This window comes from Triticum aestivum, chromosome 2B (genome assembly GCF_018294505.1).
Source record: "Triticum aestivum cultivar Chinese Spring chromosome 2B, IWGSC CS RefSeq v2.1, whole genome shotgun sequence".
In the NCBI taxonomy this organism is placed as follows: Eukaryota; Viridiplantae; Streptophyta; class Magnoliopsida; order Poales; family Poaceae; genus Triticum; species Triticum aestivum.
The window spans coordinates 756,441,675-756,513,763 of record NC_057798.1 but is presented as its reverse complement, the minus strand read 5'-3'; the positions used below and the strand labels follow the sequence as shown (position 1 = coordinate 756,513,763).

General features: G+C 46.2%; 1 pseudogene; it reads right to left on the bottom strand.

Moving 5' to 3' along the window:
- Positions 1 to 31,687: 31,687 nt before the first annotated feature.
- Positions 31,688 to 46,250, bottom strand: LOC123039556 (uncharacterized; annotated as a pseudogene).
- Positions 46,251 to 72,089: the final 25,839 nt, after the last annotated feature.

Genomic DNA, 72,089 nt, shown 5'->3' with positions numbered 1-72,089 from the left:
GATGGTTATGTTTCCTAGCCATAGACATGAGTTGTCATTTGATTAACGCGATAACATCATTAGGAGAATGATGCGATTGACATGACCCATTCCGTTAGCTTAGCACACGATCGTTTAGTATGTTGCTATTGCTTTCTTCATGACTTATACATGTTCCTATGACTATGAGATTATGCAACTCCAGTTTACCGGAGGAACACTTTGTGTGCTACCAAACGTCACAACGTAACTGGGTGATTATAAAGGTGCTCTACAGGTGTCTCCGAAGGTACTTGTTGGGTTGTCATATTTCGAGATTAGGATTTGTCACTCCGATTGTCGTAGAGGTATCTCTGGGCCCTCTCGGTAATGCACATCACTAAAGCCTTGCAAGCATTGCAACTAATGAGTTAGTTGTGAGATGATGTATTACGGAACGAGTAAAGAGACTTGCCGGTAACGAGATTGGACTAGGTATTGAGATACCGACGATCGAATCTCGGGCAAGTAACATACCGATGACAAAGGGAACAATGTATGTTGTTATGCGGTCTGACCGATAAAGATCTTCGTAGAATATGTGGGAGCCAATATGAGCATCCAGGTTCCGCTATTGGTTATTGACCGGAGACGTGTCTCGGTCATGTCTACATTGTTCTTGAACCCGTAGGGTCCGCACGCTTAAAGTTACGATGACAGTTTCATTATGAGTTTATATGTTTTGATGTACCGAAGGAGTTCGGAGTCCCGGATGAGATCGGGGATATGACGGGGAGTCTCGAAATGGTCGAGACGTAAAGATCGATATATTGGACGACTATATTCGGACTTCAGAAAGGTTCCGAGTGATTCTGGTATTTTTCGGAGTACCGGAGAGTTACGGGAGTTCGCCGGGGAGTATATGGGCCTTATTGGGCCATACGGGAATAGAGGAGAGAAGCTGAAAGGATGGAGGCGCGCGGCCCCCTCTAGTCCGAATTGTTCAAGGGGTGCAGCCCCCTTTTCCTTCCTCCTCTCCCCCTCTTTCCTTCTCTCCTACTCCAACAAGGAAGCGGGGGAGTCCTACTCCCGGTGGGAGGAGGACTCCTCCTGGCGCGCCCCTCCTGGCCAGCCGACCCCCTCCCCCTGGCTCCTTTATATACGGGGGTAGGGGGGCACCTCTAGACACAACAAAAATTGATCCCTTGGATCTCTTAGCCGTGTGCGGTGCCCCCCTCCACCATAGTCCACCTCGATAATATCGTTGCGATGGTTAGGCGAAGCCCTACGACGCTAGAACATCAAGATCAACACCACGCCGTCGTGCTGACGGAACTGTCCCTCGACACTCGGCTGGATCGGAGTTTGAGGGATGTCATCGAGCTGAACGTGTGCTAGAACTCGGAGGTGCCGTAGTTTCGGTGCTTGATCGGTTGGGCCGTGAAGACGTACGACTACATCAACCGCGTTGTGCTAATGCTTCCGCTTACGGTCTACAAGGGTATGTAGACAACACTCTCCCCTCTCGTTGCTATGCATCACCATGATCTTGCATGTGCATAGGAATTTTTTTGAAATTACTACGTTCCCCAACACCCTGTCGCTGGAGCCGATGGCGGTAGGGGTGGCCACCCAAACGCCTGCTCTGCTGCCTCCTATGTGGCCAAATCGGGCATTTTGGGGGCGGTAGGGTTGGGCACCCTACCGCCGGAGCTTATGGCGGTAGGGGTGGCCACCCAAACGCCTTCTGTGTTGCCTCTTCTGTGGCCAAATCGGGCATTTTGGGGGCGGTAGGGTTGGTCACCCTACCGTCGACGCTTATGGCAGTAGGGGTGGCCACCCAAACGCATGCTGTGCTGCCTCTTCTGTAGCCAAATCGGGCATTTTGGGGGCGGTAGGGTTGGTCACCCTACCGCCGGGGCCCATGGCGGTAGGGTTCTGTTCCATTTCCCTCTTCCTATCTTTTTTAGCCCTTTTCCTTTGCATTTCTTACAAATTTCTGTGAACTAAGTGATAACCCACAAGTATAGGGGATCGCAACAGTTTTCGAGGGTAGAGTATTCAACCCAAATTTATTGATTCGACACAAGGGGAGCCAAAGAATATTCTCAAGTATTAGCAGCTGAGTTGTCAATTCAACCACACCTGGAAACTTAGTATCTGCAGCAAAGTGTTTAGTAGCAAAGTAATATGATAGTGGTGGTAACGGTAACAAAAGTAAAGACATCAAAAGTAATGTTTTTGGTATTTTGTAATGATTGTAACAGTAGCAACGGAAAAGTAAATAAGCGAGAACCAGTATATGGAAAACTCGTAGGCACCGGATCAGTGATGGATAATTATGCCGGATGTGGTTCATCATGTAACAGTCATAACATAGGGTGACACAGAACTAGCTCCAGTTCATCAATGTAATGTAGGCATGTATTCCGAATATAATCATACGTGCTTATAGAAAAGAACTTGCATGACATCTTTTGTCCTACCCTCCCGTGGCAGCGGGGTCCTATTGGAAACTAAGGGATATTAAGGCCTCTTTTCAATAGAGAACCGGAACAAAGCATTAGCACATAGTGAATACATGAACTCCTCAAACTAAGGTCATCACCGGGAGTGGTTCCGATTATTGTCACTTCGGGGTTGCCGGATCATAACACATAGTAGGTGACTATAGACTTGCAAGATAGGATCAAGAACTCACATATTGTCAGGACCCCGACTCGATGCCACATAGGTCTAGCATGTAATACCTCATATCACTTTGCGGCCTCACGCACGGTATTCCCACGGGTGTCATCTTACCTTTGCCCGGGACCGTTTGCGCCTTTTGGCACATGTATATGATAGTGTCGCTAGCACCCATATGATAAGGAGCCCGGGCTGACATGGCTAGTCGTAAACCCAAAGTGGCACAGACTTACAGGGACAGGCATCCATGACCCAGCATCGAACGTGTCGGTCATCAGCAAGTGGGTCCGGGCTGTAGCACTGGGCTAGCAGGACTCCGGTAAACCGGGCTGTAGCGGGCTAACAGGCCTCCGGTACTCAATGCGTGACGTTTCCCTGAAGGGACAGACACAGGAACGTAGAAGGACACATGCCGGCCAGCCTAAGTGTTCCGGAGCAGTAGCAAGCTACCATGGCTCAGTGGAGACACTAGGAGACATTTCCCGGTAAGAGAGGCTACTAAAGATAAACAACTAGATAGTCAGATCCCACACATACCAAGCATTTCAATCATACACACAATATGCTCGATATGTGCAAATACAACAAGGCATCACAACATGACTCTAAGACACAAGTACTTTACTTAAGGCTCAGAGAGCCATACATAACATACACATAGGTACGGGTCACACGACCCAACATTCAAGTCATACAGTCATACAAACCAGCAGCGGAAGTAACTTGTCTGGGTACAGACAACTAGTAAAATAAAAGAGGCTTGGAAAGCCTAGCTATACTACGTGGTCCTTCACAAGCTCAGGATCACCACCTGGGCCTTAGCCTACTCATTGATGTCAACGTCTACGAAGAACCCATCAGAAGGGGTTGCAGCGTGTTCTGTAAAATGTAAATTATAGCAACATGAGTACAAAGGTACTCAGCAAGACTTACATCAGATCCTACATACATGCACATTATCAAGAAGGGTTGGTGGAGTGGTTGCAGCAAGCCAGCTTTGACTCTTGGCTAGGCTATCCTACGAGACTCCAACTTGAAATGGTTTTGCACACACGAGTCCACTACTCACCACTTCAATACACTACCGAGGATCCACCTCCGTCTTCCTACGGAAGAGCCATCCTCGGCACTCACACTTATCTTGAGGCTTTTAGTAGTTTCCATTTACTTGTCTATGAACTGTATAGGCAACCAAGTAGTCCTTTACCGCGGACGCGGCTATTCGAATAGATCATGTTAACCCTGCAGGGGTGTACTTCTTCATACATGTTTCCACCACTTAGCGTCTGCACGCGACATGTGCTCGGCAGACTTCAATCGAAAGCCACGTGGGTGTAGACCACGACCTACCTAAACACCTAAGTCTCTAGTCCAGGTTTATCGCCTATTCGGGTTCCATCCATGAGGAGATCCGGCCGAGGTTTCGCTCACAGCCCCAAACGATGTGAACAGGGTTCCCGAGATACCTAACGGGTATTCGGTACACCGTGCCACGTACCTACCGCATCACAGCCCACCCCTACGGTCAGCGCTGTCCACGGCCTCCAGTAGGCTACAAACACCAGAAACTACTTGCAACTCCTGGACAGAGAACTAGGGTGGATAAGAAGTCGAGCGGGCTCATATTTCAGGGCCCAATGCATGGTAGTAGCTGTATCTTAAATCACACATACAGATCACAGTGCTTAAGGTCGGTTTCAATGAAACAACACACCATGTACTCCTACATGGCCTCTCATCGATACCTTTACCAAATTGTGTTCAGCACACCACTCTCATTACCGACATAATCATTTCACTCTAGCCCATCACCCAGATGAACCAGACCTGACACGACTCTAAGCATAGCAGGCATAGCAAGGTAGGAACAACACATACATATGGCTCAATCAACTCCTACACATGCTAGTGGGTTTCATCTAGTTACTGTGGCAATGACAGGTCATGCAGAGGAAGTGGGTTCAACTACCGTAGCACACAGCAGTTTGAAACGCGTTGTCTTAATGCAGTAAAAGAGAGCAGGAGCGAGAACATGGGATTGTATCGATATGATCAAATGGTTGGTTGCTTGCCTGATGGTTCGATGCACTGATACAGTTCTTCGTTAGGGTAATCACGGTACTCCTCGGAGGCAGAACCTGCCGCAAAGAACACCGATACACAACCATCACCAAACAATGTGCAACAATATGATGCATGCATGAAACATGGCAATATGAGTGTGTTGGGCTAATGCAACTAAGACTAGAAGGGTTTGAACCAATTTGAACCAAAGATTCAAATTTCAAACTCATACATGGCCCTTTAAAGTGTTTTACCTTGTTCTGCATTAAACATCAAGTTAACTTGTTTAATCATGCATGAAAATAGTACAGATGGATAGATTGGATTTTTCTGATCATTTTTCATATATAACTTGTCTGATTTGGAGTTACAGATTAAAAGTTATGAATTTTTGAAGTTTAAACTATATTCTGGAATTTCCTATATTAGATTAAATCCAGAAAATCAATTACTGCGTCAGCCTGACGTCAGTGTGACATCAGCGGGTCAACGGGACACGGTCCGGTGAAACCTGACAGTGGGTCCCGCGTGTCAGTGTGATTAGTTAAACTAAAATTAATTTAAACTAATCCTAAATAGTTAATAGGGCTGGGCCCCATCTGTCATTGACTCAGGAGAGTCAACCAGGGCCCACCCGTGGTCAAACCCAGGTCGGCTGCACCGGCGTTTAGCCGCCGGCGAGCCCGACGCGGCGGCGGAAGTGGTTTTGGCCGTTCCGGCCACCAAATGGGTCGCGGAGGCCATCGGAGTGGAGCTGAGGACGAGCCGCAGCTCTTGGTGGAGTCCGTTGGGGTCGGGGTGACCGGAGTTGGCGCCGGCGACGACTTTGGCGGCCACCGGAGTTCGGCCGAAGACGAACTTGACGCTAGAGGGGTCGGTGAGGTGCGGGGAGTAGCTGGTTAGGTGCTACGTGACATGGTGAACATGATGGACACCAGTTTGTGGCCGGAGGGTGACCGGGAGCACGTCGGCGACGAGCTCCGCGGCGGTGGGTGCGGTTGAGCTCCGGGAGGTCACTACACAGCTCGGGAGCAAGAAAGGAAGGGAGGGGAAGATGGCTAAGCTCACGGGGAGTTCGACGAAGCACTTGGTGCGGCCGGGGACGGGCCGGAGCGACGTCGGCGTTGAAGGGGATCTCCGGCGACGGCGGTTCGGTCGAGGTCGATGCGGTGGGCTCGGGCCTTGCGAGCGCTCGGGGCTCGGCTTGCTCGAAGGAGAGGAGGGTAGCGGAGCTCCTGGACACGGCGGCACGGCGTGGGGTTGACGGAGGGTGTGGCTACGACGAGGGGGTGGCGGCGATGGCATCGGCCATGGCGGGGGAGTGCGAGAGAGAGGAGTTGGGGGAGAATGGAGGTGTCCTGGAGGTTCACGGCGCGGCGTGGAGCTCATCCATCCAGCCCCGAGGCGAGGAGGTGAAGCAGGGCGACGGCCAGGTGCGTGGCGCGCGCTGCGGTCGCCGTCGGGCACCTGCCTGCCTGCCTGGCCGGCAAGCAGCTCGCTGGAGCGGTGCTGGGCTGGGCCGGCAGGTGGGCCGGGTGCTGGGCGCCAGGTAGGTTTGTTGCTATTTCTCCTGTTTTCTGTTTTTTTAATACTTCTGCAACTTTGTTGACTTATTAAACATACTTAGGCTACTCCTAAAATCACCAAACTACTCCTGGTCCATAGTTGGATTATTTCCAACATGAAACATTTTAGTTTGGAGATATTTGAGCATCTGAATATTTTATATAATTTTAAATGCCCAAATTCAAATATCTATGATTTAATTCAAAGACCCTAAGATGACCTAGGAAAATGTGCATCACTTTTGGCAGAGGTTCTGAACCAAGATAAAAATGATGGGCATTTTAGAAGGGCATTTCAGGTTCATTGAAAAAGTTTTTAGTAAACCCTAGTTGGTTTTAGAGGGGGCTGGGGGTTCTGTCATACCCATTTCAGGTTTCTGATGAAAGAATAAACATGATGCAACACTCTAATGCATGAACTAGCTAGGGTGTGACAACTCACCCCCACTCAAAAGAATCTCGTCCCGAGATTTGGGTTCCTCCGGAAGAGGGCGGGATACTCGAGTCGAAGAGTATCCTCCCTTTCCCAAGTTGCTTCATCCTCAGAATGGTGCGACCATTGAACTTTGAGAAACTTGATATTATGACGTTGAGTGGTACGCTCGTCCTGATCGAGGATACGAATGGGGTACTCTCGATACGTGAGATTATCTTGGAGATCAAGAGTTTCGTGGTCCACTCCACGGATAGGATCCGAGAAGCAATGCCTGAGTTGAGAAACATGGAAGACATCGTGGACTCTGGAGAGATGCGGAGGTAGTTCCAACTGGTAGGCAACTTCTCCTCGTTTAGCGAGAATACGGAAAGGTCCAATGTAACAAGGAGCCAATTTGCCTTTGATACCGAAACGATGGGTTCCCTTCAGAGGAGTAACCCGAAGGTAAGCCTTCTCGTCAACCTCGAAAGTCATAGCCTTATGTTTTCGGTCATACTGACTCTTTTGACGAGATTGGGCTGTTTTCAACTTTTCACGAACGATGCGAACTTGCTCTTCTGCTTCCTGAATCATATCCGGGCCAAAGAATTGTCTTTCCCCGGTTTCTGACCAGTTAAGGGGTGTTCGACACCGTCGTCCATAGAGAACTTCAAAAGGGGCTTTACCCAAGCTAGATTTATAGCTGTTGTTGTAAGCAAATTCGGCAAATGGAAGGCATTTCTCCCACTCCATTCCGAATGAGATAACAGAGGCTCGAAGCATGTCTTCTAGGATCTGGTTGACGCGTTCTACCTGACCACTCGATTGAGGGTGAAAAGCGGTGCTAAAGGAAAGGCGGGTTCCCATAGCATTTTGGAAAATTTCCCAAAATCGAGACGTGAAAAGACTTCCTCGATCCGAGTTAATTTCCAAAGGAACACCATGGAGAGACACTATTCGGGAGATGTACAGGTCTGCTAACTGACTAGCAGTTATACTCTCACGAACAGGTAAGAAATGGGATACCTTGGAAAGACGATCGACCATGACGAAGATAGCATTATTCCCTCTCTTGGTCCTGGGAAAACCGGTAATGAAATCCATACCAATTTTATCCCATTTCCATTCAGGAATAGCTAGGGGTTGAAGGGTGCCAGCAGGCCGTTGATGCTCTGCTTTTACACGACGGCAGACGTCGCAATTAGCAATATACTGAGCAATTTCTCTCTTCATCCTAGTCCACCAGAACCTCTGGCGTAGGTCCTGATACATCTTAGTACTACCGGGATGAATGGTGAGAGGAGATTCATGAGCCTCCTTAAGGATCAACTGCCGTAGATGCTGGTTCTTGGGAACCACTAAACGGTTCTCAAAGTACACAACACCATGATCATTTGTGGAGAAACAACTAGCACCTCCGCTAGCAATGTTCTCCTTGATTTTAGATATTCCCTTATCTCGCTTTTGGGCAGCGATAATTTGACCCGTAAGAGTAGGTTTCGCCACCAAGGTGGAAAGAAATCCTTGAGGAACAATGTGAAGGTTAAGCTTCCGAAATTCCTCATGGAGAAGCGGTTGACTTTGTTGTAACATCAGGTTGTTACAATAAGATTTACGGCTTAGCACATCAGCCATGACGTTGGCTTTCCCTGGGGTGTAAGTTATTCCTAAGTCGAAATCTGTGATCAACTCGACCCAACGTCTTTGCCTGAGATTCAAATCCAGTTGGGTGAAGATGTACTTCAGACTTTGGTAATCAGTGAATATTTCGCAACGGTTACCGAGGAGGTAATGTCGCCAGGTTTTAAGTGCATAGACTACAGCTGCAAGCTCTAGATCATGAGTAGGATAATTCTCCTCATGTGGGTGCAATTGCCGTGAAGCGTAAGAAATTACGTGTCGATCTTGCATGAGAATACAGCCTAGTCCTTGTCGCGAGGTGTCGCAGTAGATAACAAAGTCCTTAGAGAAGTCTGGCAGTACCAGTACGGGAGCAGAAGTCAGGCGTCTTTTCAGTTCCTGAAAGCTGTGCTCACATTGTGGAGTCCATTCGATTTTATCTTTCCTGAGGAGTTCAGTTAGAGGTTTAGCAACTTTGGAGAAGTTCTCGACAAAGCGACGGCAATAGCTCGCTAAGCCCAGGAAACTCCGAACTTGCTTGGCCGATTCAGGTGGAGTCCAATTAAGGACGGCTTGAACTCGCTCAGGGTTAATAGCAATACCTTTACCAGATATTACATGACCCAGATAGGTCACTTCTGACAACCAAAATTCACATTTAGAGAATTTGGCATAAAGACGATGCTCTCGAAGTTTCTTCAACACTAGCCTTAGATGTTCGGCATGTTCTTCCTCGTTCTTGGAGTAGATGAGTATATCATCGAGGTAAACCACGACGAATTTATCCAAATACTCCATGAAGATTGAGTTCATTAACCGAGAAAAGGTGGCTGGAGCGTTGGTTAAACTGAAGGACATGATGGTGTACTCGTATTGGCCATAACGAGTAACAAAGGCCGTTTTAGGAATGTCCCCGTTCCTGATTTTGATTTGATGGTAGCCCAACCTCAAATCCATTTTGGAGAAGATTGAGGATCCAGCGAGCTGATCATACAGGTCATTGATCCTGGGGAGCGGATATTTGTTCTTGATTGTGACCAAATTGACGGGTCGATAATCTACGACCATCCGGTCCGTACCATCCTTCTTCTTGACGAAGAGGACGGGGCAAGCCCACGGAGATGAGCTAGGTCGGATGAAACCCTTTTTCAAGGATTCATCGAGTTGTTTCTTAAGCTCGGCTAGTTCTAGTGGTGCCATCTTATAGGGTCTTCTAGCAATCGGAACGGTTCCTGGAATGAGGTCTATTACGAACTCAACATCCCTGTCAGGTGGAACACCTGGCAATTCCTCTGGGAAGACATCCGGAAAGTCACGGACTACCGGAACGTCCTCAAGGTCTGGCAAAGGGCTGGCGTTAAGAGAATATAACTGTCGCTTGGCTATTCGGGTCAAGACATTGACTATCTTCCCCGAAGGATGGGTGAGTTGAACAGTCCTAGAGAAGCAATCAATTTTGGCATGATGGGCTGACATCCAGTCCATACCCAAGATGATAGTAATATCTGAAGATTTAAGAGCTATCAAAGATGCAAGGAAAACAAGTCTGTCGACTTGGATTTCATTTCCATGACTTACCCTAGAGGTTTGCCATTTGGATCCCGGAGTTTGAATTACCATAGAGGTGGGCATCTCACAGAATGTGGTGTTATGCAGACGAGCATAGCTCTCGGATATAAATGAATGAGATGCTCCTGTATCGAAAAGAATAGATGCCGGGTGGCAATTAACAAGGAGCGTACCGAGAACTACGTTGGGATCCTCTTGAGCTTCTTCGGCAGAGATACAGTTGACATGGCCACGTGCAGCGGTGGCCGGCTTGGTGTGGAACACTTTCCCTGTCGGCTTGCCACGGCTAACAGCTTTAGCAGATTGGTTGGGGTTGGTTTGGGGACACTCGCGCATATAGTGGCCTGATTCCCCACACTTAAAGCAAGTCACGGAACTGGCGCGTGGAGGAGCATTGTTGGTTGGACCACCATAGGGCTTGGCTGGTGCAAACTGTTGAACGGGGCGAGGCGCCTGGAAGGATGGCCTCGGTGTGAACCTGGGTGGCAGGGCAGTGTTAGGCACCCACACGCGGCGCTTCTGAGGGCCAGCTCCAGATGAGGAACCCACGTCACGGCCATGCTTGCATGTTGCGTCATAATCAGTCTGACCAGTCTCAACACTGATGGCCTTGTTAACAAGCTTCTGAAAAGATGTGCACTCATGCAGACGGAGGTCGCGGCGAAGCTCAGGACTAAGTCCCTTACGGAACCTTGCTTGCTTCTTGGCGTCAGTAGAAACTTCCTCAGTTGCATATCGTGCGAGGTTACCGAACTCCCTGCTGTAAGCATCCACAGAGAGTCGGCCTTGAGTGAAACTGCAAAATTCCTCACGTTTACGGTCCATGAGACCCTCCGAAATGTGATGTTCACGGAAAGCCTCGTTGAATTCAGCCCAGGTAGTGACATGGCCCGCTGGGCGCATAGCTCCATAATTCTCCCACCATAGACTGGCGGGGCCTTCAAGATGATATGCAGAAAAGGTGACCTTGTCAGCCTCAGCTACTAGCGCGGAACACAGTTTGTGAGAAATACTGCGAAGCCAGTCATCAGTGTCGAGAGGCTCAACGGAGTGGTGGAACGTGGGTGGATGTAACTTGATGAAATCACTGAGTGACACCAAGTTATTTCTCTGATGGTGTGCGGTGTTCTGTTCAATACGCTCCAACAAACGGTTGGTCTCCTGCTTGTTTCTCTCGGCTTCCAGCATAACCTCGGCTAGGGAAGGAGGATGAGGCAGATTTGCATTCCTGACTTCACTGCCTTCGGCCTGCTCTTGAGGAGCAGGGTTATTGCGCGTGTTGACCATCCTAGGTAAACAAGACAATGATTTAGTCAGAATGATAAGATTCCGACATAGGATACAGAATGTAAGGAATAACTCGGAATGCAAGATGATCATCTGTATGACATGGTAGATACAGAAACTGCTTCTTTTATTCCATCGTCATACACACCATACAAGGTTTAGTACAAGACCAAACAAGGTACTATTACGGTGAAAAGAAGATTACATCTCATCGGAGGCACTCCGAGCTCCTATACATTATTTTTCTACACCTCCGGAAAGCGGTACAAACTAGGTCACATCCCACGAGTCACGCAGGACGATAGACGACACAACTAGTACGAACTAGTGATACTATCACTAACTCAGACCGATCCGTAGTAGTCCTCGTAGAAATCACCTCCATAGCCTGGAAGCTCAACATGATCATCCGGAAACAGACGATCTCGCGGAGCTTGTGGACCATAGGGGCTAGGATGAGGTCTTGGACCAACAGACGGTGGCCTGCGGGGACCGTGAGGTGGGGTGATGCCTCCTACATCACGCCAACCCATCACGTCTGGCAGAGCAGATCTCACAGGATAGAGATCGCGCATATCCGAATATCCAGCTTGCACAGCCGGTGCAAACCGAGTCAAAGTGGCCCAATGGTCAGCACGGGTATTGAAAAGCTCTAGCCTCAAGGCCCGATTTTCACGGTCCTTATCCTTGAGCATCTCAGCAGTGGTGCGAGTCCGTGAATCCTCCTGAGTGGGGTCAGCATGGATAGCCTGGAGATACCCTTGTGCTCCCGGAAGTGATCCTGGCATATACCGGAAATCAGAGTCCCGAAATAGGCCAGACCTGACTCGCATGATGGTCATCATAGACTAGGCGGCATCCTGCACGGCCATCTCAATAGTAACCCCTAGTCCATAGGAGCAGTGAAGGGGCTCGGTGGATCCAGGATAAGATGGAAATATCCTGACAGTGCAGAGATACTGGCTTTGATTAAAGTCTCGAAATTGCTCTTCGACCGTGTACTCAGGATACCAACGGTATCCAGCCTCAGTCATTACCCTGACCAACATGGCGGTATGGCCGGGTACATCTAGGCATCGAGTCAGGCGAACCACTTGATTGAGGTCGCGAGTGGCCATCTGAAAGTACAACCATAATGCAAAGGCATTAGAATTTCTAGCAAAATTTCGGCAGCATAACAGCTGTAAATGCTCAAGAAGGATTTTGAGACATTTGACAAAGGATTTCATACACACCCAACAACATCATATCAAAGTTCTGAGTCCATCCCAGCAGCATAATGTGGTAGTAGAACTGAACTAGGCTTGTATCCATCAAACCTATAAGGTACTACTGATTAGTAACACGTGAACCTGATAGAGAGAAAAGATCCTAATTCCTTAACCCCCGGTGGAAGGATAGACTGACTCAGATCAGAATGTCATAATATAAAGGAGTAAAAAGAGCCTTACGTTCCAACCCACAAACAAGTCCCCTACATATAACTAAAGAATTTCTAGACTCAACATCGACCAGTTTGGCTTGGAGAACCTACAGGCAGTCCGGCTCTGATACCAACGCTGTCAGGACCCCGACTCGATGCCACATAGGTCTAGCATGTAATACCTCATATCACTTTGCGGCCTCACGCACGGTATTCCCACGGGTGTCGTCTTACCTTTGCCCGGGACCGTTTGCGCCTTTTGGCACACGTATATGATGGTGTCGCTAGCACCCATATGATAAGGAGCCCGGGCTGACATGGCTAGTCGTAAACCCAAAGTGGCACAGACTTACAGGGACAGGCATCCATGACCCAGCATCGAACGTGTCGGTCATCAGCAAGTGGGTCCGGGCTGTAGCACTGGGCTAGCAGGACTCCGGTAAACCGGGCTGTAGCGGGCTAACAGGCCTCCGGTACTCAATGCGTGACATTTCCCCGAAGGGACAGACACAAGAACGAAGAAGGACACATGCCGGCCAGCCTAAGTGTTCCGGAGCAGTAGCAAGCTACCATGGCTCAGTGGAGACACTAGGAGACATCTCCCGGTAAGAGAGGCTACTAAAGATAAACAACTAGATAGTCAGATCCCACACATACCAAGCATTTCAATCATACACACAATATGCTCGATATGTGCAAATACAACAAGGCATCACAACATGACTCTAAGACACAAGTACTTTATTTAAGGCTCAGAGAGCCATACATAACATACACATAGGTACGGGTCACACGACCCAGCATTCAAGTCATCCAGTCATACAAACCAGCAGCGGAAGTAACTTGTCTGGGTACAGACAACTAGTAAAATAAAAGAGGCTTGGAAAGCCTAGCTATACTACGTGGTCCTTCACAAGCTCAGGATCACCACCTGGGCCTTAGCCTACTCATTGATGTCAACGTCTACGAAGAACCCATCAGAAGGGGTTGCAGCGTCTTCTGTAAAATGTAAATTATAGCAACATGAGTACAAAGGTACTCAGCAAGACTTACATCAGATCCTACATACATGCACATTATCAAGAAGGGTTGGTGGAGTGGTTGCAGCAAGCCAGCTTTGACTCTTGGCTAGGCTATCCTACGAGACTCCAACTTGAAATGGTTTTGCGCACACGAGTCCACTACTCACCACTTCAATACACTACCGAGGATCCACCTCCGTCTTCCTACGGAAGAGCCATCCTCGGCACTCACACTTATCTTGAGGCTTTTAGTAGTTTCCATTTACTTGTCTATGAACTGTATAGGCAACCAAGTAGTCCTTTACCGCGGACGCGGCTATTCGAATAGATCATGTTAACCCTGCAGGGGTGTACTTCTTCATACATGTTTCCACCACTTAGCGTCTGCACGCGACATGTGCTCGGCAGACTTCAATCGAAAGCCGACGTGGGTGTAGACCACGACCTACCTAAACACCTAAGTCCCTAGTCCAGGTTTATCGCCTATTCGGGTTCCATCCATGAGGAGATCCGGCCGAGGTTTCGCTCACAGCCCCAAACGATGTGAACAGGGTTCCCGAGATACCTAACGGGTATTCGGTACACCGTGCCACGTACCTACCGCATCACTGCCCACCCCTACGGTCCGCGCTGTCCACGGCCTCCAGTAGGCTACAAACACCAGAAACTACTTGCAACTCCTGGACAGAGAACTAGGGTGGATAAGAAGTCGAGCAGGGTCATATTTCAGGGCCCAATGCATGGTAGTAGCTGTATCTTAAATCACACATACAGATCTCAGTGCTTAAGGTCGGTTTCAATGAAACAACCCACCATGTACTCCTACATGGCCTCTCATCGATACCTTTACCAAATCATGTTCAGCACACCACTCTCATTACTGACATAATCATTTCACTCTAGCCCATCACCCAGATGAACCAGATCTGACATGACTCTAAGCATAGTAGGCATAGCAAGGTAGGAACAACACATACATATGGCTCAATCAACTCCTACACATGCTAGTGGGTTTCATCTAGTTACTGTGGCAATGACAGGTCATGCAGAGGAAGTGGGTTCAACTACCGTAGCACACAGCAGTTTGAAATGCATTGTCTTAATGCAGTAAAAGAGAGCAGGAGCGAGAACATGGGATTGTATCGATATGATCAAATGGTTGGTTGCTTGCCTGATGGTTCAATGCACTGATACGGTTCTTCGTTAGGGTAATCACGGTACTCCTCGGAGGCAGAACCTTCCGCAAAGAACACCGATACACAACCATCACCAAACAATGTGCAACAATATGATGCATGCATGAAACATGGCAATATGAGTGTGTTGGGCTAATGCAACTAAGACTAGAAGGGTTTGAACCAATTTGAACCAAAGATTCAAATTTCAAACTCATACATGGCCCTTTAAAGTGTTTTACCTTGTTCTGCATTAAACATCAAGTTAACTTGTTTAATCATGCATGAAACTAGTACAGATGGATAGATTGGATTTTTCTGATCATTCTTCATATATAACTTGTCTGATTTGGAGTTACAGATTAAAAGTTATGAATTTTTGAAGTTTAAACTATATTCTGGAATTTCCTATATTAGATTAAATCCAGAAAATCAATTACTGCGTCAGCCTGACGTCAGTGTGACATCAGTGGGTCAACGGGACACGGTCCGGTGAAACCTGACAGTGGGTCCCGCGTGTCAGTGTGATTAGTTAAACTAAAATTAATTTAAACTAATCCTAAATAGTTAACAGGGCTGGGCCCCATCTGTCATTGACTCAGGAGAGTCAACCAGGGCCCACCCGTGGTCAAACCCAGGTCGGCTGCACCGGCGTTTAGCCGCCGGCGAGCCCGACGCGGCGGCGGAAGTGGTTTTGGCCGTTCCGGGCACCAAATGGGTCGCGGAGGCCATCGGAGTGGAGCTGAGGACGAGCCGCAGCTCTTGGTGGAGTCCGTTGGGGTCGGGGTGGCCGGAGTTGGCGCCGGCGACGACTTTGGCGGCCACCGGAGTTCGGCCGAAGACGAACTTGACGCTAGAGGGGTCGGTGAGGTGCGGGGAGTAGCTGGTTAGGTGCTACGTGACATGGTGAACATGATGGACACCAGTTTGTGGCCGGAGGGTGACCGGGAGCACGTCGGCGACGAGCTCCGCGGCGGTGGGTGCGGTTGAGCTCCGGGAGGTCACTACACAGCTCGGGGGCAAGAAAGGAAGGGAGGGGAAGATGGCTAAGCTCACGGGGAGTTCGACGAAGCACTTGGTGTGGCCGGGGACGGGCCGGAGCGATGTCGGCGTTGAAGGGGATCTCCGGCGACGGCGGTTCGGTCGAGGTCCATGCGGTGGGCTCGGGCCTTGCGAGCGCTCGGGGCTCGGCTTGCTCGAAGGAGAGGAGGGTAGCGGAGCTCCTGGACACGGCGGCACGGCGTGGGGTTGACGGAGGGCGTGGCTACGACGAGGGGGTGGCGGCGATGGCGTCGGCCATGGCGGGGGAGCGCGAGAGAGAGGAGTTGGGGGAGAATGGAGGTGTCCTGGAGGTTCACGGCGCGGCGTGGAGCTCATCCATCCAGCCCCGAGGCGAGGAGGTGAAGCAGGGCGACGCCCAGCTGCGTGGCGCGCGCTGCGGTCGCCGTCGGGCACCTGCCTGCCTGCCTGGCCGGCAAGCAGCTCGCTGGAGCGGCGCTGGGCTGGGCCGGCAGGTGGGCCGGGTGCTGGGCGCCAGGTAGGTTTTTTGCTATTTCTCCTGTTTTCTGTTTTTTTAATACTTCTGCAACTTTGTTGACTTATTAAAAATACTTAGGCTACTCCTAAAATCACCAAACTACTCCTGGTACATAGTTGGATTATTTCCAACATGAAACATTTTAGTTTGGAGATATTTGAGCATCTGAATATTTTATACAATTTTAAATGCCCAAATTCAAATATCTATGATTTAATTCAAAGACCCTAAGATGACCTAGGAAAATGTGCATCACTTTTGGCAGAGGTTCTGAACCAAGACAAAAATGATGGGCATTTTAGAAGGGCATTTCAGGTTCATTGAAAAAGTTTTTAGTAAACCCTAGTTGGTTTCAGAGGGGGCTGGGGGTTCTGTCATCCCCATTTCAGGTTTCTGATGAAAGAATAAACATGATGCAACACTCCAGCAAAATAATCATAACATGATATAATGAAATGGCATCTCGTTAGCCCTTTCTGAGACCGCAAAACATAAATGCAGAGCACCTTTAAGGATCAAGGACTGACTAAACATTGTAATTCATGGTAAAAGATATCCAGTCAAGTCATACCCAATATAAACCAATAATAATTTTTTTCAAACGATAGTGTGCTCTCCAGCGGGTGCTTTTTAATAAGAAGGATGATGACTCAACATAAAAGTAAATAGATAGGCCCTTCGCAGAGGGAAGCGGGGATTTGTAGAGGTGCCAGAGCTCGGTTTTAAAATAGAGATTGAATAACATTTTGAGCGGCATACTTTTGCTGTCAACGCAACAACTATGAGATGACGATATCTTCCATGCTAAACAAATTATAGGCGGTTCCCAAACAGAATGGTAAAGTTTATACTCCCCCTCCTCCACAAGCATCAATCCATGGCTTGATCGAAACAACGAGTGCCTCCAACATTCAACGGGTCCCAGGGGGAGTTTTGTTTGCAGTTATTTTGATTTAGTTTGCATAAAGCATGGGACTGGGCATCCCGGTGACCAGCCATTTTCTTGTGAATGAGGAGCGGAGTCCACTCCTTTTGAGAATAACCGCCTAACATGGAAGATAAGGGCAGCCCTAGTTGAAACATGAGCTGCTCGAGCATACAAAACAGAATTTCATTTGAAGGTTTGGAGTTTGGCACATACAAATTTACTTGGAACGGTAGGTAAATACTGCATATAGGAAGGTATAGTGGACTCATATGGAACAACTTTTGGGTTTTAAGGAGTTTGGATGCACAAGCAGTATTCCCGCTTAGTACAGGTGAAGGCTAGCAAAAGACTGGGAAGCGACCAACTGGGAGAGTGACAACAGTCGTAAACATGCATTAAAATTAATTTACACCGAATACAAGCATGAGTAGGATATAATCTACCATGAACATAAATATCATGAAGGCTATGTTGATTTGATTCAACTACATGCGTGAACATGTGCCAAGTCTAGTCACTCAATTTATTTAAAGGAAGATACCATCCCATCATACCACATCATAATCATTCTAATAGCATGTTGGCACGCAAGTTAAACCATTATAACTCATAGCTAATCAAGCATGGCACAAGCAACTATAATCTCTAAATGTCATTGCAAATATGCTTACTTCATAATAGCTAACTCGGGAACGATGAATCATCATATTTACAAAAACAAGAGAGGTCGAGTTCATACCAGCTTTTCTCATCCCAATAAGTCCATCATATATCATCATTATTGCCTTTCACTTGCACGACCGAACAAAGTGTATAATAATAAGAGTGCACGTGCATTGGACTAAGCTGGAATCTGCAAGCATTTAACTCAAGAGAGAAGACAAGTAATATGGGCTCTAAGTTAAATAAACAATCATGCATATAAGAGCCACTTCAACAATTTAATCATGGTCTTCTCCTACTAACCCCCAAAGAAAAGAAAAGAAAACAAATAAAAACTATTTACACGGGAAAGCTCCCAACAAGCAAAAGAAGAACGGGAAATATTTTTGAGTTTTCCTTTTTAATTACTACACCAAAGAAATAAACTACTACTAATTTTTTTTTGGTTTTCTTAAGGTTTATTAAACACACAAGAAGAAAGAAGGAAAAAGAAAAATAAACTAGCATGGATGTTACAGTGAAAGAGTATGAACACTGACATCTAGCAATGAGTGTGTGTGAACATAAATGTAATGTCGGTGGGAAATACATACTCCCCAAGCTTAGGCTTTTGGCCTAAGTTGGACTATTGCCAGGGATGGCCTGGCGGATACCCGTAGGTGAAGCTGGGGTCGTACTGTGACGAAGAAGGCTCCGGCTGCCACTGGCTGGCAACCTCCTCTGGATCCCAAGAATAAACAGATAGTCGTGGAGGCTCATCTTGTGGCTCCGGTTCCGGGGCGGGTGCAGGATTTCGATAGGCTTGAATGGCCGCCCACGGAACGATGTGAGGACCTGCAGACAAGTTAAACAAAGAGGGAGCAGGCAAAGTAATAGTCTCAGGGTGATGTTTATCAAAGTACAATTTATATTTGAGCTCCCCTTCATGACTCTTAACAAGAAAATCATGCGCTATCATACTCCTATAATCTAAATAAGCACGGGGCAGCGATGTTTCCTCTTTCTCTTCATGCCTAATAGGTATTTCAAAATGTTCAGCTAGGCGTGAGTCATAAATGCCTCCAAAGATGGGGCCTTTAGTACGGTTCAGACTTAACCGTCTAGCAACAATTCCACCCATACTAACAGAGTTATTTCGGTATAAACCATGGAACAAAATGATAACATCAGGAATACTAAGGTTTCCACAGTTTCTGCGCCCTATAAGGCAACGACTAGCTAATAAGGCGAAGTAGCATAAAACAGGAAAATGTATGCTAGTGATTCTTGCATCAGAAACCTTCCTGGTTTCTCCCACCGTGATAGTGTTAATAAAAGCTTCTACTTCGTTACGGTGTGGTTCATCCAAAGTGCCCTCAAAAGGTATTTTGCAAACCTCGCAAAATTCAGCTAATGGCATCCTCTTAACAACGTCATATAAATGAAATTCTATTGATGGAGGTGAATTCTTAGGGAAGAAGTAGAAATTTTGCACAAAAGTATTTGTGAGTAAGAGATACTGATGACGTTGGCCTTGTTCAAGAATTCATCCGATTAACCAGTTAACTTTCCGATTAATCCCTACTCGTAGGGTCACCGAGTAGCCTATAAACCGATAAATCGTCCGATTAGTTGATTAAATGGCCGATTAACTTGCCGATTAGCCGATTAATCCCCTACTCACCAGCAAACCGAGAAGCTACCAGTTAATGATTTCCTCAACAATACGTTGGTCGCGAAGGAAGTCGGTGAGGCCAGCATTCTCAATTAATAAATAGAAATCTTCATAAATCCCAGCTCTCCTCAAGAAGTCATCGGAACGCCATTCACATGGCCGGACCTCCGTGGTGCAAGGCAAATTAAATTTGGGCTTCTGCTCTTCTTCCTTTTGTTTTTCCTTCGAGCTTCGGCTCGACGAGCCCCTCAAAAATCTCTTCATTAAAAGTGAACCAACTTCAATAAAATTGATAGCAACAACTCCTACAACTGCCTAGAGCCTATATAAAGCATTGGAACTACTTGGAACCATATAAATTTGACATGCAAGCTCAATAACATGGTCACCTATGCAGCACAAATTTGCAATGAATAAAGCACTAGAACAAAAACTAATTGTACCAATGGAGGAGTCACATACCAAGGAACAATCTCCCCAAGCAGTTTTGCGAGAGGTGCTTTGAGCAAGGAGATCGAAAATCACAGCAATGGGGGCTAGAACTCGTGTTTGAGTTGAATTTTCGTGTTTGTGTGAGGCAGAGGAAAAAGATGGGTGCAGGGATAAGCGGAGGAGGGCCACCGTGGGCCCACGAGGCAGGGGGGCGTGCCCAGGGGGTAGGGCGTGCCATCCACCCTCGTGACCAGGTGGCAGCTCCCCCCGCGGTGATTTTTGCACAGTAAATTCTTAAATATTCCCAAAAAAATCATATTAAATTGGCATGGCATTCTGAGGACTTTTATTTTTGGGATATTTTTATATTGCACGGATAAGTTAGGAAACAAACATAAAAATACTATTTTACTATATTTCTACTGAATAACAGAAAATATAAATAGGGTACAGAAGGTTGTGCTTCTAGTTTCATCCATCTCGTGTTCATCAAAAAGAATCCACTAACAAGGTTGATCAAATCTTGTTAACGAGCTCATTCCGATGAACACGGAACCGGAGAAATTTTGAATAGCACTAAGTTACCTCAACGTGGATATGAAAATCCCCAACAATAAGAATATCATACTTTTTCTTGACAGTAGGGAGAGGAAATTCAAAACCTCCAAATATAATCGATGTAATTTTTCCAATAGAGTTGATACTATAAACTTGAGGTTGTTTCCTCGGAAAGTGTACCGTGTGCTCATTGCCATTAACATGAAAAGTGACATTTCCTTTGTTGCAATCAATAACAACCCCTGCAGTATTAAGGAAAGGTCTTCCAAGAATAATATACATACTATCATCCTCAGGAATATCAAGAATAACAAAGTCCGTTAAAATAGTAACGTTTGCAACCACAACAGGCACATCCTCACAAATATCGATAGTATAGCAATTGATTTATCAGCCATTTGCAAAGATATTTCAGTGGGTGTCAACTTATTCAAGTCAAGTCTACGATATAAAGTGAGAGGCATAACCCTAACACCGGCTCCAAGATCACATAAAGCAGTTTTAACATAATTTCCCTTAATGGAGCATGGTATAATAGGTACTCCGGGATCTCCAAGTTTCTTTGGTACTCCACCCTTAAAAGTATAATTAGCAAGCATGGTGGAAATTTCAGCTTCTTGTATCTTTCTTTTATTAGTAATAATATCCTTCATATACTTAGAATAAGGATTTGTTTTGAGCACATCAGTTAATCGCATATGCAAAAAGATAGGTCTAATCATTTCAGCAAAGCGCTCAAAATCCTCATCATCCTTTTTCTTGGATGGTTTCGGAGGAAAAGGCATGGGTTTCTAAACCCATGGTTCCTTTTCTTTACCATGTTTCCTAGCAACGAAGTCTCTTTTATCATAGCGTTGATTCCTTCATTGTGGGTTATCAAGATCAACAACAGATTCAACTTCTACATCATTATCATTACTAGGTTGAGCATTATCATGAACATCATCATTAACATTTTCACTAGGTTCATGTTCATTACCAGATTGTGTTTCAGCATCAGACATGGAAATATCATTTGGATTCTCAGGTGGCTCAGCAATAGGTTCACTAGAAGTTTGCAAAGTCCTATCATTTTTCTTTTTCTTCCTTTTAGAAGAACTAGGTACATCAATATCATTTCTCTGAGAATCTTGCTTGATTCTTTTAGGGTGGCCTTTAGGATACAAAGGTTCCTGAGTCATTCTACCGGTTCTAGTAGCCACTCTAACAACATAATCATTTTTTTACTATTCATTTCGTCAAGCATTTCTTTTGGAGCTTTAAGTACTTGTTCTACTTGAGTGGTAACCATAGAAGCATGTTTGCTAACAAGTTTAAGTTCAGCTCTAATATCAGCCATATAATCACCCAAGCGTTTAATCATATAAGCATCTTTCTTTAATTGTCTACCAAAATAAGCATTAAAGTCATCTTGCTTAAACATAAAGTTATCAAACTCATCCAAGCACTGACTAGCAATTTTAGTAGGAGGGACTTTAGCTTTATCATATCTATAGAGAGAATTTACCTTTACTACGTGTGTCGGGATATCGGGAGGTTCTTCAGTAAATAAGTAATTGAGATCATATACTTCTTCAACAGGCGGTAAATTAAGACCATGTATTTCTTCAATAGGAGGTAAATTCTTAGCATCTTCAGCTTTAATACCTTTTTCTTTCATAGATTTCTTTGCCTCTTGCATATCTTTAGGACTGAGAAATAGAACACCTCTCTTATTTGGAGTTGGTTTAGGAATAGGCTCAATAATTGGCTCAGAAATTGGCTCGGGAGCTGGCTCGGGAGGTGCCCAATTATTTTCATTTGTCAACATATTGTTTAATAGAATTTCATCTTTGTCCGGTGTTCTTTCCCTGAAAAGAGAACCAGCACAACTATCCAGGTAATCTCTGGAAGCATCGGTTAGTCCATTATAAAAGATATCAAGTATTTCAGGTTGCTTAAGAGGATGATCAGGCAAAGCATTAAGTAACTTGAGAAGCCTCCCCCAAGCTTGTGGGAGACTCTCTTCTTCAATTTGCACAAAGTTATATATTTCCCTCAAGGCAGCTTGTTTCTTATGAGCAGGGAAATATTTAGCAGAGAAGTAATAAATCATATCCTAGGGACTTTGCACACAACCAGGATCGAGAGAATAAAACCATATCTTAGCATCACCCTTTAATGAGAACGGAAATATTTTGAGTAAATAAAGGTAGCGTGATCTCTCATTATTAGTAAACAGGGCAGCTATATCATTTAACTTAGTAAGATGTGCCACAACAGTTTCAGATTCATAACCATAGAAAGGATCAGATTCAACCAAAGTAATTATATCTGGATCAACAGAAAAATCATAATAATCCTTATCGGGAACACAAATCGGTGAAGTAGCATAAGCAGGGTCGGGTCTCATTCTATCTCTAAAAGATTCTTTACTCCATTTAACTAGCAACCTCTTAAGTTCATATCTATCCTGGCAAGCAAAAATAGCTGCAGAAGATTCTGCATCAAAAAGATAACCTTCAGGAATAGGAGGCATATTTTCATCATCACTCTCATCATTGTATCCAGGTGTAATAATTTCTCTTTCTCTAGACCTAGCAATTTTCTCATCAAGAAATTGACCAAGGGGCACAGTAGTATCAAGCATAGAAGTGGTTTCATCATAAGTATCATGCATAGCAGAAGTGGCATCATCAATAACATGCGACATATCAGAATTCATAGCAGTAGCAGGTTTAGGTGTCGCAAGCTTACTTATAACAGAAGGAGAATCTAGTGCAAGGCTAGATGGCAGTTCCTTACCTCCACTCGTAGTTGAGGGCAAAATCTTAGTCTTGGCGTCTTTCAAGTTCTTCATAGTGCCCAGCAGATATAAATCCCAAGTGACTCAAATAATAGAGCTATGCTCCCCGGCAACGGCGCCAGAAAAAGGTCTTGATAACCCACAAGTATAGGGGATCGCAACAGTTTTCGAGGGTAGAGTATTCAACCCAAATTTATTGATTCGACACAAGTGGAGCCAAAGAATATTCTCAAGTATTAGCAACTGAGTTGTCAATTCAACCACACCTGGAAACTTAGTATCTGCAGCAAAGTGTTTAGTAGCAAAGTAATATGATAGTGGTGGTAATGGTAACAAAAGTAAAGATAACAAAAGTAATGTTTTTGGTATTTTGTAATGATTGTAACAGTAGCAATGGAAAAGTAAATAAGCGAGAACTAGTATATGGAAAACTCGTAGGCACCGGATCAGTGATGGATAATTATGCCGGATGTGGTTCATCATGTAACAGTCATAACATAGGGTGACACAGAACTAGCTCCAGTTCATCAATGTAATGTAGGCATGTATTCCGAATATAGTCATACGTGCTTATGGAAAAGAACTTGCATGACATCTTTTGTCCTACCCTCCCGTGGCAGCGGGGTCCTATTGGAAACTAAGGGATATTAAGGCCTCCTTTTAATAGAGAACCAGAACAAAGCATTAGCACATAGTGAATATATGAACTCCTCAAACTAAGGTCATCACCGGGAGTGGTTCCGATTATTGTCACTTCGGGGTTGCCGGATCATAACACATAGTAGGTGACTATAGAATTGCAAGATAGGATCAAGAACTCACATATATTCATGAAAACATAATAGGTTCAGATCTGAAATCATGGCACTCGGGCCCTAGTGACAAGCATTAAGCATAAGTCATAGCAACATCAATCTCAGAACATAGTGGATACTAGGGATCAAACCCTAACAAAACTAACTCGATTACATGATAAATCTCATCCAACCCATCACCGTCCAGCAAGCATACAATGGAATTACTCACGCACGACGGTGAGCATCATGAAATTGGTGATGGAGGATGGTTGATGATGACGACAGCGACGAATCCCCGTCTCGGGAGCCCCGAACGGACTCCAGAGCAGCCCTCCCAAGAGAGATTAGGTCTTGGCGGCGGGTACATATCGTAAAACGCGATGATTTCTTCTCTCTGATTTTTTTCTTCCCATAAGCCAATATATGGAGTTGGAGTTGGCGTCGGAGGGCCACCAGGGGGCCCACAAGGTAGGGGGGCGCGCCCAAGGGGGGCGGGCGCCCCCCATCCTCATGGACAGGGTGTGGGCCCCCTGGTCTTCATCTTTGGCGAGGATTTTTTATTATTTATTCTAAGATATTACGTGGAGTTTCAGGTCGTTCCGAGAACTTTTATTTTCTGCACATAAAACAACACCATGGAAATTCTGCTGAAAACAGCGTCAGTCCGGGTTAGTTCCATTCAAATCATACAAGTTAGAGTCCAAAACAAGGGCAAAAGTGTTTGGAGAAGTAGATACGACGGAGACGTATCACTAAGCATACAAAATGACATGCAAAAATGATGGAGTAGCGAAGACATACATAACTGAGCATAGTTCATTACATCCACAAATGACACTAGTTCTACTGACTTAAAAGATCTAGAGACTTGAATGACATGAGTTCAAAGTACAAAGCTCAAGCTCGAGCATACACTTTCTACTTCGGAAAGAAAGATCTAAAACGCATAAGACGTTCAATTTGTGCGTCACGATCAGGATTAGGCTTCAGTTGATAATCCGACGATCCCGCCCAATTCTCCAACACACCTTTCATTTCGCCGAACCAGGCCCATTGAACATGGCGTTCTGGAATCTCTGACTTGCCTTGTGTGATTGCCCATCCAATGACCTGTCCGGGTTTTCTCAAGTCCAACTCGTGGAATTCTTCTATGTTCACAGAGAAAAAGATCTCCATTGCCACAGAATGTCTGCAAGCATATTCCTTCTCATGCAGCTCATTAAGTATCTTTTGTTTTTCTTTCATAAGCCTATGGAAAACTTTTCTCTCCTTAAGATCAGAAGGTTCCTCCATGAATGGATAGTTGTTGAAATCCATCATGGCAGCAAACTCCATATCATTGCTCTTGAACCATGCTTCAAGCTCCCTCTTGATAGCAAGTTGTCGCTCTGGTACAATCTTCTCAGACGCTGCCGCCAAACTCTTAGATGCAATGCCACAACACTTCTCATATACTTTCTTCAACTGCTCCGGGGTCATGTTTTCCATGCTACATGAAATGGAACAAACCATAACTCAAATCAAATGATACAATACAAACACAAAGCATAACTTATTTATAATGACCTAGGTTACATAATGTTCTCACTAGTTCAAAATGACATAGGTTACATAAATGATAAGGGTACATGCCATTACAGTCCAAATGACACTACAACATCATTTGTTTCAACCCCCTCTACTACTCCATCAACAAGACATCTTTGTCGTACGGCCCGGGGTTGCAACAAATGACATCATTTCTTTCACGGAGCCAAGCCCAACGAGTTGCCCGACTAAGTATCGCCGACGATGCTTGCCTAACTAGCCAATCAATGATTTGCCCAGGGTTGTTAAAGTCCATCTCATTCACTTCATCCCTTGTTCCACACAATGCAATTAGCCTTGCAACAGCGCGTCTATGATTTTTCTCTTCATTCTTGAGTTTGCTTATGTTTTTCTCTTTAGCTTGGTATAACTTAACTCCTGCATCGTCGCACTTTGACACATAATACTTTGAAAAATCGTTACAAGCCGCATTCAATAAATCAACGTCTTTGACCCACAAGTCCATCTTTTCCTCAATGACTGCACGTTCACGCTTAGCCGCCGCCTCCGCAGAAGTCTCAACAAAGATGATCGATCCCATCCTACAAGTCCAGGGATTACTATAACGGTCATCCAAGGTAAAAATCCTAACCGTGTCTCGACAAAAACTTGAACCCTAGGAGTAGATCAAGCTATAATTCAAGAGATACCTACTCTAACAAAACCCTAATTAAACTATAACCATAACGTTCATCATATAGACTTAAGCATAACCATAAACACAACCTTAACCCTAACCATGTCATTAACCCTAACAAAACCCTAAATGATATTTCTTACTACCCAAACGATGCTAGTGACAAAATACATTTTCAAAGCACAAACATTAGCCTAAATGCATCATATACAATGATTTCACCACAACAAAACCATGAACTAGTGATTCCAACAAAATGAGCAAAATGCATGATTTGAACCAACCGAATGAAGGGGGATGGGGGAGGTACCTTGGGTGATGCAAATGAGCTCGATCCATCGGTCAAATCTCAAGAAATGGAGGGGGATCTAGTGGGTGATTTGGTGGGGGAGAAGAGGGGGAGAGAGCTTCAGCTCGAAAGAAGAGTGGGGTGAATGAGTGGGTGGGGGAGCAGCACAGCCCCCTCCTTCACAACCTTATCCAGGAACCTACCGCCAGACAGCCCGGCGGTAGGTTGCAACAGCCTACCGCTGTAGAGGGCAGCGGTAGGTCCCTTTGCCACGTGTACACGGCCGTTAACGGCTAGACGGCGTCAGGGAACCTACCGCCACGAGGAGCAGCGGTAGCCCGCACAAATCTACCGCCGGGAACCCCGGCGGTAGCAAAAGGGTCAAATGTCGAAATAATTTTAAATCGGGGTCAGATCTCGATTTTAGACGTGAAAAGGGTCAAAACACGAAAATTTTCCCCAACCCGCCATCAGAGGAAACCAAAGCTTCGTCAACTCCCACGAGGCCAACCATAGTTTGTACGCCATCTATGTTTACCATAGAAGAAGGCCCCCTGCACTCTTCTGCTAGATCAGATATGTCACACCATCAACAGGCAGAGCATCTCACCCCAAGTTCGTACGACTAGGACCAACAGGTTGTCGGGGAGAGGACGACCAGCACAACTACCTCACCTCGCAAAGCAACACCCTGTACGTCACCGCCACCTCTAGTAAGGATCAACGTCAACCACAAGTAATCGAGCGAGCACCTACCTATGTAGATCTAGGTAGTCAACCTCCAACTACAAGGCCTCGACCAACACTCCACAGTCCTAAGGTGGCACCTTAAAGAAGTACAACAACGCCTGAGTGTAATCGTCACACAATCCACGGATTTTGGGGTTTCACCCGGGACTCGGAGGTGGAGGGCAGGGGCAGGATTTTGATGCCGCCTACAAGAAGGGGAACGACACCCGGAGCGTCGTTGGCATCGTGACTATTGCAGCCGACCAAGGGATTCCCCCAATCCATAGCTCCGAGCACCACCAACCCCATCCAGCCACCAGATCTGACAAACCGGAGGTCACCAGCATCGCGGGCTGGCAGGGCGGGAAGAGGATCGACGGAGGAGACCACCTTCTCCAGATCAGCTCCAAGGATCCATGAGGAGGCCATGAGAGCACTCTCCACGCACGACTCTGATCTGCCACCCATGCGGCCAAGGGTAGTGCACCCCCGCATCTGCACCCACCACCCGCCGCTGGGTAGAAGACGCCACTCGACCGTAGCAACCGCAACATCTCCGGGCGATCTACGCGTAGTCCCCCCACAACCACGTAGCCCTTCACACCGCCGCGCCCTCTACCAACATAGCGCCATCCGATCTCACCAGCTTGCGTCGTCCGCTATCAGGAAGAGGAAGAGAGGCCCCGACGCTGATTGGGCTTTGCCTGTCAGCATGAGCCGGTGACGACAACGGGGGGGGGGGGGGAGGGGATGTGGCGAGCTTCACCGAAGGCTAGGGTTTTCCCTTCGGATTGATCGCGGGAGCGACACGGGGCGGGGAGGGGGGGGGTGGGTGGGTGGGAATTCACTCGGTCGGGAGAAATTGATCAATGTCATCTTTGATCTTACCATGTAACACATGCTTTGATTACGTCAACAACTCTAGCTCTACCGATAAAATAACCAGATATACTCCATTGTTTCTCATATCTACATCACTTTCTCTTTAGTACTACTCCCTCCATTCGGAAATACTTGTCGTCAAAATAGATAAAAGAGGATGTATCTAGACGTATTTTAGTTTTAGATACATCTCTTTTTATTCATTTTGATGACAAATATTTTCAGACGGAAGGAGTACTATGTAGCATCATTGCTTTGTTAAAATGAGACATTCGTACTTCCACTATATATGTAACATCGTACTGCATAGTCATACTGGACATACCTTTTGGGTTTAGCTACCAGTTGAGGCTACATTACTGTACACGTTATTGCTTTATTAAATGTCCAAAATTGACGCATCTTGTCGTATTCCAGGCTTGGGTTTTCAAGAGGGGGAGCTGAATGCGTTCTCAACGGCCAAACCGGCAAAAGGATGCAGCAACTGATCTTCGCAGGCCCCAACTTCTACCACAGGCTCATCCACATGGACGAGGACAAGGTGAAGTTCCGCAACACGGGGCCGGTGCAGTTATGCTAAGTTGGCATTGTGATTCCGTTTGCTAGAATATTAAGTTCTACTTTATAGTCGCCACAGCATACTCAACAAGTGTTATAGAGTTATCAAGGAATTGTGTCGCCATTGAAAGATTTTGTTTAACGTCAATACCTTGTCATGGCCCATTGTAGCCGCCGCCTCCTCCCTGCTGGTTATAACCAGCGCCACCGCCGTCGCGTGATCCACCAGAGTTACTTTGCGGTTTGCCACGGTAGCCCTTTGGTGGACCACGGCCCCCACGAGCAGCGGCATTAGCGGACAATTTGAAGTTGCCATTAGCGCCCTAGAATAGTTCGACCCTCCGATCGAAGTTGGACATGAGGGCGAAGAGATGGTTGAGGGAGAGGGGCTCGGTGTGGACGTCGGGGGCGGAGAAACAAAAGTGAAATCGTACCCACACCCGTCGTCAGATGGGAAAAGGGATATAAGTACCTCTTAGGCTTTTGCATATTCCCCTTTTCACATCTTTTGCATATTCCCCTTTTCCCATCTGATGGGAGCGATTTCGCTGTCCATCTCAGTGGAAGAGTACACAACCTGCGAGAATTTCCCCCATGCCCTTCCTAAGAATACTGGTTTCCCCTCCCCCTTGATGGTACAATTCTTGAAGGAGAAACCGCTCTCACTATTGATACGGCTGTCGCTGGCCCGCCCCTCTTGTGCCACTACCATGTTGCTGATATCCTTGTTAGTAGAGATGATACTACAGTCTTCATACAACGATTATGCGGATCCGAAGATGAAGTCAACACTTCCCTTGATTGTGGAGGCCTTGAAGTAGTGGAGCCCCTCATGGTCATACAAGGCTCTCTGGCCGGCCTCGACGGTGCAGTAATAGAAAATTGCCTTTGTGCCCATGACATGCAACGCAGTGGCCTGCACTTGTTTGCCCCCTGCCTTGGAAGGAAGTGCACCATTCTTGATGATAATACCATAGGCAATGAAATAGTCAAACTCTATGGTAACAGTACTACTACCACTAGAGCCGAGGAGCATGCCATCCTTGCCCTTGGTCATAGTATGACGAAAGGTTACCTTTTCCAATGAACACCTTCTCACGGAACACTATTTTGAAGGACAAGCTTTTTCGGACGGAGGGAATATGTGCGTAGCCCGAAGCCCAGAACAGTGTTCCGTGAGAAGGTGTTCATTGGAAAAGGAAGCCCTTCGTCATCCATTTGAGGAACAAACTTTTTCGGACGAGGGAGTATCTAGCACTAACTTGGTGCTAGATATATCTAGTTGAGGAGTATCATTTAATGTTATCATCGGGGATGTTGGAAATGCACTCACTGATGTTCTTGTACAAGCCACCTTCACCACCAAAGACAGTGTCTAGGTGAATGCTATTACCGAGCCTTGAGGCTTCTGCTATGGAGAGCTTGGCATCAAGTGTCAATGTGGCTACACTACTCTCAGTCTCTTGCAATGCCACCCGTTGATCAAAACCATCTTGCCGCGATAGCACTGGAAACAACACAAGCATGAGCAGGCCCATGAACAACGAGAGTTTCTTCATCGCTATGATTGATGCAATATGCAAGGTTTGCTTTCTCCTCGTTGTGGCTAGCGATTTAGTGAGTTGGTCTATATATAGTTCACATTGGGAGGTAATGAGAGGATGAGCAAAGAACAAGCAGAGGGAGTGGTCTTGAATCAATATCCTCCTTCCGAGGTAGGTGCATGACCCTCAGTTTTATGGACGGTCCACATTGCCTTTACCAGACCATCGACCAGATGACGCATGTATTTCTTTGTCATTTTGTTCCATCGATCAACCGAGATACATATTTACAATGAAAAATCCATGCATCCCATCCCTTCGTATTGTGTGACAAACAACCGAGTTACCTGCGGCGTTCTCGATTAATATATTTATACGAGTCATAGATTAGTTAGCATGTACATTAAATAGTATTGACATAAAAACACAATTCATACTATACATGAGTGACATGACCAAATTCGAATGTCTGTGGAATGGCTAGAAGACATAGATGTTGCTTCAAGCAGAAAAAAATGAAGAAAGATGTGACATTCAGTTTGACTTGGTTAACAGTTATATTAAGGCCCCTTTGAGCAAATAGTGCAAAAATGTGACATTCAGTTTGACTTGGTTGCTGCGGAACTCGCTCACGATGAACTACAACTACAACAACGGGAAGAGGTGCGGCGACCCGGACGGCATCCACATCAAGGAGGCCGCCTACTGCGCGCGCTCCATCGCCGATGGATGGCTGGCTCAAGGGCAAATACTGCACTCCCAGCATCCCATCCTGCGCTGATCGATGATACTCCATTATTATCGTGTGCTAGCTATAATACTGACTTGTCTTTCTAGTCGCCACATCTGTCATACTGTGTTATAAAGTTATCAAAGAATTGTCTCGCTACGAAATCACATTTCCTTCATATCCAAGTTGGCTCAAAACTAATCTGAATAAAATTAGTGCCAGTATGGTATACCAAAATAGTAAAGGGGAAATAGTTCACAAATGGAAAGCAATGAAGATTTTTTTTAAAGCACTAACCCTATAAAGAACTCCATAGCTACATCTGAATTTGTTATATTTATTTCAAATATGATATATCGAGTTCAAAAATACATATGGACACAACAATGGTCAGCATATATATCCTCTCTTCTTCTAAAGAGTTAACAGAAAACTGTACACTGCAGAATCTTAAAATGAACGAGCAAAGCTAGCTAGATATGACACTTGCAGGGGTTGCATTGAGAATTAGACTCATGGATCCACAAGCTATACATTTCTTGCTGGATGAACCTCTTCATCTCATCTTAGAAGTGCAGTTTTGAGTGCGAACTATGATGAACTGCTGACACTTACAAGCTTCTCCCGTAGCTTTTCCAAGCGGGCCTGGACAAGGGAGTGTCAGCATAGAAAGTCTGCATCGCTAAATCATGCGACTGCAATCGGAACCATGAAATGCCAAAACTACAGTGCATTTTTCAACACTGACCTTGAAAGACTTGGACCGACGAATAGATGGGTCAAGATCCAAGGCGCGTGCAAAAGCATCCTCTGCGGAGTGGTAGTCTCCCGGAGCGAATAGTGCGTCCCCTCGCAACAAGTGAGACTGCGTAGCCATGATACACAAGACCTTATGAAGACGGTATGCCCACAGAACTTGATGCTTCAGAAGTAAGAAGGCTGCATGCTTCTTTATTAAGAAAGCCAGGCATCAAACTACAAGTGTTTAATTGTCCAATAAACGGACATAAAAAAGAACAACATGGAAATATTTCACATTCCGAACGAAGCTATGCACAAAGATGTTTTCAAAACAGTCTCCAAGATAAGAAGAAAAAAGACAAGGCACTCTTTTTTTTTGCTTTGTGGGAAAAAAAGACAAGGCACTCAAGTAGGCACTTTGAAAGCATTAAACATGCGATGTCGTCTCGAAGCTTCAATGAAGCTTGCTAACCTCCATCTATGTTTACAATTATTTGATCAGAATGACATCAATACATGGTCCAGACTACAGATGTATGTATGGAATTATACTGCCTTTGACATCATACAAATGAACATCGTCTGACGTTATGTTCATAGATAAGTTACTCATTATATTCATCTCGTCCACCAATAAGATAAAAGTGAAAACCGTTTCACATTATGAGATGTAGTTGTTTTTACCAGCCATATGATGATATCCCTCGTGCCCCTTGTGCTGCAAGGTTAAGCACTGCAACTGTGTACTGCCTTTAGTCCATATTTGGTAACCACAGCCCTCAATTTTGCAAGTCATCGACTCATGATCAAGCATACTAAATGGTTTTTTCAATTCACTCCACTGTCATAGGTACTCATCATGGCTTTCCCCAACCTCAACTTACTATTCCCTGCGTTTCTAAATATAAGCCTTTTCTAGAGATTTCAATTCGGACTACAGACGGATGTATATAAGCATATTTTAGATTGTAGATTCATTCATTTTGCTCCGTATGTAGTCCACATTGGGATCTCTAAAACTGCTTATATTTAGGAACGGAGCGAGTAGTTAACGCAAAGCTATTGGCACACGGTTTCTGACAGAAAATGGCCGTCCAATTCATAAACAATACACCATACCTAACTAAGGATGCAGTATCATGAACAAGCAAAGGAGCTCAATCTACAAGTGATACATGAGGAAAACTGGGAGCTATCCTTATCGCCTCCTCGGCATCCGCGAGCGCGCCGGCGGTACCCCCAATCCCTATTCTCACCTTACACCTGCAAAATTGCAACCAAGCATCACATGCCAAGCTCATCAAAGTTCACGTTTACACTGTCAGACGCTTTTTTTTGAACCGGGCGTAACCCCTTCCCATTACTCACATAATGGAAATACAACAGTTCAGCAAACCAACCAGGAAACCAAAGAAAGGGGAAAGCGAGTTCAAAGCATCCCTGGGAAACCCATGATAAACACCTGTCATCGGGCAGTTTATCGCGGGGGGAAACCCAGCGACACCAAAATATCCACGCCAAGCTACCAGAACCATCAGGCTAAACAAAGTTACGCTCATGCAGGAGCCTAAACCCACTCACACCACCAGGCTACAAATACCAAAAGAGCCAAGAACAATGGATAGCATGTCTCAAGCGAAGCGAACTGGAGAGAAGCTCTTTGCCCGCGCCCTTCAGTTCGTCCCTCCCGGAGCCGCACAGATACGCATCATGTTCGAAGCATTGATTCTCAGCATCTTAGATCCCCGCTCCATTGCTTCACGGTCTTCTCCCATCATCAGAACTGCCCAATATGTAATATAACCACAAGCAACGTATATTACATCAAATGGAGATCTCAACTTCTTGAACTCAAAGGTGGTTCTGTTATGGCAATTCCACATAGCCCAACAGAGTGCAGCTAAGCCAAAGGTATAGAACCTCTCCCCATCTGGAAGGAAACTATAGCACCAGGAAAAATAGTGCCATATATTGTTCGGACACAGGTCCGTTCCCAGCATACATCCGACAGTCCTCCACATGACCCTAGCCACCGGACATGTGAAGAACATGTGCTGGGCTGTCTCTCTGTTATCACAAAAGGAGCAGGAAGGATTCCCCAACCAATTTCGCCTTCTCATCACATCTCTAGTTAAAATGGAGTCTTGGAAAAGTTGCCACAGGAAAAATTGTATCTTAAGTGGAATTCTGGCTTGCCAGATCCCCTTATAACTACAACCAGCCAGGTTTCTTTCCAGGTAATTGTAAACTGATTTGGTAGTAAACTTGTTCTCTTTTCTCCCCAAGGACCATACAACCTTATCAGGTTCATTAGTGGTCGGCCACGAGGTCACCACTTTCTGCATTTCCCTCCACTGCTCTAGCAGAGGGGGTGGAGACGCCTTCGAAAGAAATTGTCATCCACACCGTTTTTAAAGCTTGCAACCGTGATCCCTTGATCATTGCAAATGTTGTATAGCGCATGGAATTGATCACATAAAGGGGGTTTATTATTGATATAATCATCCCACACTCTAGCAAGGTTACCAGATTTTAGAACTACCTTTCTCCCCACTAGGTAGTGTTCTTTGACTTTCATAATAGCCTTCCAAATAGGAGAATCACCAAATTTAGATTTAACCAAAACAATCGTGTCTTTTTTGAGGTATTTGGCTCGAATTATGTCCTGCCACAGCCCTTGCCGTGTTTCCAACTTCCACCACCACTTGGTGAGGAGACTAATGTTTTGTTTATGCAGGTCTTTCACCCTCATGCCTCCTTTTTCCTTGGAGCGGTAAATTCTGGACCATTTCACCAAATGGTATCGTTTCCGACCTTCATGCTCTTGCCAAAAGAATCGCTTACGGTGCTTGTCAAGTTTCCCAATCACATTTTTCGAGAGTAAAAACATCGACATATAATAGAAAACTATGCTGGTTAAAGATGTATTAAGGACTGCATTCCCAATCTAGGATTCACAACACTTAAGGAATCTCTCGTCCAAGAAATCCCAGTCCAGACTATGTAATGTGGAAAAGCTGACCGGCACTGCCAAGTACTTCATAGGGAAGTGCCCAATGCTGTAGTTAAACAACTCAGAATAGAAGGCAATTGTCTCATCATCTCCCCCAACACAGAGGATCTCACTTTTCATGAAGTTAATCTTAAGGCCTGACATAAGCTCGAACATGTATAGAAGAAGTTTAAGGTTTACAGCTGCATCTTTGTCATGCTCGAAGCAGATGACCGTGTCATCCGCATACTGTAAGATGGCCACTCCCCCCTCGATCAAGTCCGGTGCGAGCCCAACAAGTAGCTTCTCTTTTTGGGCATTGAGAACCATTTTCGAGAGGGTTTCTACAACAATATTAAACAAGAAGGGGGAATGAGGGTTGGCTTGGCGAACCCCTTTGTGGCTTTGAAAGTGCGGGCCATTTTCATTATTGAGTTTAATACTCAAGGTGCCATTTCTAAGAATCTTATCTACCCAGCCACACCAGGTAGGTCCAAAGCCCCGATTGCGATGGCATTCAATAAGGAAATCCCAAGTTATCTTGAGTGCTGAAGCCAGAAGAGCTCTTCATCAGCCAGAATATCATTGAGCTCAGCACTCAAGAGGGTTCTTCTCTCATAAGACTCAGGATTCAGGGGGCCAGCCTCCTCCTTCTTCAATCTCTTCCAGCTCCTTTTTACACCATTTTTTCCTCTTTTTGGCATGGCCGAAAAGGTGGGAACCGCATCCTTTAATGTATTTTTTGATACGTTTTAGTTTTATGTTTAGGACGTCAATAGGGTCCTCAGCTTGCACATGCTGCTCCCAGATCATCTTAGCTTTAGCATAGAATTCCTCATTCTTCAACCAGCTGAGCTCGAATCTGAACTCACGCATGTGCATAGGACTATTTTTCAAGGGATTTGTTGTCAACAACAGAGGGTTGTGACCTGAGATATCTCTCACTAGTTTACGGACAACAACTAGTGGGAAAAGGTCTTCCCAGTCAAAGCTCATGAGCACAATATCGAGCTTTTCGAACGTGGGGTGTCTCTGCTTATTGGTCCATGTGAATCTGCCTCCTCCCATATGAATCTCTCCAAGGTTCAGTGATTGAATGACACTGTTAAACCTATCCATATGCTGAGATCGACGGGGAGACTTGTTCTTGTCACTACTATTCCGTAGTATATTGAAGTCACCCCCAATCACATAAGGGGTTTTAATGTTGCCACAAAACGAGGTTAGTTCATCAAGGAACTCGTCCCTCTTCTCATCATGTGCTGCCCCATATACTACCACAAGGGTCCAAGCACATTTGATTTTAGTGTCAAAAATTGTAGCCTGCAGTATATAGTTACCTGCCGCCCAAGACACAATTTCCAAGGTTTCTTTTCTGATTCCACATAGGATACCACCAGATTTACCAATGGAAGGGATCCCATTCCAATTAAACCTCTCAAAGGGGTCGATCTTCCTAAGGTATCTGGGTACAAACTTATCCTTCTTCGTTTCTAGGATGCCCATAAAGTCGAGGGAGTGGTCTCTAATGATGTCAGAGAAGCAGGTAGTCCTCCCTCTTTTACCTGCTCCTCTACAATTCCAAAAGAGACCGTTCATTTTTTCTTTTTCCTCCCCCGCCTCTTTCTGAAAGCTCTACTAGGAGGCTGAGTAGAGCTTCCAGATTCATTCTGTAAGGTTGCCCCATTTTTTTGATTTCTGGTAACCGGCCTAGCTATTACCACATTGGGTTTTCTTTCTCTCTTCTTCCTAGACCGCATCACAGTATATTTTTCCTCATCTACATTATTATCCACTTCCCAATTCATGTTCAGGGGTGTCTGATCCCATTTTTCATTGGTAAGGATCATTTTTCTATTATCTTTATTATGCTCATCAGCATTTACCGCCATTTTTTCCATGTTTCTACAGTTCTCAAGTTCTCTAAGGATATCCATACTAGTAAAATCAGTGTGTGGAATGTTAACTCCCATTTTAACGGCCCTAATAATAAGACCAGGATTGGATAGTGCATCAAAAGAGTTAAGGTTATGTGGTATACCTTCTAGATCTCGCTTTTTTGCTGCTGTCATAACTTTTTCTTCAACCCTCTCCATCTTGTTTTGTGCATTGCGCAGGCTGAAGCGGAGGTTCTCCTTAGTCACCAGCGGAGGAGCAGCCAGCACCTCATTATCCATCTCGCCCTTAGGCATCTCAACCATGTACTCATTAGTGTTTGTCACACCAGTACCATAGTGTTCAGTAACATCCACCACCTGATGAGATTTTTTAACGATGTCAGAGTAAGATTTTTTTGGCAAGCTCATGCAAATATCTGTAGGAATCTTAATAGGAGGCCTTACATTATCCTGAGATATTTCAAGCACCATGGTTTCAATAAGGAGGGTCTTGTGGAGCGATTCATCCGAATCAGTGCTCTCTTGGGACTCCCGAATTGGGCCTGGTTTACCTCCATGGGGAATGCAGGGAGATTTCCCTCCAAGCCCATGTGATAAGTCAGCCATATGAGCTCCAGGAGTCGAAGAGGGGGCATTTTTCTTTTCAGTATTACTCCTATCAGGATTAGAAGGCGCTTGCACTTTTTCCTTCTCCCTTTTAGGATCACTCACCAAGATCTGGTCCACCTCATAGTAAAAATCATAAAAGTGGTCTCCCAGGACAGCTTCAGCTATCACAAGAATCTCGTCGACATTTCTGCATCCCAACCTAACCCGGACAGAGGCCGGGAGGTGTAGGGTAGCTGCATCAATTTCCAGGGGAACCCCGACCAGAGAAGCCACATAGGCCAAATTCCTTTCACTTATTTTGTCTAAAGGGACATTGCTAACCTTAACCCATGCCACTTCCATCACCCCCTTGGCCCCAACTATGGAAGACCAATGCGTAGCATGAATAACAGCCCCAGTGGTTTTAAGAGTGACTCTCCCACATAGCAGATCCGTGCAACTGCACGAGGATTAGGGAAACGAACAACAAAGACCCTCGGCCCTATCATATGAGCAGAACACCTCCATCCAGTGGCTAGGTAGGAAGTTAGGTCTAATTCTATCTGACGAGTAGATGTTTCCCCTTCCACTATAGTAACAACAATGTTATTGGCCCTCTCCTTAATCTGATTAGCAGTACAGGAGTCATGAATGTAGTAAAATCCCTACCCCTTAGACTGAAACGCGCACATAGGTGTCATACACTACCAAGGCAGGAATTCAACACATACAGAAGCCAGATGTCCTAGCTTGCTGCAACACTCACAGTAAGCTTGAGGGCATCGACTAGGAGGGTGTTCATGCGCTTTGCAAATGGGGCAGGCATCTAGTTTCTTGGAAGGAGGCATCTGAGCAGGGTTTTTCTTTCCCTGAGTCTGACGAGGTGAAGATGCAGCCTGGCGCCCGGCGGTGGTGTCGCCCGAGCCCGATGAAGCCTGAGCCTTTTGCACCTAGACCCCGCCGTCCTGGATCTCACAGCGGTTGGCACCCGCCGCCTCGTCCCAGCGCGAGTTGTCCCCCGACCCCGGCTGGATTGCTGGTGAAGTAGTGTTGGAGTGGTCGCCTCCATCTTCACACCGCCAGGAGAACTTGCTGCGGTTGCCTCCGCGGCCATTGCCACGGCCGCTCTGGCGCCCTCCTCCGCGGTCCGAGCGGCCGCCGCCGCCACCTCCGCATCTCTCTCCATGGAACCTGCGCCCCGCATCGTTCGCCATGGGTGGACTAGCTGTGACAGCCGCGAACAAACGAGGATCGCCCCCCAACTTGCCGTCCCACCACTCAAATGTCTCTGGAGTTTTGGATCTAGGGTTCTTCGCTGCCGCCCAGAAATGGGAGAAGGAAACCTCTAGGTAAAGGATCGGGTGGGGAGGGGATCTTATACCTGTGTTGTCGCCCCGCTCGGTGGGGTGGATCGCCCCCAGGTGTCGCATATCCGCCATTGATGGGTGGTTGGTGGGGTTTAGGTGCGCCCTAGTTTGACCCGGCCCGGTTGCGTGCAGACCCGCACGTCTCCCGTGTACCGCTGCATCTCGCTCCGTGTCGCCCAGCGCGGTGGTCGCCGCCGGTAGCCGATCCCGCACCTTGGCGAAGTGGCAGGGGAAGGAGATCACATCACCGACATCGATGATCTCTTCTCCCTCTCGAAGGAAGCGCGTGTCGATCGTGACACCGCGCGAGTCCGTGAGAACAAAGGCATAGCGCATCGTGTCGAAGCGTGAGAACCCCGTCGTTGAACGAGATCGTGTGAGCAAGGTGGAGATCCACTACTAGGGAAAAGCCTAGCAGCAGCGCGGGTTTTAGGCCTATCAGTAGCACGGGCAGGAGCGCTACTGATAAGGCGCTACAGCTAATGCTTAGCAATAGCGCGCCTGGATCCACGCTACTACTAAATTGACTTAGTAGTAGCGCTTCTTCTGGACCGCGCTACTGGTAATTAGTAGTAGCGCTTCTACTTTCCTGCGCTACTACTACTATTTAGTATTTTATTTCTTTTTTATTTCATGTTGTATTCATACACCTTTACACAAGTTTTCATACAACAGGAATCTTGAGATTGTTTTTACATCATAATGAGTTATTACATCACGGGGTGAAAGAACCGTGGACTAGTTTCAAGTGGATGTCCATCCACTTGAAACTAATCCCCGGTTCTTTCACCCAATAATATAATAATATCATCATCATCATCATATCATTAACAACTTATCATCATAATACATCATTGTCATATAACACCTCCTCAAGATCATCGTTTTCATCAATGACATCACATAGCAAATTGGTCACTAGTCGTAATCACAAGTACTCCTCATTATCAACTCTAACACATTACCACATAATAGACATATTTTACCTCATAGAACCTACTACATTCGATTAAGACCTACTACATTTTCTAAGGTAAAATAGCAAAAAACAAGATAGCCCCTGACTCTCCATTATGGAGAATGGAGATTAGCCTGTCTCCAATTCTTGCCTTTCGCTGAATGTTACTTCCAAGAACCTCCTTGCGAATGTCCATACATTTCTTCCATTCTTTGATGATCATGTGTTCACCGGTTTTAGAAATCCGATATGCACAGGTGAGCTCCCTAGATTTGCCTGGCATTATGTTCAGAACTGAGAGGCGACCATTCAGAGACATCAGATGAGGCACACAATCCATCGGGAGTTTTTGTTGAAAAACATAATAATAACTTCGTAGTTAGCAATGATGTACTAGTTTTAGAAGTATGCAAAAGATACACGGATGTCGTAATAGTAAAAAATCTTACCAGGGTATCTCCAGAGAAGTTACCGTGGTTCAACACATGCACTAGTGGCACGTATTCACCATAATTTGGAGGAGTTCGATAATAGTTATTGTAATTCTCAAGAAGAGTAGACAATGCGATCAGATGATTTTTCTCCTTATACGTTAATTTGGTGCCATCGGTGTAGTGTGTTTTATCTACCATCTTCCGTACAGTCTTTGAAGAATCAAAATAAGCTGTCAATGGAAATAAGCTATCAACAATTTTGAAATAAACAATATAAATTAGTTAATAACTATGTTTGAGAAACTCACATAGCGGTACAATCGGAAGCGTATCAACAAGGACCCAAATGTCCATATTGTCTTGCTCGATGTCAGGATCACCAAGACCCATGGTGACAATCATACCCTCATAAAAACCATACATTTTGCAAAGTGCTTCCCAATTTTGGCAACCAAAATGGGTTACGCTCTGAGCATTGCACAGATTTACTTCAAAATCCATATCATGATGGGTCCATAGGTGTATTTTCTTTGTTTCGAAATTTTCATGGTCTTCAAAACCCATCCTTTCCAAGACACAGCGTCTTGCATGGCATGGGATAAGCTAGTCAAATTGTAAAATATGAAAATTAGACGTTGAAATAGTTGAAGTCATGCTTAGTTACGAAAAAAACACTTGTCGTTGTTGCGTACCGTTTCACAATCGAAGGTCTCCTCGAGCTTAATGCTGAAGTGCCGATTTTCGTCCAGCTGAACGAACCTGTCGCACATACCTCGATCGTCGTGGCACCAGCTACACTCCCCCGGGATACTGTCGTCGTCCGAGTACGACATTTCCTACGTTCATAATTCAAAGATTAAACTTGTACATATTCTAGCACAAGTCATGCCAGAATTCACGAAAAAATCCGGCATGACCTTTGCTAAAAAAGGACATATCGAGCACCTGAAATTTGCCGGAACGGAAATTAATCAACACTCCGGCAAAACATAGGCCACTCGGAGATGTAAACTGAACATGAACGGCCACTTGGGCAACCACATATCCTATTTGAGCAACAACAAAAGATATACAAGGATATTTGGTTGGTCTCACCTCGATGTCGGAGGGGGTCGGTGACTGGGACGACGGCGGGGATGTCGGAGGGGGTCGGTGACAGGGACGACAACGGGGATGTCGGAGGGGGTCGGTGACGGGGACGACGGTGGTCACCTGAGAAACCATATAAGTTATCACTAATACATCCCGAATAATTGCTTAAACTAAAAAATAACAACAAATATGACATGTTCAACTAGTTTTATTAATTCAACTAGTTCTTACTAAATATAAACTTACTATAAATAGAAAAAAACTAGTTCTTTCTAAAAATAAAGTAGTTCAACTAGTTATATTAATTTACTTAGTAAACTAGTTCAACTACAACTAAAAATCCAGTACTAACTAAGCAACATCTAGTTTACTAGTACCATCACTACTAGTAATTAACCTCTACTACTACTAAAAATCTAGTACTAACTAAGCAACATCTAGTACTAGCTATGAACCCTAAATTAACATCTACAACTACTAAATCTAGTACTAACTAGTGGCAGGGGGTGGGGGGCGACGGAGAGGTAGCTAGGGGCGGAGAGGTCGAGGGTGGTGGGAGGAGGGCTGCTAGCGGAGGAGGGAGGAGGGGCGGCCGCAGGCGGAGGGAGGAGGGCGGCGGCGGAGGCGGAGGGAGGATGTGCGAGGAGGAGGGAGGAGGGACGGAAGGAGGGGAGTACCTCGGCGGCGGACGGACGAAGGCGGAGGCGGCGGCGGCGACGCACGACGACGGTTATCGGCACGGGGGGCGAGAGTGAGAGTGTGAGTGAGGGCCGGTCGTGCGCGTGGGGATAAGGTAGGGATAGTTGTAGCGCGTTTGCCAAAACGCGCTGCAGCTAATCTGAATAGCAGTAGCGCTTTGCACATAAACCGCTCCTGCTAAGTGTAACTATACAAAAAATACCTCAATGCAAAAATACATTGGCCATCAATAATTTTTTTGTGTACAATCTGAATTGTCAATATGAGTCCTATCCGGTAGGAACCGGAGAGGACTCATATTGCGCCCACAAATTTTACACATAGAGTTCAGTGAAGACCAACTGGTTGTGGTAGTTTCAGAAATAACATATTTAAGGTGGTAGACACCCTGTTCATGGAGCGAGGTGGGACTAAACTTGTGGGCAGATCTTAGCAGTAGCGGTTTTCCTATAAGCGCGCTGCTGCTAACTTCTATACAGTAGCGCGGTTCAGTATAGTGCGCTACTGCTATAACAAGCGGGGGGGGGGGGGGGGGGGGGGCGAGGTCATGGCAATTATAGCAGTAGCGCGGTTTGTGGTGGACGCGCTACTGATATTTTCCTGTCAGCAGCGCGTTTCTCTAACACGCGCTGCTGTTAAGTAGTAGCAGTGTGGTATTTTATGGAGCGCTGCTGGTAATATTTTGTGTATAGGCTTTTCCCTAGTAGTGATCGGCGAGTCGGGCGCGCCGCCATTTCCGCCGCTCGTGCTCGCCATCGTGTATCTGGTTGGCGTTGAAGTCAACTTCACACGCTAGCTAGTTCTCCAACCAAATTCAGCAGAGCAGAGTAGACCTGCCTCCATAGGCCAGATCAGTCCACCGGGAGCATGCATTGCGATGCTCTAAGTACATACAAGCCATGGTAATCACTGAATCAGAACACTAAGCCGAGAACTGCATGCAGCTCTGTCCATGGCATTATTCTGAAGAGAAAGGAGACAAAACAGCAGAGCACGGCAGCACGCACCTCGGTGAAGAGGGCCTCCACCTCGGCGGCTTTTCCCGTCGGCGATCACGGCCTCGGCCTTCTCCCGTAGGGCCAACGCGGCGAGCCCCGCTGCGGCGTCGAACTCGGCGGCGCCGAGGAGGTGCTCACATGGCCGAACACGGCGTTACCGCGGCCCGGGATGGAGGCGCCGACGTTGGGCCCGGCGCCGCAGGGGCCCAGGCACCCGCAGGACGCCACGTCGACGCGCGGCGGGGGCTGCGAGAGCCCCTCGAGCGCCACGAGCACCTCGCGCCCGCCCTGCCGCGCGCACGTGTGGTTCGTGCAGACCCGTATCTCCACCGCCCCCGCCGCGGCGCGCGGCGACGCGGGCCCTCGCCAGCGCGGCGAGCGCGGCGGCCGGGAGGCGCAGGCTGCTCCTGCCACGGCCATCGCCGTCGCCTTGTAAGTACAGTATAGATGATGGAACGGCTTGGACAGTGGATGAGGCTGGCAAATAAATACATATAGGGTGGTTTTTGCAATTTTGCACAGGTCGACGTGGCACTGGGCCCGGCCGCTCGCCTCGAAGCGGTGGGCGCTTTTGCCAAAACACCCTCCCGTCCAGCCCGGTGCACCCGCCCACGAGGCAGCCCGTCGCTGACAGGAAGAGGTTCGGCTGGGTAAGTTTGGGGAGATGGAGGGTGACTGCCTTGTTGGTTTGAGCTGTTTTTATTGGGTGTGGCTAGGACTCATTTAGACGTTACATAACTATGTCATATCCAAGCATGACATCACACAACATCAGCAAAAAACAATTAAAATATATATTTTATACAGATTCTGAAGCCCTTTATTATCTGATGAACTATCTAGATGTGAAATTCTTAAAAAACATCTAGATGTGAATTAGTCATTCTGGTTTTTATTTGCTGTGGAATTAAACACATTAAGCTACACGTAAAGGGAAGCCAATCAGCTATGCCACGTGGTGCAGCTGGTTGGCCGTAGTGAGAAATCTTTTGAAATTTTTTAGACGAAGGTGTGGATTATTTTTTAAAATGTATTTTTTTCATTTTAGATGGAGGTGAGGACCTCTAGTATTTCTTCCCCGCCGTCGCCCCGACCTGCCCGCCGCCGTTGCGTTGCCCATTCGGGCTGTAACGCTGCGGTCCGCGGTCCACCGCCATCCACACGCGTTGACTTCGCCGCGCCACCTTCCTTGAGGCAGGAACATCACCGTCTGCGCCGGTCTTCGTCACGCTGTCGGGTTCATTATTGGCTACTTCGAGCACCGCCGCCGCACTCCTTCTCTAGCCGCCGCCGCCTCCTTAGGCCGCCGCCGCCACCGCTCTCCTTCCAGGGCTCCGCGGTGACTACCTTGACTCCGACGACCCCCGACTCGACACCGACCACGGCGTTCGTCGCACGGCTACCTCGACCATGGCTACACCACTTCGTCGGTTTCCAATCCAGCCACGCCTTCCGCGATGCCTCAACCGTTATGACTAGGGGGGGGGCTGTCCGTCGGCTTGCCTTCGGATTCTTCTCTAGTCTCACCGCCTGCGTCGCTACCATTGTGACTGCGGGGGATGTTGAGTATATGAATTCATTAGGAAACATAAGATAAACTAGGATTTTTCCTGCCTTGTCTTGTACTCCAAGTAGATCATTGTACTCCTATATATATACCCACGAGGCTCAAGCAATTGAAAAACTATTCCACCAATTATCTCTCTCCCTTCTAACATCCGACATGAGTAAGAAGAGTCTCGCCTCTGCGAATGATGCTTCTCCACAGATACTTATACCCTAAGTATCTCCATCTCCATGCCCTTCCCAAGTATCCCTGCTTTGAAACTAGTCATCATCTGGGTCTCTGAACTTTGAACGACGACAGGGATCGAGTGCATTGAACCTGGACACCTTCTTGTAGCTAGCTTTTCGCTCTGTCGTAGATTTGAGATTTGGGAATATTAGTCATCGATTCTGTGATTTGCAAATACCAAACAGACTTCACACCAAAGCCTAACACCTAAAGCCGGAGACCCCAACCAAGCCACAATGTCGGGTCCGGGCCATACACCAGTTTCGCGCACTCTCAGAGGCGGCCACCCCCATCTTCCACTGATCCATCTTCAGAACAGGAACCTACGCATCGACCTTGCATGCCTGCCGTCAACACCACCACGACGCCAGATAACGCCGTCCTCCTGCGAGAGTCCGTCAACCCGCAGATGCCGAGACTCCACTGCACCACGACCGTAGTCGGCGCCGGGCCCGGCCGGCGGCAACGGCGGCAGGGGAGGGGTTGAGGGAGGCTCGCGGCTAGGGTTTGGGGATCCCCTGGCGTCGCCCGAGGGGAGGCGACGCGGAAGATGAAACCCTGCTCCACCGCGGGGCCCTTCAAGTCAGCACCTCCTCAAAAATGATGTCCCCAGGAGGGAGAACGACATCGAAGATGTCGTCATCGTCTGATCCGGGAAGACCCAGATCTAGGGTTTCCCCTGGAGCATCCTGAGTGTGGTGCCGCGACCTGCAACAATGATGCCTTGAGAAGGGAATGACGTCAGAGACGCTCCATCGCCCACCATGACCGTAGTCGACGCGATTTTTACCAGAAGTCGCGTACCCCCGATCTCGCAGCTGACTGGAACCGTACGGAGGCTCGCCGTGAAGACAAAAGTCACCGTTAGCACGCCGGCAGGGAGCCTCCAGCCGCCCCTCGCCGGTCCCTCCTCGCGCCACCGGCCGGCCGAGGCCACACCGTGACGGATCTGGGCAGGACTCCAGATTCGCAGGCATCATTGCCACCCATCTGCAGGGAGAGCAATCACCCTATGGAGCACCGTCACCGCCACCACCCATCCGGTCAAACACTCCGCCGACCATGGTGCTCCAATCGCCACCATACAGTAGGGGCGCCGCCCTAACTATCGCCCTCGATATCCCCGCGTGAAGCGCCTCGTCTGCCTCATGGGAGAACCGCAGCGACCCCCCCCCCCCAGGAGCCTATGGCGCCGGGCCCGGCCGGCGGCAATGGCGGCAGGGGAGGGGTTGAGGGAGGCTCGCGGCTAGGGTTTGGGGATCCCCTGGCGTCGCCCGAGGGGAGGCGACGCGAGGGGTTAGGGAAATCAGGACGTGGTCAGCTGGCCTTTAATTAACACTGATGAACATGAAGTCCCACCGACTGCAGAAACGTACGCAAACAACAAGTGAAAAAAACATTATCTAGGTATCGAGAAGTAAGGATTCGGATGATCCTCCCGCCTCCTCAGCGATTTGGGCTTCCTGGCCGTAGCCGTCGGATCGAGCCCTGGAATGACCTCGTCCGTCGGATAAAAATTAGTTACTGTTGCAATGAACAGTCTCACCTCGACCGTGCCACCGCGCGTAAATAGCCTTCCCCGCCGGGGGCATTTTCGTCATTTCACTCGCCCGGGGTACAAAAGCGTCGACTCCCGTGGAGGCAAACCCTAGCCGGCTCCCCTCCCCCTCCCGCGCGCCTCCTCTCCCTCTCTCTCGTTCCCCTCCCCTCCCCTCGCCTCCCCTCCCGCACGCCTCCTCTCCTCCCGCCCACATCGCCGCCGTCGCTGCCGCCACCCGCCTCCCCGTGCGGTCGACGGCCAGATCCACCGCAGCAAAGCCCCCCCCCTCCCCAAAAGCAGTGGGAGGAGGAGGAGGAGCACGACGGCGGTGGCAGCAGGGAGGAGCAGCACCACTCCTTCGTCCTGCCCGCCCGACCCCCGACGCTCACTTCCTCGGCGTCGTCGCCGTCGTCCACAACCACCGCCACCGCGCCCCCACCCTCTCCCCATCGCTGCAGGGCCCCACCTTCTCCCAATCCCCTCACCCTTCTCTCCCGTGGCCAGTGGATTCGCCCCTCGCGGGATCGATTCCTCCGAGCCAGCAGTCTGCAGGGCCGGACGGGAGCGGCACGGCCCCCAACGGTGCGTCGGTGGCGACGGTCCTGCGGGTCGAGGCTGACCCCCAATGGCGCTGGCGCTGCGTCAAGCCAGCGCGTGCTTCTGCTCGCGGGCACTGAAGGCGTTGCGGGGGATCGAGTGGCTGCAGGCGCTGGTGCAGAGGCAACTCGCCGTCACGCTCAGCCGCATGGAGGCGTTGCTGAGGGTGCAAGAGCGTGCTGCTCCGCCGATGCTCAATCACAGGACCTCAACGGCCGTGCCGATCCGCTCAGGGAACCTGAGGTACATATCTTTTTGGACTGAATGTGCATTTGCAATACCAGATTCGATCAATGATTTGTGCAGTTCTCGTTCCTGCAAATTTGATAGTCGCTCTGTGTCCTGTGGCAAGAGAACTTGATAGAATTGCTCTGTGTCACGTGGAAGAATTTTTGTTCCTATTTATTACAGTACAGATTATACTAATGCATCTTCAGTTATCAAGGGTGTGGCATCTCTTGGCAGCTTAGTGGGGATTGAGGTATATCCACCTTTCCTATTTATTTTTGCATCTTTGTGTAATTATATTGTTCATGGAAACATTTATTTGGGACAACTGCATGATAGAAAAGTTACATGTCGGTAAGTTGGAGATGTGCCATGAATTCTACTGTCCTTGAACCTGCTTAATTAAGTTGTTTCCAAGCTTGATTCTGTTAGTTCTCGACCTGCGAGGTGCCCTTGTAGGTTTTTTAGGCTGCGATGATCTGTGTATTATAATGATTAGATTCGATTTGGTAGGTGTGCGTGCGTGGTGTACAGTCCAGTTGTGGATTAAAGCCTGTTGAATTCAGTTGATTCGGTGCTTGCTGTTACGCTCGACTTCCTATTGTTAGTTGTACCCGCTTGCTTCGAGTTCCTCGTGGTAGCACCCCATCAGTTTGATGGGGATAACTGAGCTGCAGGTTGGGACTAAATTAGTTCATGTCCTGAGCCTTTTGTAACTTCAAGTACCCTTCTTATTATCACCTGCCTTATGGCTAGAAATGCTTGCATCCATTTGGTGGTTACAGTTGTCAACCTTTTATGATATCCTCTCTCTTCTTGCACCTCTTCTTGTGAACTCCTCCCAATTCTTACCACTTTTTGGGTTGTTTGATTCGGGTTTCTTTTTCTAAAATTAAATCAAGTCTCATGGTTTCTTTTTCTAAATATAGTTACCTAAAGATTTTATTTGTTTGGATACAACCTCTGAATTCAAAAGCAAAACATGGATGTTGTGATAGCGGTGGAAGAAACACTCTTAATTGTTTCTGATAAATAACGATGCCTTTCTTATACAGGTTTTTTGGTGCTTTTGTGCTCATCAGCGGGACGGTGCAAGGCGCAACTCCGACGTGGTTCCTTGCCGATTGGACGACGTTCATGTGCAACCCCAGCGTGCACTGAGTACTGCCTCGACTACAACCTCCCTCGGTGAGCTCCATCTTCCACCTGCTCCTCTGCTTCGGCTACTGTATGGGACATGGCCATCGAGAAATAAGGATGCCAATGAGCCTCCAGCCTCCTCAGCGATTTGGGCTTCCTGGCCGTTGGATCGAAGCGCTTGATGCAATCTGAGCCGCCGGATCGAGCCCTGGAACGACCTTGTCCGTCGGATAAAAAATAGTTATTGCTGGAATGAACAGTTTCACCTCGACCGTGCCACCGCGCGTAAATAGCCTGCCCCGCCGGGGGCATTCTCGCCATTTCGCTTTGTCTGTGGCTGGCGTTCATGCTAGGGCGATGATGATTAACTATGGCTGGAATAAGCGTGCCTTTGAGCAATCAAGGCACCTGTGGGTATCAAGTTGGATCCTTCCTGTTGTCTCTAGAATCCTTTTTGATCCTATGATACCTATTGATCTGTCCTTGGATGGTCATTCTTGTTGAGTGATAACCAAGGCAGCTCCATTGTGTAAATAGATTGATCTGGTGATAAGAGATGATGGGGATAGGTTATATGATCGAGAAAAGGCGAATCTGAGCCCACAATGCAATAAAACTGCAGCTACCTCCCCTAATGTGTGTAGTATTGAAGGCAAAAGAGAACTTTTAATGTCTTGCTACTTTAAAATCCCAAAAAGGTGCATTCTTCCTTTGCTGGTTACTGATTCTTGATCTTAAGGTGACCCCATTTATATAGTGGTTCTATCCTTCTGATTTGAACTGGGAGAGGGCCACTGATTCTTGATCTTAAGGTGACCCCATTTTTCTATGCCTCATGCTCATGCTGCTCTATTTTCCCTTTTAAGGATTCTTGCTTGCATTTTGGGTTGGTTTTCTATTCTATGTTCCCTTTTAAAGATTCTTGCTTGCATTTTGGGTTGGTTTTCTGCTCTATGTTCCCTTTTAGCATTTCTTTCCGCTGTTGCTGCATTCCCTTTTTTGTATATTACATGTTCTTTTTGTAGCTCATTCTGCATGTAACATTGAGATGAAAGGTTATATCTGATATCATTGAGAGGAGCAGGTAAACATCCCTACCTCCCTCTTCAACTCCCACCCAACACAATTGTGGTGAGCCCCCCTCTCATTCTGGTTAACTGCAGCTCATCCATGGTTTTATTTTGGACCGTCTAAATTCTGGTTAACTGCAGCTCATCCATGGTGTACCTTTTCCTTTTTTTTCCTTGCAGGTTGGTCCGCTGTCTACAGGTGCTCGTTATTTTGGCCAGTTTGTCGTGCTCTATCTTCGACCACCTCTTTGCAGGGACTTTTGTTTATTAACTACAAGTATTTAGCACCTTTTAACAAAATTGGAAGTCTTTTCCATCCTGAGCTCATTCCCAGGCCTACTCTGGAACATTTTCCTACGGATAAGAGGGCCACAATAACAACCAATTGATCAGACTTTGTAAGGTGGTAGGGATCAAAGAATAGCGGATATGAGTCTTTCTTTGCCTTCTCATTGTTGATTCAGTTTTATGTAGTCTGCACGGAAGAATAGCCATCAAATATAATACATTACATAGATTAAAAACATATATTAGAACTATGTGCAGGTTTGGATTTGATATGACCTGAAATAACTATATTTGTTATGGACTCCTGCCATTAGAACAAATGTCCTATAACTAGCTCTGCTTTCATTGCCATGTAGTTTTGCTAGCGTAAATACTTGCTTTTGTTTATGTTTTCCCGCCTTCCGGAACAAGCCATCACTACTACCTCATGATTATGGTGTGTGTCTACGTGATGACATACGGAAAATGTGTTTCTGTTTTTACATTGATAAAACATGCGTTTAGTTGGACCGGCCGAGAATAGTTCTCTGATTAATGCTTACAGTTTACTGTCAACTACTTCTACTGATGGCTTACATTTTTATAGATTGTGACCATAATTGTGAGCCATATAGGAGGTCACTCACTGGATAAATATAATGGACTGGAGTGGGGATTGAGTACCTTCCGAAACGGGCCTTACTCTCTGGTTTCTCCTTCCACAACATGGTGTAGGATGCAGCATGTTGTCGTGCAAGGTACTGATGGTCTCTGGGGTGAGCTCTTTATGTGATTCTAATGGTGCTTTGTCTCCCTTTGCAAGTATAGTGACATTTTAGTATATATGAATTTTGTGTTGATTGACTGGAAGTCAGGGTTCTGTACGATGATTTATATATGTCCCTGAATTTCATTATATTTCCTGTGTGCTCATTTGTCCTGGAAGTATCGTACATGCACCTCCACTCATAGCATGGCCACAATGTGAATTAGTTGATTAGGATTTTATACGTTTCCTTTTACCCTTTCTATTGTAACTTTAGTACCGCATAGTTTATCTATTCAATCGATTATCAAGATGTAGGTTATCCTTTTGCATGGCATGCCTAAAAGTGAATATCACCACATAGCTGTTTTGCTGATGTTATGTTTTTTTTTCAAGCTGAAACTTGTTGTTCCATACCAATATATCCCAGTGGGAGCACTTTGTGTCTATGTTGGTGAATGTTTTGTCGTAATCAAACCTTGTTTTCTTGTTCCCAGTTTGAGAAATATTTTATTCAGACATTTTGGATCATGCTAAGATACTTGAGACAGCTTTTTAACTAGGAGCCTAGAGAATAACATATTAACATGGAGAAGTTTTTTACGCGGTGATCCTCAAAACTTCCTAATACTTCAGTGGAGAAGGAAGGCTTGCATGAGTTTACAGAACAATCTTCAACACTTCTCAAACTAGACTGACCATTATAGTTTGCAGAACAAGGTAATGCCACCTCGGAAAATTAGGTGTCTCTTTGTGCTTCATTTTCAGTTACATTGGTTGTAGTGCACATATCTGGTCAAGGTGCATGAAATTGATACTAGCTGTGGTTAATATGGCCAGAATGATGTGTGAAAAGGTGCCTGATCCTTGTGATGGCTCATGTTGTTGGAGGCTACATTTTCTATGGCATGTTTTTTTGTCGTAATAGTATGGTAGAAACGCTCGTATCCCCAAAAAGATGACACAATAATGTGCCAGGCCTATTATTGGCTCAGTCCCAAAATAGTTATCTTTGATTTAGTACAACTTTAGTGCAAAGTTACAACTTTAGTGCAAAGTTGTACTAAATCGAAATAAGTATCTTTGATTTGGTACTAAATCAAAGACATTTATTTTGGGATGGAGTGGAGGGAGTATGTGCTAACTGGTTATAGTAAAGAAAAGAAGCTATTGCCCGTGTGTAGATCAAGTGATTTTAGTCTGTGTTTCTGGATAAGCCTAAGCCGAAAATAAATGGCAGCAAGTATGTTCCATTCGTATGCATTTCCATTCGTATGCATTGCCTACTCAGGGAATTGCATCTCATTATAGTAATTCATAATTAGTTCCATTATTTAATTCAATGTTGCGTATATATGCTCATCTTGTACAATTTAACTTTTAGATAATTACCGCCACCCCCCCCCCCCCCCCCCCCCCGTGTCGTCCGGTGGTAACCAGATCTGGGACGAGCCGGAACCGGTCTGACCAACGGGCACGCCGCCACCCAGCCATGGGGCCGCCGCCCCCTGTGCATCCGGCCGATTCCCACCGGCACCACCACAGCCGCCGCCGCTGGGACGCCGCGCCGTCGTGGGACGAAGTGGGGGCCGCACCTCCGTGAATCTGGGTGCCCGCGCCACCCATGGATCCGGGGGAGAGGGGAGAGGCCCTCCGCCACCGCGTCGCACGCACGGGCTTTGCCCGGCGCTGACAACCTGCGGCGGCGGAGGGGAGGACGGGGCGTGGGGAGGGCCACTGGCTATTTGTTGACTGTATGAGTCTTGATCGATACCCTTTCACTTTTTTCCAAGGGTGATGCTAGATGACGACAAAAAATGCACGATCCTTGGATGACAGAAAATGCTATCTATTGGTATTACTGATATAACAGAGAGATTTGGTTTGTGTTGATGCAGGAGGGCAGCAGCCTCGGTGCAGCGATCAAGTCGCTCCTTAGCGCGGATAAGTAGTGCCACCAGGCCGGCGGGACCATCGTCCTCTCCAAGAGGAGGGGCTGGCTCAAGCAGGTATAACTCGCTCTTCCTCCCCGTTTCTTCTTCGATTGTGTCAAACTTGAGCCTGTAGCTACTATTCAGATATCTAACATGTCAGATTTATTCTTTATGCCCAGGAGATCCCTCTCTGATTTAGTTGAGTAGTATAGTTGGTTGACCATCAGGTTGTAGGGTTGTGTTTTGTAGTCGTACATCATCCTTTTTCCTCCATTGACACCACAATACAAATAAGAAACACAGTCTGTATTGATATATTTTTCCTTGGCAGGGCATCTATACCATTTATATATTCTAAGAGGCTCCAAAATATGAAGAAAGAGGTGGCTATACAGGATGGCAAGCATCGCAAGACATTATGGAGGTTCTCAATGATTGGCTCCCCTGTCGCTGCTCCATCGGCAACCTCTCACAGTTTGTTTGTGTCATGTTCATGTGAGGTGGTGCCTATGAAGTACATTGATAAGGCAGATGAATTATGCCACTTATTAGTATGCTTAGTGGTTATGCCTCCATAATTGACTCTCCTTTATTATGTTTCTGTTCTTATTACCTCTTATGTATTCTCACTTTTGGTATCGAACTTCATGTAGAGTGGCTAGCTTTTGTGGTCCTATGAACGCATTGGGCTTGATCTTGCCTTATAATTTGATGTCGATATTGAGCTCCATGTGTTTTACTTCTATCATGATTGAATGTTTCTTTGCTTTATTATTATCCTGTATAAGTGCAAATGCTATACCTTGGTTCCTAATAACAGTGTTACATGCTTCGGCAAAACGTTGGGACCGGCACCCTCGCGCCAGGGCGCGATCCCAATCTAGTATCTTAGTATAAGTATCTCATCTGAGACATTTGCGTCCTGATCTATTCCTGCGTAGCAAGGAATGTTTCGTCAACAGGTTCACTCTGCGGACAATTACGTATTAAGTCGAACAAAATCACTGCTGGTCTGCTCAGATTTATTTGCTCTCCTATATAAAGGGATGCAGACGTCGTTGCGTCCAACGCGTGCCGAATCGGCAACCCACATGACGCAAACCCCAACTCCGTACAAACACTTTGTCATTTCACACGTGATCATTTCCCTAAACAGAATCTAAACAATTTTGACAGGAGGACACTCGACCTACTGAATGTACGTGACCCTCGCGACCTGGTTAGCTACAACACGTAGCAAAGGAAGTTTTCGTCAACACGTCACTATGCAAACAAATAAGTATCAAGTCGAACAAAACCGCCGCGGTCTGCTCATCCATAGATAGGCTTATCTCTAGCAGACCCCGTATAAAGCCGACCCATAAAATACGTTTACGGTTTGCGGAAAACCGGATTTGTGGGCCGGCGCGAGCGGCGGCCGAGCAGACACCGCATGTTAGAATCAATGAAGTGTTCCTACTCTTCCGAAGGAGACCTACGTGTGTATATATATTGAGGCAAAAATCCTTGCCGTGGAGTACAAGAGAAGAGAGGACCGATCCGGTCTTTACAGAGAGGAGGAGATAGAATCAGATATGAAAGAAGATAGTTGAGATTACATGACGTGAATAGCTCAAACTCTAACACTCTCCCTTAATCTAAACTATCCTATGTTGAGATTTCTCTTGAACTCTTCAAAAAGTTTGACCGGCAAGGCTTTAGTGGACCCATATGCTATTTGATCCTTGGATGGAATAAACCTTATATCCAGCTTCTTCTCTGCCACTCTTTCTCAAACAAAATGAAAATCAGTTTCAATGTGTTTCGTTCTACCATGAAACACTAGATTAGCAGAGAGGTAGGTGGCTCCTAAATTATCATACCATAAACATGAAACACGATGTGACTTAATTCCCAACTCTTTGAGTAACGATTCTACCCAAATAATTTCAATAGTTGCATTTGTCAATGACTTGTACTCGGCTTCTGTACTCGACCTTGACACTGTGGCTTGTTTTCTGGCACTCCAAGAAATAAGGTTTGAACCAAAAAATACTGCAAATCCTCCAGTTGATTTTCTGTCATCACTACATCCTGCCCAGTCAGCATCAGAGAAGACACTGACAAGTGTAGAACTAGAACGCCTGAACTGAAGTCCCAAGTTCACAGTGTGTTTAATATATCATACAATCCTTTTGATAGATGTCCAATGAGTGGAGGTAGGGGCATGCAGATATTGACAAACCTTGTTTACAGCAAATGAGATGTCTGGTCGTGTCAAAGTCAAGTACTGTAGGGCTCCAACAGCACTTCTATATTTTGTACTCTCCTAGTGGTTGTCCCTCGTATGCTGAAAGTTGTTCTGAAGAAGACAACGGTGTAGGTGAAGGTTTGCAATCCTTCATTCCCATACAAGTTAGAAGTTCAATGACATATTTTTCTTGATTCAACACTATGCCATCTTGAACCTTTTTAACTTCAATACCTAAGAAGAAGTGAAGATCACCAAGGTCCTTCAAAGCAAACTCTGAGCTCAGATCATGCAAAAGAGCGTTAGTGACATTTTATGAAGAGCTTGCAACTATGATGTCATCAACATATATGAGCACAAAAATCACAGTATTTGCCTTATTGTAAATGAAGAGAGATGTATCAGCTTTGGATGCAACAAAACCAAGATGTTTCAATTGTGAGCTCAACCTGGAGTACCATGCTCTATGAGACTGTTTCAGATCATAAAGAGCCTTGTCAAAATTGCAAACATAGTGAGGTGTTTGTTTGTTTTCATACCCTGGTGGTTGCCTCATATAGACCTCTTCTTCCAGAACACCATGCAAAAACGCATTCTAAATATCTAGCTGTCTTAGGCTCCATCCCCTGAAAACTGCAATGGCTAGCATAAGTCTTATGGTAGCAGCTTTTACAACAGGACTAAAAGTATCCTCATAATCAATACCATAATGTTGCTTAAAACCTTTTGCAACTAAACGTGCCTTGCACCTATCAATGGAGCTATCTGCTTTTCTTTTGATTCTATAAACCCACTTGCAATCAATAATATTTTTACCTCTTTGACTTGCAATCAATAAGGTTTTGGAAATTGCTAAATACTTGAAAAACATCAAATTGTTTCTTTAGCAAATAAATCCAAGTAAACTTACTATAATTGTCGTGGAAAGGTCACGGCAGATGTCCTAGCAAAATGACTTAGTCGTGGAGCCATCGCAAGTACGAAGCTTAAAGGGGTTAATCGGGACAAAGGACACGGGGTTTATACTGGTTTGGCTCCTTGCGGTGAAGGTAAAAGCCTACAATCCAGTTTTGGGTGGTATTGCTTATATCTCGTTTACCAGGGAGCGAATTCGCTTGACCTAGTATATGATTATCTCAAGCTTAATTCTCCGCTTCTGTTCTCAAAGAAGCCACTGTCTGTAAAAAGTAGTACTAGCACTAGTACATCAAGGTACTGAACCCACTTGTTTAATAAACTGTACAAAAACGCTTGACCTCTACTGGATAACGGTGCTAAATGTTCAACATTTCACACACGAAAGCGCATTTTCTCTTCTTCTTGTACCTAAGTTCCTGATTACTTTTCTTGTACGTAAGTTCTTTATGAGCTATATGACTTTATCAAGATACTGCACCACATCACTACTGCAACATTCACCCATGAGATCTACGGAGCATTTTCCATTCTTGCAACTGGCCGGCTCAAGCTTTGCACCAGTTGCATGGGATGATAATCATAATTATAGGGTGATCCCTGCACTCCTTTGCATGGACGCGCTGACAGAAATGTTTGTGGACACAAACTGAGGGGCGCCACCGACGACACTGATCTCTTGCTAGCTGCTTGAGGAGATAAGGAATTTGCAGGCTGAGCATGTACCTTTACACCATGAGCTTTTGCACGATTCCGAGCTGCCAATCTTGGCCAGAAAAGGCCACATCACACGAGATTCCCTTGGCTCTAGCAGCCACTTCCTCCTTCTAACCTAGGCAGCATCACGTCGAGGTGCACTGCCAGGTTCATTGACCCAGCACGAAGATCATGTACTGCATTGCACGCTGCAGTCCACAGGAGGCAACAAGTTTGCTATTAGGTCTTTAGTCTCTTGTCTAGACTTATAAATAGCCGCCGCCGCAGGCAGATTAAACAAGTCAGTGAAGTGTGGTCCATTGGAGATGAACATGTAGCTACCTACTTGTGACGCCCGGATATTTAGGTAACAGTAATCCCACGTTAATGATGCCACGTCACCTCGATTACTGTTGCTAATCTCGCGTAGTTCGAAACCGGTTCGAATTCAAATTCAATATCAAGCTCGATAAAATATTTTCAAATATTAAAACTAAAATGTTGGGGTGTTACCAAATAATGCATAGGTAATTATTGTGGTGAAACCACAATTTTATAAAAGGTTTAAGTGCACTAAAATATTTAAAACAGCAGCAAAACATTTAACTAACTACCCTTTTCAAATTGATAAAATATCAAACTATTTTGTTTTAGTTGCGGAGCTAATTGTGGTAGTGGCATAATTATTAATGCTCTTTTAGGTACAACTTTTGTATTCTATAAAAGCTAAAATTTAATAAAAAAGAAAAGAAAATTAAATAAAACAAAAAGACAAAACTATAAACAAAAACAAAAATAAAAACACAAGGCAAACTCCCTCCCCCTGGGCTGTTTGGCCCAACTGGGCACCCAGCTGGTCGGCCCACCCCTTGGGCTATACCCCCTCACCCCCACTACGTGACCTAGCCCACCCCCCCGGAATATCTCTCCCCTCTCCCCCGATTGGATCGGGATCGAGAGGAGGAGACCGCTGGACGTCACCGCCCGAAGGCCACCGCCAGCCGGCACGACCTCGCCCTCGCGCCGCTGCTGACCGGCGCCTGCTCTTCCCCGCCCCTGGCCAAGCTGTGGCCATGCCACAGCGAGCGCGCCCGCGCTTGAGGACTGCCGCCACGACCCTGACGCTAGCGCCACCCGGATTGCCACCTCGCCGGACACCATCGCCGGACTGCCTCCCCGTCGTCCTCTCCGTCGCCTACTCGTCCCCATCCTCCTCCTCGCCGGACCACGTCGTGCCTCGCCGCTCCCTCTCCCCATCAACGCTGGTGAGGCCCCGGGCCTCCCTCTCTCTGTCTCCCCGTGCCGTTCAACGCACACACTGTCGCGCCGAGCGCGCTCAGGACTCCTCACTCAGGCGGCCGTGGCTGTGTTCCCCCGCTTCTCCCGCTACTGCTTGCTGTTGCACGGCTGCGGCTCACTATTGCTGCGGACACTGGTTGCCGCGCCCGCCTCGCTGCGCTCGTCTGCCGGCGACCACGGCCGCGCGCGTGTCCAGGCGCCCCCATGCTCGCTCGGGTGCCCAGTCGGGCTCCGCCGGTAACCCGGCGCCCAGCGCCCGCCCCGTTAACCGCCGCCCAAACCCGCTATGGCCCATAGGGCCAATGACATGTGGGGCCGCCCCCTCTAAAACGTTAAAAAATATGATAATAAAAATAATAACAATTAATTAATTAATTAGGATAATTAATTAACTTAATTAACTTAGTTTAGGTAACTAACTAAATCTAATCAACCTGCTAATTAAAATGTTAGCTGATAATTAGTGAACAACCTATGACATGCGGGACCCACACGTCAGCCACCAAGTCAACACCTCTGTTGACTGCTGACGTCATGCTGATGTCATGATGATGTCAGCAAACACTGTTCTGGATAATGTTGTATTAAAATAATTAAATAAATTCTAAAAATGATTAAATCTTTTAAAATTAATATAAAATAAACCGTAGCTCGGATGGAAAAACTTTGTACATGAAAGTTGCTCAGAACGATGAGACGATTCCGGATACGCAGCCTGTTCGTCCGCCACACATCCCTAGCATAGCAAACTCGCAACTTTTCCCCTCCGTTTCATTTGTCCGAAAACGCGAGACACCGGGGATACTTTCCCGGATGTTTCCCCCTTTCGCCGGTATCACCTACTACCGCGTTAGGGCACACCTAGCACCGCGCTTTGTCATGTCATGCATCGTCATGCATTTGTTTGCATTCTATTTATTGTTTCTTCCCCTCTTTTTCTCCGGTAGACTACGAGACCGATGCTGCTGCTGCCCAGTTCGACTACGGAGTTGACGACCCCTCTCTCTTGCCAGAGCAACCAGGCAAGCCCCCCCCTTGATCACCAGATATCGCCTATTCTCCTCTATACTGCTTGCATTAGAGTAGTGTAGCATGTTACTGCTTTCCGTTAATCCTATTCTGATGCATAGCCTGACATTGTTGCTACATCTGTTGATACCTTACCTGCAATCCTAAATACTTAGTATAGGATGCTAGTTTATCATCATTGGCCCTACATTCTTGTCAGTCTGCCTTGCTATACTATTGGGCCGTGATCACTCGGGAGGTGATCACGGGTATATACTATACATACATACATACTGTACAGATGGTGACTAAAGTCGGGTCAGCTCGATGAGTACCCGCAAGTGATTCTGATGAGGGGGCTGAAAGGACAGGTGGCTCCATCCCGGTAGAGGTGGGCCTGGGTTCCCGACGGCCCCCGACTGTTACTTTGTGGCGGAGCGACAGGGCAGGTTGAGACCACCTAGGAGACAGGTGGGCCTGGCCCTGTTCGGCGTTCGCGGATACTTAACACGCTTAACGAGATCTTGGTATTTGATCTGAGTCTGGCTACTGGCCTATACGCACTAACCAACTACGCGAGAACACTTATGGGCACTCGACATCGTGGTATCAGCCGAAGCCTTCTAGATGTCAGCGACTGAGCGGCGCGCGCCGGATTGGAACGTAAGCCTGCTCTTGTATTAAGGGGGCTAGTTCTGCTTCCGGCCGCCCATCGCAACATGCAGGTGTGCAATGGGTGATGGGCCCAGACCCCTGCGCCATAGGAGTTAGACCGGTGTGCTGACCTCTCTGTTAGGCCTAGGTGGGGCTCCGACGTGTTGATCTTCCGAGGTCGGGCATGACCCAGGAAAGTGTGTCCGGCCAAATGTGATCGAGCGTGTTGGGTTATGTGGTGCACCCCTGCAGGGAAGTTAATCTATTCGAATAGCCGTGATCTTCGGTAATAGGACGACTTGGAGTTGTACCTTGACCTTATGACAACTAGAACCGGATACTTAATAAAACACACCCAGACAAGTTCCACAGACAACCCGGTGATCGCTTTTCCACAGGGCGACGAGGGGAGGATCGCCGGGTAGGATTATGCTATGCGATGCTACTTGGAGGACTTCAATCTACTCTCTTCTACATGCTGCAAGACGGAGGCTGCCAGAAGCGTAGTCTTCGACAGGATTAGCTATCCCCCTCTTATTCTGGCATTCTGCAGTTCAGTCCACTGATATGGCCCTTTACACATATACCCATGCATATGTAGTGTAGCTCCTTGCTTGCGAGTACTTTGGATGAGTACTCACGGTTGCTTTTCTCCCTCTTTTCCCCCTTTCCCTTCTACCTGGTTGCCGCAACCAGATGCTGGAGCCCAGGAGCCAGACGCCACCGTCGACGATGACTACTACACTGGAGGTGCCTACTACTACGTGCAGGCCGCTGACGACGACCAGGAGTAGTTAGGAGGATCCCAGGCAGGAGGCCTGCGCCTCTTTCGATCTGTATCCCAGTTTGTGCTAGCCTTCTTAAGGCAACTTGTTTAACTTATGTCTGTACTCAGATATTGTTGCTTCCGCTGACTCGTCTATGATCGAGCACTTGTATTCGAGCCCTCGAGGCCCCTGGCTTGTATTATGATGCTTGTATGACTTATTTATGTTTTAGAGTTGTGTTGTGATATCTTCCCGTGAGTCCCTGATCTTGATCGTACACGTTTGCGTGCATGATTAGTGTACGATTGAATCGGGGGCGTCACAAGTTGGTATCAGAGCCGACTGCCTGCAGGAATCCCCCTTTCCAACTCCTTGGCCGAAGTCGAGTCTAGGCATTGCAAAAACTTTTACTAACATGGCTGTGTGCCTTATGGGCCCACGTCGCCATTTGGTGGTATTAGGATCTTTTATTCCTCGACCTTTACTCTGGGACTCTTATCTCTCTTCTATTCGGGTTAAATGATTTTGCTAAAAACAAAACTAACTTTAGGTTCTCGAAAATACTATCTCCCGGAGAGCCCCTCACTCACGATGATCGTTTGCTACACCAGAAGATTCCGAAGATACTCGCTGAAGTTCTCTCGAGACTTTGTGCCCACTTCTTTGGCAATTCCCTACCACCGATAAATCCTTATGGATAACTTATTACCCTTGCCATTCTTACATTCATCCCTAGCTGCTCTTGTTATTACAAGATGCATCGAATTGTTCTTCGACTTTTAAGAATCTTTTGAGCCATTGCATTGCAGATCTTTGCCACATGAATACCCCCTATGGATAATTCCTCACACTTACCGAGTATCCGTTCTTTCACCGTTGTTCATGTGTTCCACAATGGTCTTCGAAATACTATTCGATCCTCCAAAAATCCTTAGTAGCTTATTGCTCTGCAATACTTGTCTGCTTGCATTATGGATGCTTTCCATATGTCTGGCAATATGCGTTAGTATCCTTAGGCACCGTCATTTTGATCCTAGTGATTCAACATGAGTGCGAATGCACGCAATCATCAGTTAATCCTTTTAAATTATCTTTCCGACTCAGACGTCACTTTAAACATGAGCTTGATCTCGACCTATCAAATTGTTGTCGATTTTACCCCTAAGCTTACTCAACTCATCCATCCTTAATCAGAGCGTTTGCTTCTGATCCTTTAATTTGGTAATCATAATTCCTTTATATGTGAGCTTTGAATTAGTCAGTTGCTTCTATAATCCAATGCCTTCGCATTGTTTCTTCCTCTGGTTGTGTGCCGATACTCACATCAGTTTCACTAAGGACCGTCGGATCCTTTGTTGAAATATCATCCGACAGTGTCCTTCGTATACAAAAACCTCGAGAAGTTCTTTCCCTAATACATAATGCCTTAGGTAAATTGTATCCTATGTTTTTGTCAACCATGCTCTACTATCGAGCATGTGTTATTTACTATTGAAGCTTGTGGTATATGTTTCCACGATACCCTGACGGGTTGAATCTATGCCTTCCTTAATATGTGTGAACTCGAAAGTTTTCACGAGTCATACTCATCTGGTATTACACCAGGTAAAACTTTCAACACTAATGCCTTTATCAAAGCGAGAAGTGAATGGGAGGTTATACATTAAAGAAGTGGGAGTCGACCTTGAACCTTGCGTTCATGCCCATGGACATGATGTATAACTTATCATGGAAGCTGCTCGTAAAAATAGTTACCCCCTTGTTATAAGTTCATCCTGTATCCGTGGTTCGATCATTTATGATCGAGGTTTTCGACCATGTTCTCCTTTAAATACCATTTCTCGTGCAAGTTTAAGCACTTGTCTTCTGTAGAGTAATACCCCAGTCCAACCTCTACTTTGATTTGTCCTCGAGTATTACCCCCCTGGTATCTCAAGATTATCACGGAACTGCATAACTTCTTATGAGTTGTTCATCAAGTGCTACATTCTCATTGATTCCAATTTTTTCACGGGCTCTGAGTTATTTAACACTCAAAGACACCGATAACTGACCCGAGTCCGCATCGCGATTAAGCAACTCTTGGTAACCTTCATTACTTACGAGTTTGAACTCAATCACGTCATTCCTAGCCTGTTTGGCTATATCCTTGTCGTGCCAATTTTAACTGTGCTACCTGGTCCTCTTCCCAGAGCATAATTTTTGACGATGAGCTAAGCTTACGTCGATCTTTCCTCATCATATCATTTCACTTTGGACAACAAGCTTGCTTTGGAGTTTGTGTCCTAACCGTGGTTCCAATAACCTTTCGCTTCATCATTCATTTGACTTGATGTCATCGTCGATCAATTACATCTTCGTGTAACCTCTCGACAAATGTGTTGTGATCATCATCAACCTGTTGAGCTCTTCCAGGATATCAATCGGATTCATGATGAGAAATACCATCCTTGCCTCGATGATTTGTGTTATCGTCAACCACTTTACTGCCTTCCCTCCAACACAAACTTGTTCGTGTTTTGTGTTATACCTTGAGTTCCTTGCTACCCAGCATTGTTCTTCTTTACCTTGGAATATTACCACCTTTTATGTCAAGAATGTCGTGGGAATTTCACCACCTCTTAAGAATTCTTGGTATGGTGATACTTCTCACCATCACCATTCTTTCTTGGGTCCTCGTGTTGATTCCAACCAGGGTACCAACAAGTGAGCGGTGCTGTTTGGATTCCGCACTTCTAGCAACCCTATTACTTTGAAGTTAATGGTCGGCCATTCATTCTTAGACTATTGATTATTGAATCACCATTCCAATGTTGGCCGTGCAACCCAGCCCATATTTTGGGTGCACCTTCCAGTCAATGTTTAATTGTGTATGTTTTCCTCCAGCATACATCATTAAGTCATTTGATCTGGCTAATGTTATCTCCTTGTTCACATAGTTGTGGAAATCCATCTTGTTGGAATTCTTGATGAATTGTCGCTGAGTCTATCAGCTAACTCCTCACTCTCTCCTTGGTTTATTGATGAACTCTTGTTTCGGAACTCGCTTCCATAGTTCATTTCTCGAGAATCTGCAATGTCATGTCGTCTAAATTGTGTTGCACCTCTTTTCTCAGGCATCCTAAGTCTGAGGTATCCTAATAATAGTCATATCTGAATCTCGGTCAGATATGATGGGTGGAACATATTTTCAAGAGTTATAACATTGGTCCTTATATGACCCGGTAAGGTGATATCATGCCTAGCACCCCTGGCCGGAGGACCTATTGTTATAGTTTCCTTTTAGCAAGGTTAGCCATTCTTCCATGAGGAAATTGTAAGACTTATTCTATGAGTTGTTCCTGATGGATCCTTTGTGTATCCAAAGTCTTACCTTTACTTGACAACCATGTCCAGGCTATCCCGAAGCATGACTATGGTACTTCGAACATCCTTAAGAACCTTTGAATCCCAATGCTAAATGTTTCTTGCTCAATTATCCAAACACCGTTGTATGGGTAATGTCATGAAATTTCTCTCCCCTACCTAAAGAGTTTTCTACATTATATCCTGCCAAGGATATCATGCTCTGCTTGTCCTTGGGAAGGGTATACCCCTGATATATGTGTTTAAACACATTTTCCATTCCATTGTTTGGTTTATCCTCTCTTGTGATCTATATAATCTAAGTAGTAATGATTCACTGCTTATGTAAACACCTCGGTGTACAATTCTGTCAGCAAGACCCTGTTACTATTGTTGATGACATTTCGGTAGCCACCGATGGACGAGAACCTTGCCTATTGGCCCGCCTTGTTCAACAAGCAGGAAAATGGTTCTCTTCGTCCCTCACCCTTGGTATCAATGTTGTTGCCGACATAACTGACAGGCTACCCTCTGACATGCCTTACTATCGTGACCGTGCAAGATGTCGGCTCCCTTCCTGCTTTCAACCACATGGTGGTCCCATAACCCACAGTTCCACAGGATCGAAACCTAACTCTCCTGTACAACCCTGTTTCTAATGGTTATTCAACTCGCTTGGCTTCGTATGTAATTCACGAGCCACCTTCTGAGAGATCATCAATTCTGGTATCATACGCAATACTTATTCCCGTTGCTTGAACCCCTTTCACACTTTGTTTCAGGCATCGAACGATTGCCTACTCGCTTGAAACTTCCCATAATACCTCCTTACTTTGCTCTCGATATTTTCGGAGGTTTAAATTCGCGAGTTACTTTCCGCCTCCCTCCCCGATTTTATCTACCAAATAGTCAACCTTGCCGAGGTCCGTTCTCCCGGAATGCTCCCCCTTTATTCTTTCATAAGTACGATGGAGTTTCCGAAGAATGGATGCTGACTTCATCTTAATGACCTGAAGCAGAGGACTAAAGACATCAATGTAATGGATCGACCTCTTCGAGAAGAGCAACTATGACCGAGAAGAATCGTTAGAATTTCGTAACCAGATCCCTTCCCCCTTATAACCGCTCCTAAATCTCGGGATGAGATTTCTTGTAGTGGAGGAGAATTGTGACGCCCAGATATTTAGGTAACAGTAATCCCACGTTAATGATGCCACGTCACCTCGATTACTGTTGCTAATCTCGCGTAGTTCGAAACCGGTTCGAATTCAAATTCAATATCAAGCTCAATAAAATATTTTCAAATATTAAAACTAAAATGTTGGGGTGTTACCAAATAATGCATAGGTAATTATTGTGGTGAAACCACAATTTTATAAAAGGTTTAAGTGCACTAAAATATTTAAAACAGAAGAAAAACATTTAACTAACTACCCTTTTCAAATTGATAAAATATTAAACTATTTTGTTTTAGTTGCGGAGCTAATTGTGGTAGTGGCATAATTATTAATGCTCTTTTAGGTACAACTTTTGTATTCTATAAAAGCTAAAATTTAATAAAATAGAAAAGAAAAATAAATAAAAGGAAAAGACAAAACTGTAAACAAAAACAAAAATAAAAACAAAAGGCAAACTCCCTCCCCCTGGGCTGTTTGGCCTAACTGGGCACCCAGCTGGTCGGCCCACCCCTTGGGCTATACCCCCTCACCCCATTACGTGACCTAGCCTACACCCCACACCCCCCCGAAATATCTCTCCCCTCTCCCCCGATTGGATCGGGATTGAGAGGAGACCGCTGGACGTCACCGCCCGAAGGCCGCCGCCAGCCGGCGCGACCTCCGCCCTCGCGCCGCTGCTGACCGACGCCTGCTCTTCCCCGCCCCCCTGGCCAAGCTGTGGCCATGCCCCAGCGAGCGCGCCCGCGCCCGCGCTTGAGGACGGCCGCCACGACCCCGACGCCAGCGCCACTCGGATTGCCACCTCGCCGGACACCATCGCCGGACTGCCTCCCCGTCGTCCTCTTCGTCGCCTACTCGTCCCCATCCTCCTCCTCGTCGGACCACGCCGTGCCTCGCTGCTCCCTCTCCCCATCAATGCTGGTGAGGCCCCGGGCCTCCCTCTCTCTGTCTCCCCGTGCCGTTCAACGCACACACTGCCACGCCGAGCACGCTCCGGCCTCCTCACTCAGGCGGCCGTGGCTGCGTTCCCCCGCTTCTCCAGCTACTGCTTGCTGTTGCACGGCTGCGGCTCACTATTGCTGCGGACACCGGTTGCCGCGCCCGCCTCGCTGCGCTCGTCTACCAGCGCGCGTGTGTCCAAGCGCCCCCACGCTCGCTCAGGTGCCCAGTTGGGCTCCGCCCGATAACCCGGCGCCCAACGCCCGCCCCGTTAACCGCCGCCCAAACCCGCTATGGCCCCTAGGGCCAATGACATGTGGGGCCGCCCCCTCTAAAACGTTAACAAAATATGATAATAAAAATAATAACAATTAATTAATTAATTAGGATAATTAATTAACTTAATTAACTTAGTTTAGTTAACTAACTAAATCTAATCAACCTGCTAATTAAAATGTTGGCTGATATTAGTGAACAACCTATGACATGCGGGACCCACACGTCAGCCACCAAGTCAACACCTCTGTTGACTGCTGACGTCATGCTGATGTCATGATGATGTCAGCAAACACTGTTCTGGATAATGTTGTGTTAAAATAATTAAATAAATTCTAAAAATGATTAAATCTTTTAAAATTAATATAAAATAAACCGTAGCTCGGATGGAAAAACTTTGTACATGAAAGTTGCTCAGAACGATGAGACGATTCCGGATACGCAGTCTGTTCGTCCGCCACACATCCTTAGCATAGCAAACTCGCAACTTTTCCCCTTCGATTCATTTGTCCGAAAACGCGAGACACCGGGGATACTTTCCCGGATGTTTCCCCCTTTCGCCGGTATCACCTACTACCGCGTTAGGGCACACCTAGCACCGTGCTTTGTCATGTCATGCATCGTCATGCGTTTGTTTGCATTATATTTATTGTTTCTTCTCCCCTCTTTTCTCCGGTAGACTACGAGACCGATGATGCTGCTGCCCAGTTCGACTACGGAGTTGACGACCCCTCTCTCTTGCCAGAGCAACCAGGCAAGCCCCCCCCCCTTGATTACCAGATATCGCCTATTCTCCTCTATACTGCTTGCATTAGAGTAGTGTAGCATGTTACTGCTTTCCGTTAATCCTATTCTGATGCATAGCCTGACATTGTTGCTACATTTGTTGATACCTTACCTGCAATCCTAAATACTTAGTATAGGATGCTAGTTTATCATCATTGGCCCTACATTCTTGTCAGTCTGCCTTGCTATACTATTGGGCCGTGATCACTCGGGAGGTGATCATGGGTATATACTATACATACATACATACTGTACAGATGGTGACTAAAGTCGGGTCATCTTGATGAGTACCCGCAAGTGATTTTGATGAGGGGGCTGAAAGGACAGGTGGCTCCCTCCCGGTAGAGGTGGGCCTGGGTTCCCGACGGCCCCCGACTGTTACTTTGTGGCGGAGCGACCGGGCAGGTTGAGACTACCTAGGAGACAGGTGGGCCTGGCCCTGTTCGGCGTTCGCGGATACTTAACACGCTTAACGAGATCTTGGTATTTGATCTGAGTCTGGCTACTGGCCTATACGCACTAACCAACTACGCGGGAACAGTTATGGGCACCCAACGTCATGGTATCAGCCGAAGCCTTCTAGATGTCAGCGACTGAGCGGCGCGTGCCGGATTGGAATGTAAGCCTGCTCTTGTATTAAGGGGGCTAGTTCTGCTTCCGGCCGCCCACGCAACGTGCAGGTGTGCAATGGGCGATGGGCCCAGACCCCTGTCCCATAGGAGTTAGACCGGCGTGCTGACCTCTCTGTTAGGCCTAGGTGGGGCTGCAACGTGTTGATCTTCCGAGGCCGGGCATGACCCAGGAAAGTGTGTCCGGCCAAATGGGATCGAGCGTGTTGGGTTATGTGGTGCACCCCTGCAGGGAAGTTAATCTATTCGAATAGCCGTGATCTTCGGTAACAGGACGACTTGGAGTTGTACCTTGACCTTATGACAACTAGAACCGGATACTTAATAAAACACACCCAGACAAGTTCCACAGACAACCCGGTGATCGCTTTTCCACAGGGCAACGAGGGGAGGATCGCCCGGTAGGATTATGCTATGTGATGCTACTTGGAGGACTTCAATCTACTCTCTTCTACATGCTGCAAGACGGAGGCTGCCAGAAGCGTAGTCTTCGACAGGATTAGCTATCCCGTCTTATTCCAGCATTCTGCAGTTCAGTCCACTGATATGGCCCTTCACACATATACCCATGCATATGTATTGTAGCTCCTTGCTTGCGAGTACTTTGGATGAGTACTCACGGTTGCTTTTCTCCCTCTTTTCCCCCTTTCCCTTCTACCTGGTTGTCACAACCAGATGCTGGAGCCCTGGAGCCAGACGCCACCGTCGACGACGACTACAACTCTGGAGGTGCCTACTACTACGTGCAGGACGCTGATGACGACCAGGAGTAGCTTAGGAGGATCCCAGGCAGGAGGTATGCGCCTCTTTCGATCTGTATCCCAGTTTGTGCTAGCCTTCTTAAGGCAAACTTGTTTAACTTATGTCTGTACTCAGATATTGTTGCTTCCGCTGACTCGTCTATGATCAAGCACTTGTATTCGAGCCCTCGAGGCCCCTGGCTTGTATTATGATGCTTGTATGACTTATTTATGTTTTAGAGTTGTGTTGTGATATCTTCCCCGTGAGTCCCTGATCTTGATCGTACACATTTGCGTGCATGATTAGTGTACGATTGAATCGGGGGCGTCACACTACTTTGGTTGGTTGTCACCTGGAGTTCTTCTCAAATTACTTCAGTAGCTAGCTCATGCTACCCCATTGTTGCATTGCCACTATTTTAAAAGTGTGCATTGAGGGGATATAGAGCTTTGCATAGTGAAGTGTTTGGGGGAACTCTGGATGGCAACCAATAGTATCAGTAGGATTTGAGAGTGTTTGAGCTTTGGAAATTATAGGGGTGGGTCCTCCATATACATTATGATGGATGGGTGTGTGGGTATTAATCGAGTTTTGTATTACCGGGAGTTCCCTTCAAGCTCTTTATGAAGCACCTTTTCAGGTACTATCTTTGTGAAGTGCTTTGGGGAACTCTTGGCCCAACCAAGTACTTAGCAGATGTTGCAGGTCATGAACCACACAATATGTACTACAAGTCACGTTTGATATTACTAGGAGTTCCCTTCAAACACTTTACGAAACACCTTTTTGAGAGCTTGTCTGAAGTGTTTGGGGGAACTCTCAGTGTAATCAAGCATTTACCAGAGACTGGTGCGACCTAGAAGAGTTGAGCTAATGGTGAACCATGTTTGGTCTTACCGTGGGTTCCTTGCAAGCACTTCACGAGCATTATTTCAAATGCCACTGTGAAGTGTTTGGGGGAACTCTTGGTTAAGCCAAGCTTTATTCAATGTCCGACAAGAACCAAAGGAGACGGCCATCACACAACATGTTTGGTCTTACCGTGAGTTCCTTGCAAGCACTTCATGAGCATTCTTTCAAATGCCATTGTGAAGTGTTTGGGGGAACTCTCGATGATGCCAAACTTTATTCAATGCCAGTTAGGAACCAAAGGATACGATCATGACAAAGCATGTTTGGTCGTACCATGGGTTCCTTGCAAGCACTCCACGAGGCTGACCAAGAACCAGGAGATATGATCATTATAAAGTAAGTTTGATCTTATCATGGGCTCCCTACAAGCACTTGACGATGCATTATTTTTAAAGACCACTGTGAAGTGTTGGGGGAACTCTCGGTATCATATCAATTGATGGATGTTGTTTCAGCCGACCCAACACAATTTTGCTTCGAAACCCCGTTTAGGGATCAAGATGAACTCCTTTCAACAACTTTACATCGCATCATCAAAATATGTTCTCAATGATCTTTAGGTTTAATGTGAGTGTTTTTTGTCTAATAGGGAAGCAGTGGGACGATATCATTTTTAGCATCCGTGCACACCTCCTTGTTGAAATGCACTATTGAGTGGATGAGCTCCTCTTTTGGTTTGTTTATTTTTCTTTTTCACTCACATGTTTCAGGCCCAAATGAAGGAGTGTGTGGAGAACTCGCCAATATACACATGGGCCCTTCTTGAAAATGCATGCATGATGACGCTTGCATACAATCAACCGCAATCCTTTCTTTTTGCTGATAGTTTCAATCACAACATTTCAAGTTAAGTCCAGTTATATGCTGAGTGTTAGTACAAAAATATTAATGAAATCAATTAATAAGTCGATGAATAAAATTCTTGCTATAGAATCTCATGAAATATGAGGTGACCCTGATAAAGAGAATGAATTTCATGTGTGTCAGAATTCCACTATATTTGAGTACACGATAGGGAGAGATATTTGTTAGAAAAAACTCTCCAATGCCGAAGGGATTAAGATTTTTTTACAAGCTCCTATACAAGGTATTAGGGTGGGGAATGATAATAATAAAATGAAGCTAGTTGATGTTATTACAAGAGTAAAAAAACCAAGGACTAAGCTCCTTTAGATGAAGCATCAAGAAGGAGTGGTATGGACAAAAAAGGGATGAAGGTAAAACTACGGATAAAGCTATTGAGAGGGCAATGAAAAAAATATCTAGAGAAAAGTCTATACCTATTGTTCAAAATAATGTTCCTAGTTTTATCTCCCACACTGCTAGTAATATCGGTGTCAACTTAGGTTGAAAACTTAATAAATATAGTACTCTATTTCTATTATTAAGGACCTAAAGAATCTAGAAGTGATTTGTTTACTACTAGAATAGGTAAACAGAGTAGAAAATATAATACTGAGCAAAGCTAAATAGCTTTCACCCTGATGCTACTACAAATTTAATTTTTGATTCTAATTCCAAAGAGGGTGATGATCTAAGAGATGAGATGGTGATATTATCTTCCTTATTCAAACCTAAGCCAAAAAATATTTCCACTAGTGATTTCACTGTTAAACCAAAGGTAAATTGTAGTACCAGTAATGCTACTTACAAAAAGTTTAAATGGCTGGTGTTTTTTTGAACACAATGAGTTTAGGGGAATACAAGAGAAGATTTCTTAAATAAACTATCTATGAGTAGAAGTTGGAATTTATACAAATCAAGAGATAAAATGCTTTGATTGCTGCCTAAGTGGCTGGAGTTAGTGGCCATTTTACCATTATATGGCTTTGGCAGCTAGCTGTTGTTGCTTTGGTCTACTTGATTATGGGCTTAGTGACACTTTGTTTGAAGCTGATACATGTGTAGCTAGTAATTACATGACTAGAATGACTCTTATGGATAAGCGGACATGGTTCAAATGGAACATGGACAATGTTTGTGCAGTTGCTCACTCCAGAGATAAGGATGACTTCCTCACTGATTTCGTGGAGATGCTTGGTTGTAATGGTCTCCCCATTGTTATTGAGGAGATTTTAGTATTAGTTCAAGGAAATATGCCCTAGAGGCAATAATAAAGTTATTATTTATTTCCTTATTTCATGATAAATGTTTATTATTCATGCTAGAATTGTATTAACCGAAAACATAATACATGTGTGAATACATAGACAATATAGTGTCACTAGTATGCCTCTACTTGACTAGCTCGTTAATCAAAGATGGTTAAGTTTCCTAACCATAGACATGAGTTGTCATTTGATTAACGGGATCACATCATTAGAAGAATGATATGATTGAGTTGACCCATTCCGTCAGCTTAGCACTTGATCATTTAGTATGTTGCTATTGCTTTCTTCATGACTTATACATGTCCCTATGACTATGAGATTATGTAACTCCCGCTTACCGGACACTTTCTGTGCTACCAAATGTCACAACTTAACTGAGTGATTATAAAGGTGCTCTATAGGTGTCTCCGAAGGTACTTGTTGAGTTGACGTATTTCGAGATTAGGATTTGTCACTCCGATTGTCGGAGAGGTATCTCTGGGCCCTCTCGGTAATGCACATCACTATAAGCCTTGCAAGCAATGTAGCTAATGAGTTAGTTACGGGATGATGCATTACGTAACGAGTAAAGAGACTTGCCGGTAATGAGATTGAACTAGGTATTGAGATACCGATGACCGAATCTCGGGCAAGTAACATACCGATGACAAAGGAACAACGTATGTTATTATGCGGTTTGACCGATAAAGATCTTCGTAGAATATGTGGGAGCCAATATGAGCATCCAGGTTTCGCTATTGGTTATTGACCGGAGACGTGTCTCGGTCATGTCTACATAGTTATCTAACCCGTAGGGTCCACACGCTTAAAGTTTAGATGACGGTTATATTACGAGATTATCTGTTTTGATGTACCGAAGGTAGTTCGGAGTCCCGGATGTGATCATGGACATGACGAGGAGTCTCGAAATGGTCGAGACATAAATATCGATATATTGGACGACTATATTCAGACACCGGAATAGTTCCGGGGGTTATCGGATATATATCGGAGTACCGGGGTTACCTGAACCCCCCCTAGGAAGCTATTGGGCCTTATGGGCCTTAGTGGAAAGGAGAGAGGGAGGCTAGGAGGTGGCGTGCGGACCCCCTTGCCCCAATCCGAATTGGGAAAGGGAACGGGGCGACGGCCCCCCCTTCCCTTCCTTCTCTCCACCTTCCCCCTTCTCCTACTCCTACTAGGAAAGGAGGAGTCCTACTCCCGGTGGGAGTAGGACTCCCCCCTTGGCGCACCCCCCTCCTGGCTGGCCGCCTCTCCCCTAGCTCCTTTATATACGGGGGTAGGGGGCACCCCAAGACACACAAGTTGATCATTGATCTTTAGCCGTGTGCGGTGCCCCCCTCCACCATAATCCACCTCGGTCATATCGTAGCAGTGCTTAGGCGAAGCCCTACGTCGGTAGC